Genomic DNA, 62,128 nt, shown 5'->3' with positions numbered 1-62,128 from the left:
TCCGGGTAATACCATTTACTTAAGTTGTACATATACATATGTTATTTAATACCTCCGACGACAACATAGACGGGGAATTGGCTAGAAAATATATTTAAAAAAACGTATTCTATTTGAACATTTCCTAAGCTTTTCATACGTTTTAATTGTTTCATTTGTATAACGAATAGTTATGAGAGAAGTGGGCAAAAGAACTATCATATTACACGATCGAGTTTGAAAAAACGGGACTGAATTTCTAGTTTCTACATCGAATTAAAAGCCACTGCGACCATTTATTTAAAATTGGCTTCAGGCCAATTCCCTGTATTTTATGACAAAATAATCTAGGACAATTTGGCATTCGGTTTTATTATTTTTGTCTCGTAAAATCTTTGCAAACGATTTCCTCTATCGCTTTAAAATACTCATTTAGATTTAGATTTCAAGCATGTAGCAAGAAATCCGTAGATTTTTAATTTAGTCTGGTAATTAGCTTCTTTTGTATATGCGCGGACGCTTGGCAGTTGGCGGTCTCATTGCGCATACAAAAAGCCCTCTCAGGATTTTTGTGCCGCGATAGTCGCTACTCGATTGAGAGGAAGTTGCATAGATCTGGTTAGCGCTGCGCCTTCTTTAGTTCTCATGTCATTTTCACACGAGTATATCATATTACATAATTTATTTATATACAGAAAACATACATTATCCTTACTCCAATACGATAATGTCGAGAAAAAATAAAATAAAGTATATAATATTGAACACTATAGCTACAGATACCGGAAAACTTTTTGAGCATTAAACAAGGGAATGGGGGAAAGTTTGCGCATCGCGGGACACAAACGTCAAATGATTTACCAATAACGCGATCGACACGTCACTCTACCGCCGCCGCGCACCACCGATGTGATACCTAAAAATCGCTTCTGCGGAGGCAAGGACATTTGTAAAAGATGTTTGCCGGTATCTGTACTGAGAATTAACTCTGCGAACGTATAAGTATGTTTATAGTGTCGCAGACAGCAGTAGGCGCAACGTCTTTGTTAACGGGGATCTGTGCAACAGACTGGTTATGGCCCTTGGTGTCGCAAACAACCTTGATCTTTGCCGTCGCACATTTCCCATACAAAGAAACTGAGTTCTTGGACTACACTTGGTTTGCACCACACCTCGCAGAACTTTCAGTACATAGTAGGACAACTGTAAGTCCCGCCTGGTTTCCAATTTATTGTACCGTACCAATAATAATATCTAAAAGAATTGTCCTTATAAAATAAAATTTAATTTGCGTCTTATTTTATTAAAATATCCGTCGTGCGGCCTAAATTACAAAAAGTCCCTTACACTCTAAAAATTATTATTGAAGCCAAGAGTATTACTTAGAGTATAATATACAAACTTGTTTTTGATTTAATTAGATTTTTATTAACACAATAATTGTTCTCGTTTTTGAATGCTTGTGACGAACTGAGTACTGGCCTGTTGTGTATCTGGAGATCTGTCTTCTATGCCTTAACCAATTATAAATACTAAATGAAAATTAATAAAACACAATATTGTAAATGATTTATTTAAAAAGAGATACCATACGCAGACACACACATCAGTTTATATTTAACATAATTTGTGTTTACAAATACATACATGATACTTAAAATAGATTTTAATTTTTTATTGTCCAATATCTCGAAATGTTGAAGTACCAAAATGTAAATTATGATAGACTTAAAGTATATAAATAGATAAGCAATTTATTCTCCGGTCATCATTTCCATGAATTCTGTAAAATAATAAAAAATGTTAAGGAATAGTTGACGCAACTATGAGAGTAACAGTCAAAACTCTCTCGTGTCAAACTCTAATGCATTTTTAACACATGTATTCTCGGCTCTGACACTTACATTATTGATTCTAGAATAAATCTCAAAGAACATTGGCTAAAACAGCTAATTACATACTATTAATTATTTTTGTAAATGATCTGACTATAATAAAAAGCTCTATCGAAAAGATCTATACAGACAAAAAATATCAAATCGTAAATAGACTCTACAAAAAGAGTTGACGTATTGATCGCTTAGTCTGTTCTTACAAGTTTTATGCCCGCATTCCACTGCAAGCGGAACGGACGCTTTACGGACTCCACTATACTCGTAACGATGCTTTTCATACATTTTCATTTTCATTTCTGTGTGAAACTCGGTCAACTCGCTAACCTCATATGTGACTCTTTCAAATCGCTCTTTCCGCTGCGCTCGTCTCCGCTTTATTGGAAGCACATATATAAAAATCATCGTTACGAGTATAGCGGAGTCTGTAATGGGTCCGTTCCACTCGCAGTGGAAGGCGGGCATTACTTCTAGAAAATATAATTAATTAATTACCATCGAAGTCAACTGTTCCGCTGCCGTCTGTGTCAATTTCCTGAATGAGACCATCAAGTTCGTCTTCCGTTAGCTGCTCGTCCAGTTCACGGAGGATTTCACGCAAGCTTGAGGTGGGAATGTAACCGTTGCCTGAACGAAAACAATATATAATTAACTCCTATATTAAATACTAGTGGACCCGACAGACGTTGTCCTGCATGATATTTCAAGCAATTAGTAAAGCAAAGTATGAAAGTACCGACTTCAGCGCCATCTGGCGGGCTGATTTGTGAATCTAAACCATTCCCAGATCCCCTTGAACACACACAAAAAAATTCATCAAAATCGGTCCAGTCGTTTGAGAGAAGTTCAGTGACATACACACTCACAGAAGAATTATATATATAAAGATAGACTAACTTGCCTACTATCGCAAAATTCATGATTTCACCCGCGCGTCTCCATCTGCCCAGAATAGCGACTAGTGAAACAAACGTATGCCTGATATTCGCGTAAAATGAGACGGAGGACAGTGTTTCGCGGTACAAAAATGAAGTAAACGCCAAATGCTTTTGTTTAAATAACTCGTAAAATATACAATATTTAATAAAATCGCTAGTAACAGCTCTCGGCAAAACTAATGTGCTGTAATTCAATTATTTTTTGGCTCCATAATACTTGCCATGATTGAATGAAAACAAAATTAGGGTAAAGTGAGGGTTTTTTATCGAGGAATTTATATTGTACCTATTGTGTGTTTAATTAGAGTCAACCATTGCAATTATAGTGAAGGATCAATACATATTTATTGCTTGTGTTAGTGCCCGCCCTAAACACGACATTAGAATTGATAAATTTAATCAATTTATTGAAGCGAATAGTTCGGGAATCTCGAATGTACCTATTATAACCGTTTCAATTATTTTCTAGATAGACAGTGCCAAAAGTAATTAATAGAGAAATTAAACTTGCCTTCCTTGTCGTATAATCTAAATGCTTCTCTGAGCTCCTTCTGCATAGCTTCAGCGTCCTCTTCTACGATAAACTTGGCAGCGAGCGTTACGAATTCTCCGAATTCAAGACGTCCAGATTCTGTTAGATAATAAAAAATTTACAGAATCCGCAATAAAATCTCAACGTGGCGATCGTCCCATTTCTAAAACGATCAACAAAACAGATGCATGAAATCTTGAAATTCAAAGGCAAACGAAACCGTACATATTTTATTTTATAGAACGGGTGGATGTCAAGTGATACCTGGCGGTACCCACGGATACTCCCAATGCCAGGGCGAATGCGTTTCCGACCCTTACGTCTTATATAATTAATGTTCCGAAGAACTTTACTGTATAATTTGAATGTCACTCACTGTCTGCGTCGACTTCCTCAATGAGTTCTTCAAGAATCTTCTTGTTGAATGGCTGCCCCATCATACGTAGGATGTCAGCTACGAAGTCACACGGGATACTGCCAGAGCGGTTGTGGTCGAAGCCATCGAATGCCTTGCGAAGGACTGTAACAGACACAAAACTTAGCACACTGTTATCCGAATAGACGATTTGTAGGGAGACGTACCCTCAACGTTTAATCCGCTCATTTTGTGCCTAATTTCGAGAAATTCAATGCACAGATTATCCCGGTAGTCAAAATGCAGCCGCACTGAATTCTATTCGACTGCACCGGGTGTGGGACGGTAGTTCATTGCACCTAGATGCAGTGCGAATTAGTTGTGCAACAGCTATTTTGGGTGCAACGGTGTGTGCATGGCACGGCCTACATGATAACAATAAACTAACAAACGACTGCAATTACACCTATACTGAGAAAAAGTATACCATTGTAACGCGTTACAGGACCATTAGTATCGCCGATTTACTGCTAAGTGTCAATTATACACATGAAATTTAATTGCACATGCTATGAAATTTATTTTTTTGTCCTCAATACCTTTATGATATCTGTTAATGCAGTAGCATAGTAGTATTATGTACAATATCTTTGGTCTTTACTAATAAGAATAACAATAGTAAATAATAAATGAAAATAAATCAGTGCCGCTGCTACCTTTATAGATTCTTAGAATAATGTATCTGTTTCATGATCATTTGTCAATCTATAATCAATGTATAGGCAAGTAGATCAGACTCCTGTGTGTGTCAAGCTTTCCTCACGATGTTTTCTTTTACCGTTCGAGCGAATGTTAAATGCGCACATAGAAAGAATGTCCATTGGTGCAATCGGGGATCGAACCTTCTACCTGAGGGACGAGAGTGGTGCTCGTGGTGGTGGTGTGATGTTGAAGCTAATAGACCAACACTGATCAATGTTGTGTTTTAAATATTATTCAACAAAATTATGTCCTTTGAAATTATTTGTGGAACATGAATGTAATAAAAAGACTTAATTTATTTTAAAAATCGTAACTATGAGGTAAAAGATCAAAAGTTTTATTTGTAGGCGTTTCATAATAACATTTATAATATCAGCCATCTGGTTAAATAGTCTATAAAAGATAAAAGAAAATTAATAATCATGAATTATTACTCGCTACATGACAACTTATTACTCTGGCAACTGGTTGTAATAAAATCGTAATTTGCGTATATTATATTCAGCGTGCGTCATGATATTAAAATAAGCTCAACACTTTCGATATAACAGTATGGAGTTTGTTGATAGATTTCGCTACGGCTAAAAATACTGAAGGGTTTTTTCAACCTAAAATGATTCATGGGAACCAATGACGTCAACCATTTTGAAAATGATAATTTTCACCTTTAATTTTACGAACATTTCGTGTAATTTGAAAGATTGAAATCGAGACTAAACGAACAGCTGTCATATATTATATTCTGGCAACACATTCTGAATTTTATCTCTCACGTCGGATTCATTTTTATCAAGATATCTTGGCAGTTGTCTCAAAGTTGTGCGGTTTATTGCGATTTTTTCTAGATTTTAGCTGTTTATTAATTATCATCCCACGATCGCTCCTATTTCGAAATGGGAACGTCTGCGTCAGTTGAGTTTATGTTCTCTAAATTTAGAAAAGTTGTTGGTAACTTTATTAGCGTTATGGTTTTACTGAAATATAAATTTTGGTTGAATCCTTTCGTATTTTGGCTTAGAAAGTCAGATTTTCAAAGATTTAATGATTTTTTATTGGTTTACTTGAATACTATATATTCTTCAGCGGTCTGAGAGACTGTTGTTGGCCACAAATGTTTAAAGCACTCGAAATGCGTTATGTAAATATTTAATAAATGTCTATATCTGTTAAAAACAATTTTCGACACAAAATTCTATAACAAATATATAACAATAAACTATAACAAAAACATATAAATAATTATATGTCACAGTTAATGTATATTTTATGTAGTTTGGCACTTCTTGCGCTTTACTTTGGTTTCACACTGCCACAGTGGTTCTCCGGAAGAGATCGGTCGAAATCGAAAGTATAAAAACAGTATTGTTATTATTTAATTATTTAAATTGTATTTCTTGAAACGAAGTACAAAAAAAAACAATCTGAATCACCTATCCTTGTGTATCTATTTATTTATTTCAAGTACCTCACATATATTACAATATATATGATGAATATAAATAAATAAATAAAAAACTGTCTACAGTGTAAGTCACAATCTAAAGAATCTACGTATTTAATTTACACAAAAAAAAACAAAAATTACTCGTACAAAGAAGAATAAAATTAATTTAATGAGGATTAAGCTACTAACTAACTAAACTAAGCCTACCTAACTAATTTTACTAAGCATCTAGAATGTCTAGTCTGTAGTTCTGTCAACAAATACTTTGATGTAAAATTTATAAACAATACAATTGTAAAAACCTATATGATAAACAATTCTTAATAAACCTACGAAATACTACCTCAATGCAACTTATTGAAGTGACCTACAGTACTTACATTTGTATATGTACATTTGGCAAAATTCAGTGTTCAAAACATAGGTGTTATATGTTAGGATATGATTAATGAAGCCAGACTATATGTGAATTGAGATAAATCTGGCTTAGGGCGTATTTGTCACTTTCCAGTTGACAATTATTGATAACTTACGTTGTCATGTGTCAATAATTAATATAATATTTTTTATTTCAGGAAATTAAGATTCGTGGAAAGTTCTAATGTTAATGATCTTCAATTAACTATAGAAATTTATAACCCTTCTCTTAGTCCAATAACAGAGGGTAAAATCAATTTCTGTCATATCACGTTTTGTCTATTTAAATATTATCATACCATCGGGTTGGTCAAAATAAAACATAATTATTAATTATAATATGGCAAAACTGTGTATTTGTTGTCAACTGTATTGTGTTTTATTTTTAAGCTGTGCTATTTTGTGAATCATTTTTAGACTATGTAGAGCGCTTGTCTATGACCACATATGATCAAAAACTTTTTCTACTTATCATATTTATTTTAGATTTCTTTGACCTCATTCGATTTACACAAGATAAATATTATATACAGAAATTATATTCGTTTCGTGTAATTTATGAAGAGCTTTTAAGTTTGTTATTTGTAATAACATTAGGTTCGGTGTGAAACGGGTCATGGCGTGGCAACATGGCTGGACGGTTGCCAACGTACCGAAGAAACTGTATATTGTGAAGCTCGATTTATTATAGAGCATTTGATATTTCAGTCATGATTCCCTTAACATTTGTTAAAAAGCGTTTATTCATAATCGTCTTCGCACAGCTAGTGAATGTCCTTTAGTTTGACTTTGCAAATTAATGTAAAATATTTTTTTTTCTCTATGGATTTTAAAACTTTTATTTACGTCACTCAGTACTAATGTATACGAATTAAACTAAATATAAAAAAGACCTGTCGAAAAGCTGAAATTTTTTATTCTTAATACCTCGTGTGTCACCAAACTCTTCTAAAACAGCTTGACCAATGTTTAACATATTGTGCGGTGGGTCTGAGGTCGTAAATAATTTTTATAAAGAGACCATAAACATATTTTTTTTCGCATTAAAATACATATAACCTTTAATGTTCACCACCTTCTGCTACTAACTCCCACAATCCTTCTCAGCCATTTTATATTTGTTGGCAGTTGCTTATTACACTTTTATGAATACGAATCTTTTGAATTTATTAACTAACAACTACCTATACAAGTTTTTATCTGATCGAATTTTGACATTGGCATGACAACCTCTGTAGCCACATGACGTGTAACTTCGATTTCCAGGGCTCCCTCAAAATAATTGTTACGGGTTTTTCTGCATGTTATAAATAAACATAACATAGTATTATATTAGAGATAGATATTAAAAGGCTAGGCTGTTGATAAATGATAAGTGTTTTGTTGCTTTATACATTAAAAAGAATTATTAATAGGCATATGGAAAATCTACATATAAAAAAATAAGGATGGAATCAATTTACCAACACTTTCACCGGTGATACTTGATCTCGTACTTAGCTTTCCAAGCCTAATTTATATTATTTATTATATCTATAAATTAGGCTTGGAAATATTTTATTTATTTTAAGATTTAAAGCTGTCTTTGGTAAGTATCAAATGTGATTAAAGTAAGTTTACATTTATTTTAAAACCATATAAAGTACAAAAGCTTTCGAATCGATCGGTCACAAAACACAATTTAAATCGATTCATTAAAACAAGTGTTGTTTTTTCGGTTTAGCTAATAATAGTATAACCAAATTGTAAGCCTTTATTATCGTAAATTAAAAACCAATTTAACAAATGTTTCTTGTATAATTTATAAAACTGAATGATAGATCATTTATCTACCGAAACGTCACTCGACACGACATGACAGCCGAGGAAAGAAACGTTTAAACATATTCGATACGAAATTCAATATTCACAATGTTTACGTTTCTTAAATGTTTAGTCAGTATTTTATAGCTAGAATGCTGTAAATATCAAGAAAATAAGTTTTGCGCTATATTCCGTCATGATGGTAGAACAATGTCAGATTTGAAAAAAAATCCAATATCCACTTTTTATCATATTTGGATACTACATACATTGACTAAATGTTACGGCTACATTAGAAAAAAATTCCATGTGTATTAAATTTAAAATTAATCAGTCATTAAATTGACGCATGTGATTTTTCTAGAAAACTGTGTAATTAATGTTATAATTTTTATTTTGTTTCAAAACAAACCCTTGTGTTTGGTTGTATGCGAATTTTCATAATAACAGAATATGAATTAAAATAGTTATGACAAGAACTAATTAGAAGATTTGCAGAAAAAAACACATACAATGGCGTTAGAACCCATTGCAGGTTCTGTTAGATTTTTGCTTCTCTTGAACAGCATTTCATACCCTAAGTGGGTAGTAGGACTTGACTGGCTTCTTCGCGAAGTTTGATATGGGGTAGATTATAAATAGAACGTTTTTGATTACATAGGAATTACGCACTGCGACAATACAATTGTCGTCAGAGACATTTGATTGAAATGAGCTTCATAACTTATTTGAATGAATTTTTTTGAAGAATGGAGATTAACTTTTAGTTTATTTGTATTATTTTAGATTAAGTTTTGCAATTTTATAATTTTTCAATGTTACTTTTAGTTTTGTTTTTATTGATTTGGTTATGAACTTTTCCCTTTATATTTTTTTTTTGTGTTCTCCTTACTAGGGTTGCCTGGAAGAGATCGCTTGTTACCGATAATACATCCGTTGCAACCCTTATAATTATGTTATTTATATTCATTTCAATGTTACGAAGTATAGATAATTAATAATAATACAATCTTCTCAGCCAATATATGTCAATACTACACACAATTATGAATTATACTATTATTAATTATAAATTATATTATTATATATTATAGTATAAATCAAGTCGAGGGTGTGTCTGTTAACCTGGTATCGTGTCCTAATTACTCTTCAAGAGCTACGCCTCTTCCAATTGCTTTCAGATATTTCGAGCGAACTATATAAAGAATCACGAATTGAAAAATTAATTCACTATGAGTAAGAAGATTTATCCACGCGGTCTATTAACTCTTGGCTCTTATCCAACTATTTTTTATTGTACAGTTGTAAACAATAATTGTATTGTACTAATTTTTATATTTTTTAACTGATAAAAAACAAAATGGTAGCGTAATTAGTTCAATAAAAAAAAAAATTAATTAGGTTGATTACTAAATTAGATCAGTCTTATCTTACGTTAACACATGTTTTTAAACCATATTTTGTCGTTGCATGTAGTTGTATTATAAAAAACTGTATCTTACCGGCAATCTGTTCTGGTGGGAGCTCATCAGCCTGAAAATAAAAAGATATAATTAACTATATTGACTTGGATCCAAGTATATGATAATTGTCTGAAAACTATCATATATTTTTATAAAAGTTTTAAGGCCACAGTTTTACAACTAATCTCAAAAACAAAGATTATTTTAGCTTTGTTATTACGTTTTATGTCTGTTTTCTTTCTTAACCCACGACACAGGGAATCTTAGTGTGAGGTTCCTTATTATGTGTAATAAAGTTTTTCTTTCTGGATTTTTTTTATAGAACGGGGGGCAAACGGGCAGGAGGCCTTCCTGATGTTAAGTGTCCGCCGCCCATGGACACTCTCAATGCCAGAGGGCACGCGAGTGCGTTGCCGGCCTTTTAAGAATTGGTACGCTCTTTTCTTGAAGGACCCTAAGTCGAATTGGATCAGATATATTGATACTAGTGATTTATTTGAGCCGCTATTTATACGATTATAATTAATCTTATGTAAATCTGAAGTTATTAAAAATGTTATCAAATTACTACACAATTACACATAGATGTAAAGTTCAGCGTATTTCATCAAAACGACAAATGAAGCAGATATTTTCCTATAAACGCCTTTTCGAGTCTTAACTTCAAAAGCAAAAGCCATATGTTTTATAAAATTGCTATATATTATAACACTTGTAACTATAATTGAATATTAAATAAAATATGCCATGCCATGTTTGGAATAGTTATAAATTTTAAGAAACCCGAACATAAATTGAGCGTAAGAGAAGTCGAAGGAATAAAATACTGACCCTGCTGAAATAATAATGTTACCATGTATATCATTTTCAGATATGTCTTATATGATCACCAGTTTTAACAATAATTATTTTATTATTGAAATAATTTAATGCGTTGGTAATTTGTCATAATTTTCTACGTTGTTGTACATATTAATGACACTGGGAGCAGTCGGCAAATTGAAACAGCAAAATTAATACATAGATATTATTTATAAATTAGTATAGTCTATATTTTTATCATGCGCGGGAATTTCGTTACTTACTCTTGGACTTGATGTAGCTTATTTATATAGTATAGTTCTATAATTTGGTTGGAGCATAGACTGCTTTTTCTTAGCTTACAAATTTACCATAGATTATATTTACCATAGGTCTATAACAATTAATGAATCTCGAATAGATTACTTAAAATAAAAACTCATGAAAGGGATATAGTAAAAGATTATTTATTAAACTAATTAGAATTTATATACTTCATTAATTAACTATCACAATTGTCGGTGTGATTTGCATAAGCGAAGAAAAACAGTTTCTTCCCACATTTATTCATAATAACGTTGAAAAATACAAGGTCCGATACCGGATTTATTCAAATTTACAAAATACCTACCCAATCTTCAGTGTCCAGAACCATGTTGATATCACTAGTTACCACTTTGAGACGCACAACACGACTGGCCTGAAATCTCTTAATTCCAGCGTTCAGGGTTATTTTCTGTAGTCTTTCGGAGATTTCACATAAAATGTGGCGCGGGGGCGGAGGGGCCAGCTCCACGGTTTCCCTGCGTGAGCCAATCGCGTGAGCCTCAAACGGCAGGATGCGAACATATTTTTAGTCGAAAACGTGGTGTAAACGTAAACAGTAAACACCTCGATTTGTAAGCCTTATACTTCATTGAAAAGTTTTACAACGTAGCACAGTAGCTGCTTGCTGTATAGTCGTTTGGTGTACCGGTTACACGAACATTGGGTGCATGACCGAAATCGTATTTACTACAATGCAAATCGTTACATGAATTCCTACAATATACAGATTACTGTTTTGTATTAAAAAATAACTTTATAATACAAAATTTTCTGAAATTATTTTCCTTTATTTTTATTTTCAGAGAAGCAAATGTACCAACGCCAAACAATTATGAATTGTCTAGTCGGGAGTAGAATCGAAGACTCCAGATTTTTTATTTGATTTATTGTTAATCATTATTTTTTAAATTAAATTACGATTTATTGAACTATTGTAGTTTAGAAGTTACTTAATATTACGCAGATTAAACACGTTCAGAATATTTTTTCTTTTAAATAATTTATTACATAACCATAGATACTTCTCATTCAGTCGTTATTAAAATAAAGTTGTGATGTTTTGTATTTATTGGTTTATTATTTGACAATATCTGCCAAAATAAATAAAAAAAACACTCATATATTACTATGCTTATCCTTAATATTATATCGTCATGTAACTTGGCCTAGTAGAAGAAAATTTGCGGAAAAAAATTAAAAGAAAACTAGTTCTAGTCATCTGGCTACTTTTTTTACCAGCTACTGAAATATGAGGAATATGTACCTAAGCTATTTTACACATTATACCTAAAACCCATAAATTAAAAAAAAATTAGGTCATGCCTTAGATTTTACCAACTAATAAAACAAATTTAGTGGAAAGTTTTCCGTAGGAATTAAACAGATTGGAACGGAATTTTTCGCAAATTTGCTCACCCAAAGTACTACGCCAATAAAAATAGTGCAGTTGTAATAAATCAATCTGTAAGTGTAGCTGTAACTAGCTATAAAGTTTTATATCAGATTACGTATTTAACTAGGCTAAATAAAACATTATGTCACGTTCCATATGACCAGAGAAAAGAGATAATAATATTTTGTGAAAGGACTATGAGGTTTTCTTTTGGCCGATAAAACAAACTGAACGAACAAGTTATTTAAATTGAAAAATATTTAGTGACAATTGTTTAATTTGACAATGTTAATTGAAAATAAATCAGTGGCGCTACTACCTCTTTAGGTCTGGGCTGGGTTTCATGATCATTTTTAAATCTAAACGCGCACAAAGAAAGTCTATTGCTGCACAGCCGGGGATCGAGCCTACGACCTCAGGGATGAGAGTCGCACGCTGAAGCCACTAAGCCAACTATGCTCAATGTTAATTAATTATCTTTATACTGTCATCTCAGTAAAACAATACAGACTGATCAAACCGTAAATCAAACATTTATTCTCACACAGATTTTGCATTCAATTTTACAAAAAAATTCTTGTTTTGTAATATAGACACTAGACAGCCAGATCTATAAACCCAATAAAAAGTGTTACATATTGTTTTAATTAAACAAAAATGTTTACAACCATAATGTCCACATACCACGCCCACATCGTTCATTTGTTTACAGAATGTGCACGGCTGTGAAATAATATGTTTGAACGAAATAAATGCGGCCCGGTTGGTAGGTATTTATTGTCCGTGATTCTCAGCTTTATAACCTACAGCTGCTTGCTGAATAAATGTATAAATAGATGATAGACAACAAAGCATTAACAAATCTCGTACACCACACATTTTTGTGTGTCGATATACGTCGGTTCACGATAGTATTACAATGTATTGATTTAAAATTAGCTTAGTAAGTAGGTACCTACATTATGGCGAATGGCAACTCCATCTTGTACTCCAACTCCACATGAGTAGATTGAATTATGTTATATGGAATGACTATCGAAGGTTTTTTCGGAATTGGGCGCTTAGAGAATTGCAAGGTGTTAATATTATCTTATACTTTACGATTCAGAGGAAACAAAACTTTTAATTGATTTAGTTTATAGATTATTATATGTATGTATAGCAAATAAAGCGATATAGGTAATCCTGTTGATTGAGCTCTTAAAAAAACAATTGTATATAAAATTATATTATATTAATAAAATATATAGAAGATGACATATATTTTTCTGGTTGTAAAATACATGTTTTCACATCGACGATTACCCCATAAAGAGATTAAAAATGAAGTAGCTAAGTTCCTAATTCTAGTTTGTTAAATTTGTATTATATATTTTTAATTGTTAAGTTTTGTCGTATATTCATTTTAATTCTATGATTGTCACTATCGCGCCATCGCGTCTACATACATTCATAATAATAATGCTTTACGGTTGGAACCTGTCAAAAGCTAACAGACATACAAATATAAACAACATTGTTTGTTTTATATTTCTAAATGTTTCCTACACACTACAAATGAAATGTTCGTAATACTTCAAAAAAAGCAACATTAGTGTAACTAATAATTTGTTTAAAAATGAATATTATGTTTAAATAATAATTTTGTAAAGATGTCTATTGGCAGATATTTATTTTTATTGGCAGGAAGAATGTCATTCTGACATTATTGAGCGGCAACGATTCACGGAGTTTAATATTTTGAGATCTTACGAATATGACGGCGATGTTATAAATATTATAACATCAGCTGTTGGCTACTGTTTCATCTATAAAAATATAATGTAGGTACCTAAAAACTATTTTATTCATCGAAAATTGCGATTTTCTCATATCAAAGTATTTTTATTTACAATTCATTCAGCTAAACCTTTCATTATTGTAATGTATTTCAAACATTTTCATTTTTAATAGTATACAATTCATTCATTTGTAGTACACTAGTATAATATTTGATATATACTTTCTAAAATTTTAAATTTGGAATGGGATAATGTCGGCATAAACATTAACTGCAGACAACTAGGTGGTTAACCTAAGATTCGAAGACGATTTAGCGTTCATTTCAGATAACAAAGACGCTTCAAACTATGCTGCAACAGCTGACAGAAGCAAGCAAGTTGGTTGTGCTTTCCATGAACAAATCTTAAACGAAAATAATGACGAATAGGGAAACTATAACTATAAAAATAGCGGAGATGCTATCGAATATGTATCTTGGGCAAATCATATCATTTAAAGACCAAACAGATCTTGAGATACAAAGAAGTGTCTTGCGCCTGGAAGAGATTTTGGTCCCTTACTTAAAAGTAAAGACCAATGCTATATGTGACATACGGCTGCCAGGCATTATCTCAGAAACATCTTTTAAAGTTGTGAACATACCAATGAGGAATGGTTGTGGGTGTAACACTGAGACATCGAAAAAGAGCAGAAGAGATAAGATCAACGACGAAAGTAGAGGACATAGTTAGAGATGGGCAAACGATATAAAGAGAATATCCTATTCTCTTTATATCGTTTGCCCATTTTTGGCCACAAGTTGGACAAGAAGATCAGAAAAGAATGGAAGCTGAAAGAGGCCTATGTGTCACAGGACACACTGATTACCAAAAACGGGTCATATGATGTATTAGATTAAGTTAGGTTATGTAACTTAAATAAGTTTTAATATATTATACTGGGTGTCAGCAATAGAGGCTTAATAATAAGTAACTCTTTAAATCAATTTCTCAATGTTTAGCTTTTATGTGGGAAAATAACGCGAAGCTAGTCTATAAATGTATGACAGACGTGTTACGTATTGTGCGTGATTTTATCTAAAGCTGCCCTGAGATTCTGTAACTCACTTTTCGAACTCACACAGCGGTTTTCGCATCGGCGGTCGCCCTGAAATCAGTCGTGAAGCAGTCATTTTATGATTTGGCATTCTAATAAACAATAAACTTCAAGCTCCCACCTTTTCAGAAGCTACCGCCGATGCGAAAACCGCTGTGTGAGTTCGAAAAGTGAGTTACAGAATCGCAGGGCTGGTTTTGTTGTACTAAAAACACTTTATATGCCTTATGACGAAGTGTTTATGTTTGTGGCGAATCATAGATACGCACTAAAATGTACAAACTCTTTTGTGTAGTATTTTCTATAACATTTTGATGTACGTGTTAACATAAGGATAGGACACTAAGAAAAGAAGAAAGCGGTCACTCAGAACAGACTTTTAAGACGAGCGCGATTCATGTTGTTTTCCCTTGAGCGTTTCTATGTGAATATAAATTAATTACTGTTGTTTGTGAAGAAGAAACCAATTAACAAAGATAAAAATGGGTTGTGATTAATAACAAGTTAGAGCATCCCATATGTTATTTAAAAAAGCAAATTTTCCTACAAAAATCTGTATTGATGCACGCTATAATAAAGCGCCTTTGGAGAAGCTTCGGTTTCAGTCATATACCTAACAAAAATACTCAAAATTCAAACTTGCGTGCCTTATGTTATTATAGTGGCAAATCAGACAAAACGTGAGTCGAGTTCGATATTTTTTATAATTTTACCAATCTATACTGAAAAACCAGTCGCGCTACGACCTTCTAGATGTGGGCCTTATATATGTCACCGTAAAATTGTAAAAACCGTTAGATTGTAATCTATCTCGCGAGATTATAAACTGTCGAAAGATTGTAAACCTCAACGAACTGCTTACAAATACACGTATTATTATTCGGTAGTTATATGAAATTGTTGGGAAGTAAAATTAATCTGTAATTGACCAAAGAAGTTTGAATGATAGTGTGTACATAGTGTAGTACAATCTACCGAATAATAATATGTTAAATTGTAAGCAGTACGCTGAGGTTCACAATCTTTCGACAGTTTATAATCTCGCGAGATAGATTACAATCTAACGGTGTTTACAATTTTACGTTAACATATCGTATCTGTTTCATGATTATGTTTCTTAATAGGCAATTAGGTGATCAGCCTTCTGTGCTCGACTTACGTCGTCGACTTTTTCCGTCTAAGGTGGTATCTCGCGATTTTTGGAGGGTGAACCCTACGATTACCAAGAATAATCCAAAACTGAAAAGCCGTCATTGGCACGCACGACCTTAGGTTTATGAAAAGCAGGCTTAAGTTCAACACTGCTTTAAAATGCTTTTCAGTGACATCTTTGGTGCTGTGGTTAATATTTACTAAGCGCACTTACGCTGTTTAACATTTTTCAGTCCATACTTTTCTACAACTAATATAAATATATGTTCCATTGTACAAATATGCAAAGTACATGATCCAACTTGTCCCTTAAAATATTTTAAAAACCTTTATTTCCAATATGTATATACTTATATACTGTAATAACATTATTTAAATAAATTTATGGGATTATATAGGTTTAATAATTTTCGTCGTTTTATGTATCTAGAAAGTCAAAATTATCTTTTTTATAAACAGCATTCTGTTTGTATATTTTATGTTATGGAACTATGGAAATGCATTATTTTGGCCTAAAGATCTAGATACCAGGCTATAAACTCAAAAAAAAAAAGAAATGCATTATTAGTCTGTGCAACATTTTATGGTAAACAAACAAAAAACTTTCAGCAAAGTAAAAAGTTGGAAATAGGTTCATACAAATTAAAAATCAGAACAATTTATCAGTAAATACGAAGAATGCTTTGTCAACAATAACAAACTGAAAATTTTGGTTTGCGTTTCGTTTGATGACTGACAAAAAATTTCCTCCATGGAAAACTATATTGTAATATCGTTTATTGGTGAAGGATCATTTGGGAGAGTTTTCAAAGCAAAACAGAAAGAAACTAATGCTGTACTAGCACTAAAAGTTATACGAAAGGTATGTTCTGATATTCTTATCTTCTAGTGCATTACTTCTAGCTAATTTCACACAAATATTTGTAACATATTTTTTATTTTAAAATTTAGAAAGGCCGATCATCGAAAGATCTTAAAAATTTAAGACAAGAATGTGATATTCAAAGACAATTAAATCATCCAAATATTATTCGCATGATAGATAGTTTTGATACTGAATCCGAACTTGTGGTGGTAACAGAGTATGCAGAAAAAGAATTACATAGTATACTTGCAAAAGAAGGTTGTCTGAATGAGGACCAAGCAAAGAAAATAACATGGGATTTGGTTTCAGCACTATACTATTTACATTCTCACAGAGTTCTTCACAGGTACGGTCAATATTCAATTAATAATTTTATACATTTTTTATGCAATATTTATCTTTCTAGTGCTAATTAAAAAAATATTAAACATCTTAATTAAATCATAAATTTTACAGGTTGTGCTAGTGGTTTTAAATTCCAGTTTGTTTTTTGTAAGGTTCTAGATATAAAATTATATTCTGGTCCCTATTAACTGACTAAAGCATGTTGCCTGTAATAGAAATAATTGGGTTTATTTAAATCAAAGGATCGCTAAAATTCTTGTTTAAAGTTCCATAATCAAGAGGTAATAATAATTTAAAGGCGAGAAGGTTATCAGTCCTCTGATCCATGCATACCTACTGATAGAAATTATTATGTCAGAATTATCATATTTAGTCCATTAGGTCCCGAGGTAGGCTAAGGTTTTTTATAAGTTGGTTACATTAACATTTCAGAGATCTCAAGCCGCAAAATGTACTGTTAGATAGTACTGGGCGGGCAAAGCTGTGTGACTTTGGACTTGCCCGTATAATGACAAATGCAACTCACATTCTTACCTCTATAAAAGGAACACCACTTTATATGGCACCTGAATTAATTGATGAGAAACCTTATGATCATCAGGTATAACAAAATTTATAAACAATTTACAGTAACTTTCAAATTAGTTTAAAAAAAAATTAAACAAAAAGTATTATCAATATTAATGTAATATAATTTTGTAATTAAATTCTGTCCTTTTTTCACAAGACTTATTTTGATGGTATAAATATATGTATTTACTACATGCATGTAGAGATTAGATAATGCTAGAGTCAGATAGATGGCTTTAAAATGAATGTTGTTTCTAGGTAATATGTCATGTATCTTAATATTAAGACCTTTTAATGTAAGACTAAAAATCTATTCAGGTATGTTCTTAGTTATTGAATTTGGTACCTTATATTTCCAGGCAGATTTATGGTCACTTGGATGTATTGTATATGAAATAATGGCCGGACAACCACCATTTTGCACTATGTCTATTTGGCAGCTAGTCAGGATGATAAGACATAAACCTGTGCAGTGGCCAAGTTTTATAAGTCCTGACGCTAGATCATTCTTGCAGGTAACTTAAAAAAAAATCTTTTAAAATATTCCTTCATGGAATTTTGTTTTGGATATTTGTTACTTATAATTGCATAGTTGTATCAATATAGAAATGATTTTTCAGACTGTACCTCTACAGTAAAAAATTAATAATGTATTTTTGTTTTGTTTATCTTATATATGTTACGTATTAAATGTAATTTTTGACTGCTTTCTCTAATTGTTAGAACTAAGACAGAGTACAAAATTCCAATTAAATATTTATATTATTTAGTGAATTATGGAGTCATTTACTGTGGAAGTCTTCCCAAGGAGACCCCTTTCCCCTAATTTTTTATATAAATATTATAATTAAACTTTCACAGGGTTTGTTGCACAAAGATCCGGTGAAGCGGATGACTTGGCCAGAAATCCTAGAACACCCATTTGTGAAGGGCCACATACTCATCCTCCCAGAAGATGTTCAAAGTGACTCGCCATTCACAAAACCATTATCTTATAGTCAACAGGAAGCAAAGTTTTTGCAAACTGAGAAAATAAGCAAATGTACTAAGTGAGTGCTAAACTATTTCACTTTAAATTAAATCATACATTAAAAACTTCAAAATAAATTATTAACAATATTAAAATTCAGAGAGTTTAATGTCACGTTTAACATTTGCTCGATCGGTGAAGGAAAACATCGTGAGGAAATCGACATGTCTTAGACCCAAAAAGTCGACAGTGTGTGTCAGGCACTGAAGGCTGACCTACTTGCCTATTAGATTTAACAATGATCATGAAACAGACTCAGAAATCGGAGGCCAAGACCTAAAGAGGTTGTAGCGCCATTGATTTATTTATTTTATTGTCATGTTGCGGGGTTCTCGATTGGGGGAAAGTTGGTAAGTGCTGCGTCTTTTTAAGTTCTCAAGTTATAGTCACAGAATTCACCTTCCAATTGTATATTTACATAACGTATTGTCCTCCTTGTAACATGTGTGATGTTTGAGAGCAAAAATAAAATAAAATCCAAAAATTGCACACCTATCAGCCTCAGTCAAATAATGTTTTGCCGCGTTTTTATATGTAAATGTCACGCGATTGTTAAATTTCTTTTTATACGTCACCAAAGAGGTTTCATAAATTTACAAAATGATACACATACTGTGTGAAAATTTCAAAGTATGAAATTGCACACAACAGTTATTATACAAACATACTCGTTGAATGTTACAATTGTAACAAAGAAGTTGTTAAATAATTTAACTAAATTGAGAATATTCTAGTAGTATAGAAAATATCCTGGAGCAATGAATTTGAATATCAATTTTGAATGTTCTTGAATTTCAGGGCCAAAACTCACGCTCAAACAAAACCAGAAGGCCACGATTTAAGAAATATGCGTGGTGCTCAGGCACTAGAATGTGTGCCAATGTCTGATGATGACAGCGTGCGAGCAACGAGTGCGTTCAGTGTCAGAGACAGTCTCAAAACCGACGATGAAGACCAGTCTCAACCGATAACGGCGACCAACGCGAAACTACTGAGACACGAATTCCATGTTATGAACAATTCTAACCTCGTCGTGTGTAACTTGGAAAGAAACATCGCCCAACTCATGGCGAACAATGAAATGATTGCAGAAGAAAAAGAAACAAAAGACAGAGAAGAGAAAGAAACAAGAGACAGAGAAGAGATAGAAACAAAAGATAGAGATGAAGTTAAAGGAAAGAGTAAAGGAAGCACAGCATCACAGAGCTTAGAGAATCCAAAGAGTTCAAATGTTGATGTTAGCGCGGGTCTCAGTAAAAGTGTGCCTCCGTCGTATAAGCAGAAGTTATTACAATTCTCTAAAGATAAGCTGAGATTTGGAAGCGGTGGAAACAGACTGACCAGAAGTATAAAGAGATCATTCCACTTTAGTAGGAGTTTAGACAAAAATAAGGAATCCCAACGGAGAACGAGCGAACCAACAATAGAAACACATACAGATAGAAGCAAATACTCGAAAGAGGATAAAGACGAGGATGTAGAGAAGAATGAAGTGATAGAGGAAACGGGGGATGATAAGGATATCGCTGATAATGATAATATAAGGCATGAAGAGAATCAAGAAGGTGAGTACAATATTTATAATACATTATGGAGAATCAACAAAATTCTGCTCTTCCTCCGGCCTACACGATTTTGAATTGAATTGAATTGCATAAGTTTTCGCCATTCAGGGTATGACGTCAGCGCCGTAAAATGTAGGTGTCGTGACCTTGTTGTACAGTTCAAGTTTCATCAAAATTGGTTCAGTAGTTTTTCAGATAATCTACGTATTTCTGGATAATAATAAGGAAATTATGTTGGTAGTCTGACGAAGTTTATTTTTTTATTAAAAAATAATTTAACGGGAGGTTTAATTAATACCGAACTTTTGTGCGTTGTAAATTATATTATAATAGTATATACGCTACAATTATACAAAAATAATAATAAAAATACAATCTTGATATTTAAAAAAATAGTGGCGCGACAAACTTGGTACTTTCGTGTAATAACTTCAGATTGAGTTATCTATATAATTTTATTGATAGGCAAATAAATGATGAGCCTTCTGTGTCCTTATTCGTTCACAAAGGCAAAATTTTTAAGTCTACGGGAATAGACATCTGTCGAAGTAGACATGGGCAGAAATTGGCTGTGCCAAAAATTAATCTGAAACTATATAGGAAAAACACCTTTTGTATGGCAATCAAGGTTTATAATAATGTACCAAAACCATTAAGAGATTTTCCTACTACAGTTTTTAAAAATCGACTTAAGGTAATACATTTAGAAAATTCTAATAAATGATTATTTGCGTGAAACATTTAATTAATATTAATTTGATAACGTAATAATATATTGTAATAATGTGTCGCTACAAATAATATAAGAATTGACTAATTGATATGACTCATAATGTATTTATATAATGAAGTTACCTTCTATGTAAAATTCATGATACTTTATATTTTTTCTCATCTATTCTTCATGTTTTTCAGAACTTAAAGAGCCATCCTCTATAGAACTGGAAGAATGGGAGGCATTTTTGAACTCAAATATCACAGAGGTTATGGAGGGCGACGTCGAATCGTTGACGCAGTTGAATATGGTAACACTTTTTACAATTATTTTATTTCCACCAATGTTTTAATTTCTATACAGTTCCTTTTGAGGGTTTATACAAATATGACAAGCTTTATTCCACTTTATTGTTTTTTTATTTATTTATTATTTTGTGGCACTGTTCTATTTGACATCCAAAATTAATTCAAATATTATGTATTTTGTATAAAGTGGTAACAACCGTAAATATCCATATTAATCGAAGTATACCAAAAAAAAAACGTAGTCAGGTGACTAGGCGAACATTACCAAAACTCCTTAAAATTACGTCTAGACTCTAGACTATGCTGACGATTGAGGGAGCGCAACTATTTAATTAATATCCTGCTTTCCTTGACAAGTGACAACTGACAACATAGTTGGCGCCTTTAAGAGACGTTTGGCGTGACTGACCATAAATCATAGATTTATTATTCATTGTCGTTGTTTAACTGTTAAAAATCTTGTAATTGTGGTTATTTTATTTAATAAGACAAGAAGCCTGCTGTTGTACTTTTTTTTACTATTAAAAAAAAGTACAACAGCAGGTTATTAACATACAAATTATTAATAATCGCAATGTATTATTAAATTAGTAAGTGAATGTTGTACTGTTGTTAATGAGAAACAAATATCTTAAAACGTTTTTTTCGAACGTGTTAGGAAATTTTATAAGATTCCGACAGATGGCGCTATTTTCTATTTAGGTTAAATTATGTTTATATACGCTGTTAAAACTCTTATAATATGCGATAATTATTTATATAAGGTTTTAACCGACTACAAAGAATTTTGAAGGATTTTGCAATTCGACGAATATTTTTATGTTTTATTTCTTATGCCATCTTCAATCTGCACTTACAAATCACTGACCTAATACCCTGAAACGTGCTAACATAGTTATTCCGACTAAGGATATATACAATTTCAGGACCTTTTACTTGGGTGGGGCCTTCGAGCCAGTCAGTTTTTAACACTGGTCGAGGATCCTTCCTTCCTCCATCATTACATTGAATTGATGTCCTTCGACAGTTTACGATCTCCATTTTTATATATGTTAAAAGATTTTTGTATATTTTCCAGGTGAGTATGGTGGTGGGAGTGGTAGGGAGTGCGGCTAGAGGCAGCAAAGGCGCCAGAGTTTGCGGCGCCGTGGCGGCCTTGCTCGCCTTACCATCGCTATCTCACTCTTTGCCCAGACACACATTGCTCAATATACAGGATGTGAGTATTTTTATTATATACGAATATCGCTATAGATATTTTTTTTAAATTAAAGAAAAATAAAATAACGAAATGAAAATATACGTGCTACATTTAATGGTCTAGTGAACAGCCTATCTCGCTCTTACAACTTAATTACATTGATGAAAATAGTGATATACTTTAAAACAATCTTCCAACTTACCGTAACTTTGTTTATCAAGTTCAATACAATATATTTGTACGACAATACTTGGCGATTAAAAAAAGTGGCGGAAAGTTTCTTGCCAAGTCTTCTTGCTCGCTCTACGCCCTTGACTTGCGAACTGGTAGTAAATGTAAATGTACAATTATTAATTTAACTTTTTTTTTTGACGTTTAAAAGTGTACTTGTTTACCTATATGAATAAAGATATTTTGAGTTTGCACTTGCATAGCAATATTATTGTAATTGTAACCTTTTGATTCGGAGTATATATTTTATAGTATTCCATCCATAATATATTTGATTTGTCTGGAAGAAATTGTGAATCAGCAATTTTTCAGTTTGTTTCAAAAATTCAGTTTTTAATTTAGTGTAATTAAATATATTTTGAATGTTTTCAGGTGTATTTAGAAGCGAAAGTGGTTTACAACTTCATAGCAGCCATAAGTACTCTCATGAAGAATACCAATACTGATGATGATGAAGAGAGGTATTTATTAAATTGAACTGTTTAGCTACAGTGCCACAAACTTTTCTTGGCCGGTGAGAGCGTTGCTGTCATTGATTAGTATTGCCAGTAAATAAAATAAAAATTGCCAAAAGAATTAAAAGATCTTCAGCCTAGAGTTTATAAAAATCGACTTGGGGTGTTACTTCTGGAAAAAATGTATTATTCAATAAATTATTATTTGCGTGAGACACTGTAGTTGATACAAATATGTACGATACAAATAATATAAGAATTGACCAATTCATATGACTAATAATGTGTGTGGCAGAATATGCGAACTTTACCTTACACATTGTTGTACCATATTCTTGCAATAAATTATCATTATTATTATAAAAAATAACCATTATAAGGGGAGTTATTTGAAGTCATGCAACTTAAAATTTCATTGAAATGTCTTAATAAAACAATGTATCTAGAAAATACAGTTCTAGGCTCAAATAGATGTGACACAAACATAAGAACAATTGATATGTTAGGTTTTGTTACCTATACTATTAATATAATATCTTTTAAGATACTTAGCAATCAGAACCGTTCGATTATTAAAACTTTGCCATTGTTATTAATAATGCAAGGAATAAAAATAAATACATTTTTGTTGGAATTTTATACACGTTGGATTTTTATTAGATGTTAGTATATATAGTAAAATTATTTATTGCGGACCAAAAAATTACAGAAAATAATTATTTCAAAATGGCGACGGTAGTACCAATTTCAGCCGCCGGCCAAGAAAAGTATGGGGCACTGTACATTTTGTAGAATCTAATTTTGAAAGGAAACCACGTTTTATTAAAATCAGCTCAGTATTTATGCATTAGGTTAGGAGTTTTTTGAATGATTTCGTTCGAAAATCGACATGTGTCAGACAGAAGGCTAATCTACTTGTCTATGAAATAAAAATGATCATACGATTTCATTTAGGGCCATAGCCCCACAGGATAAAATTAAATATGTCAGAACAAATGTTTTGACAGAGTATACAAAATTCGTAACATACATAGATTTTTCATTTGTTGTCGGAGTCAAAGCAATGTTGCCTTCAACGTGCGACTCTCATCCCTGAGGTCGTAGGTTCATTCCCCGGCTGTGCAGTGGACTTTCTGTCTATGTGCTCATTTAACATTCGCTCGAATGGTGAAGGAAAACATCGTGAGGAAACTGGCTTGGCTTAGACCCAAAATGCCGACGGCGTGTGTTAGGCACAGGAGGCTGATCACCTACTTGCCTATGAGATTGACAAATGATCATGAAACAGATACAGAAATCTGAGGCCCAGACCTATAAAGATTGTAGCGCCACTGTATTATTGAAGTTGGTTATTTTCTTATAGACTTCGTGGCGTAAGTCGAATGCTAGAAGTATGTCTATGGCTCTGCGGTCGCTCGTGTCGCGCAGTTCGCCAACTCGCCACCTCACTTGGGAACGCGCATACAGTTTATACAGGATTGCTTACTATATGTAAGTATATGTATAATACCTTCTGAAAATTTAGTAAAAAAAACCGAAATTTAATGCTCATACAGATACAGGCAAACTTCTTGAGCATTAAACACAGGGAGTAGGGGAAAGATTGCGCAGCTCGGAAAAAGAAAAATAGATAGAATAGATAGAAAAATAGAAAAATCCTGATTTACAATCACGCGATCGGGTCGTCACTCTCCCGCAGCCGCGCACCACCGCCCGCGACCTAGTGATACCTAAAAATCGCTTCTGCGGAGGCAAGGACATTTGTTTAAGATGTTTGCCGGTATCTATAACACTAACAAAACTATTTTTTTTTAACTTTTGAGTCGATTTTATTTTTATTCTATTATAATATTCTTATAATACTCTAAACATTAGTTTGTAGATATTGATTTAGAGTTCATTTGACTGGTAAAATCGGTAGCCCTTGGGCATTGACGATATATGACTTTAAAAAAAATGTGCGGAATATTCAGAAATAAAAACCTGTATTCTCTCTGAATCGACAAGTTTTGATTCATACAAATTGTTTGAACAGGAGCAAATCAATCCCAAGGATAAGGATCATTTAAATATTCGTCAAAAATAAAAAGATTTATTGATTAATTTACATTTAATGAGGGTTTTGAATTTATTCACTGATAATTCTCTAATTTCGCTTTGGAGTTTGTAAAAACGAATACATTTCCGAAACTTTTCAATAATTTTTATCAAACTATCAAATAGTTTCTAGTCTTAATAAATTCCTATTATATATAATACTTTTGGTTACAGCCACAAAATCTCCACGAATAGTTCTCAACCTAATCGGCCTCCTTATAACGATACTTCAAGATTTGCCCGAACACGCGGACGTAGTCGAGCGAATATTGTTCGAAGACCGGAGTTTTACCTTCCTGAAGCTTTTGGAACAACAAAATGACGCTTTAAAAATAAGAATATGTGTTTTAATTAGCTTATTGTGTACTTATTCGTGTACAGCCTTTTCAGCTGCCATGGAAAATGAGTGGAGAAAGAGAAATAGTGAGGTTTTGGAGGAACTCCATTCCCATTGTAATGTTACGTTGAATAGAGCCGCGAGATTGGCGAGTAAGGAGTTGTGTAGTATGCCGTTTTATGTCAGTTGATTATTTCCGTATATAAAATCGCTATATTATAAGCAAAATTGGAAGCAGCGATGAATCTTAATTCAGGACCGATTTAAATATTCAATGATCGAAATTCTTTCGCCATAAGAATGCTATAATATAGCATTCTTCTTCTTTGATATAAGCTGTTTATTTTTAAAAATTTAAAATAATTCCTGGAAATTTTTACGAACATGAAATGTTTAAAGTATCAGGAGCTAGAATCTCCATTGAAAAATATATAGACCGCCACAGAAATGTGTCTATAAATAGTGAGCTGGAAGATATGTAATAATTCTTAAAAGTCCGGCAACGCACTTGCGAGTTTTCGGGCAACGAGCCTCCTGCGCGATTGTCTCCTATTAGTACATAAAAACAATGATAAAAATCGAGCTATGTGCCTTATATTGTTAATTGTATTTTATTACTCAATATTGTGCCATTATATTTTTTATATACAATCTTTGTTTTTTTAATACCCTCAAGCCTTGAGACCCAGTAAAAAGTTCGAAAAGATGTATTTTTTTTTCGGATTGAAAGACGCCAAATCTGATTTTTGATGTTGTATTAGGATTGATGAGATAAAAGTCACAAGAGAAAGTTCGTGCATTTGACTGCAAAATGTTCAATAATGGTTAAAGTTAGGATGTAGTATATTACATTAATTGATGCTATTACATAAAAGTAGACTAAAAAATCGTATTAGTGTTTTTGACTTAGACGGATTTTGATTCGACTTGTACACCATACTTGGTGGCACGTGAGTCAAAACTTAGGTGGTAAAATTATTTACTGTGTAATCTTAAAAAATCTAAGAAACAATGGCTTACACTGTCAGCCAATTCTTAGTCTTATTTTTCTTCAAACTATAGTCGTAATAAGTTTCATATTATCGAAAAGTAAAGGTTTTAAATAAAATATAATTGACCTATTCTTTTATTGATATTTGTATTTTAATTTATTATAACTGACAGCGAAAATAAAATGGCAGAGTGACAGCACACTTGTTCTTTATTTTACGTCTTCCAAAAAGTAGTTTTAATATGGCTGGCTTTGGCTTATATAGACTCATCCCCTCCAAGTGGCTGGCATTTGCGGTTGGCAGGCATGGCGGTTGGCTGGAGGGTTGGTCAACATGGCATGGCTTGGCTTTGGCATTGGCTATGGCATTGGCTTTGGCTTGGCTTGGCAGGATGTGACTGGCGACGTCACGTCCGTTACACTCGGCCATCCTGAAACAGTTGTTCCCGTGGGAACAACAACTACAATTAGCTCTCTAATAAATCAATCAGATCTTCGGTTTCAAGTTGCTCATCTGAACTGCTGGCACTATCAGATACAGTATTAATGCTTTTATAGGGTCTTAACGAATCGGCAGATAGTAATCCAGTAAAACTCTTATATCCACGTAAACCCTTGTACTTCTCATTTGGCTTTGGCTTGGCTTTAGCTTGGCTTTAGCTTGGCTTTGGCTTGGCTTTGGCTTGGCTTTGGCTTGGCTTTAGCTTGGCTTTAGCTTGGCTTTAGCTTGGCTTTAGCTTGGCTTTAGCTTGGCTTTAGCTTGGCTTTGGCTTGGCTTTGGCTTGGCTTTGGCTTGGCTTTGGCTTGGCTTTGGCTTGGCTTTGGCTTGGCTTTAGCTTGGCTTTAGCTTGGCTTTGGCTTGGCTTTGGCTTGGCTTTGGCTTGGCTTTGGCTTGGCTTTAGCTTGGCTTTAGCTTGGCTTTGGCTTGGCTTTAGCTTGGCTTTAGCTTGGCTTTGGCTTGGCTTTGGCTTGGCTTTGGCTTGGCTTTAGCTTGGCTTTAGCTTGGCTTTAGCTTGGCTTTGGCTTGGCTTTGGCTTGGCTTTAGCTTGGCTTTAGCTTGGCTTTGGCTTGGCTTTAGCTTGGCTTTGGCTTGGCTTTAGCTTGGCTTTGGCTTGGCTTTGGCTTGGCTTTAGCTTGGCTTTAGCTTGGCTTTGGCTTGGCTTTGGCTTGGCTTTAGCTTGGCTTTGGCTTGGCTTTAGCTTGGCTTTAGCTTGGCTTTGGCTTGGCTTGGCAGGATGTGACTGGCGACGTCACGTCCGTTACACTCGGCCATCCTGACTAGTGACTATACGGCTGTAACGGAGATTCCTGACAGCTTTCAGCCCTTGTTAGGACCTCTTCCGGCAACCACACGATAACCTCGCACCCGGTGTTGACGACTTTGATGTAACCATCTTCGCCACGGAGCAGGGTAGAGGGATAAGAGTAGACCACCACCCACGTAGTGCCGAGGTGACGTTACCACATCGTTGCCGACCTTATTCTCCAGAACGCGCACTTGAATGATGAAAGAGCCAGATGGACTTTTGTTGTTTTGTTTTTCTTTGTTGACTTCGCTGTTGATAGGTTGACCGAACAAAAGATTAACGTCGGCCATCTTGATGCTAGAAATGCTTTTTCCATTGCTCCCACGTATAATCGTAGTCCTTATAGATTATACCTCTTCTTCGCTTGACCTCGTAGTTTATCGTATATTCCTCACTGTCAGGGTCGAATTACGGAGTCAAAAATGCAGCACGATGTACTTGTGACTTATTTGGAGCTTCATCAACACAGTCATATTGAAGATCGCGTAGAGCCTTTATTACTTCTTTTTATTAGCAGATTCTTGAGCAGCTTCAGTGCCGGCGGTGAAGGAGTATCCTCATCTTCCTCCGACATTGATTCGTCAGAAGGTCGAAAAACTTGTGGCGAGGTCGTTTTATCCCACTTCTGAGTATAATTGACCTATTCTTTTATTGATATTTGTATTTTAATTTATTATAACTGACAGCGAAAATAAAATGGCAGAGTGACAGCACACTTGTTCTTTATTTTACGTCTTCCAAAAAGTAGTTTTAATATGGCTGGCTTTGGCTTATATAGACTCATCCCCTCCAAGTGGCTGGCATTTGCGGTTGGCAGGCATGGCGGTTGGCTGGAGGGTTGGTCAACATGGCATGGCTTGGCTTTGGCATTGGCTATGGCATTGGCTTTGGCTTGGCTTGGCAGGATGTGACTGGCGACGTCACGTCCGTTACAAAAACATTGCTGCATTCGGGATACAGAGGTCCAATTGTTCGAAAAAATGTAGCAAAACGGCTCCCTTCGGCGGATTATTTCGAGTGATAAAGGGTTGACATTTCGAGAAATGGTTTTGGTGCTTGAAGAGGTGGTGGCGGTTTTCTTCTTATTGAGGTTCAACTTAAAGAAGTACCACAAAAGTAAATAAAAATCAACTATAGTGATAAATGATCATACTTGTTTCAAAAACACGCGATAGGGAAAATTACAACGAACATTAATATGGAATGTCTGTAAAAAAATGTTGCCAATTTTACTTTGCATTAAGACCATAATATGGGTAATATAATCAAATTTTATTAGAGGTTGTTTTACGTTTACGAACGATTTTCACACAAGTAATGGACGAGAGGAGTTATCTACGTAGTGAAATCGTACAATTATTATTAGCTTTTTACACCAGTATTTTTATCCTTTTTTTATTTATTCCAAGATAAAACAAGCTGTTTTTTTTTTCAAAAAGTATTAAAACAGTTGTGGGTGACTTGTTCTTTGATACAATTTTGCTTTGCCGCCTCCATTACATTTACGTCATTGTTTGTGTCTATGAAAAAAAGTGGAAAGGAAGTAGTTTAAATATAAAATATTTATAAGAATTGCTGATGTCAAAAGCACTTTATTATCACAAATTTAGACCGAGACTAGATAGAGAAAGCTAATTTTGAATTCAAAATTCAGCTATAGCTTATATTTTTAAATATATTGTTAGAGTTTTTTACGCCGGCTTTTTCTCTCGGCCTACACCCTCTGTCTTCTTTGCCGATGAGTAGGGATGCCTACAAATTCAAATTTAATGACGTGGAATAAGTGATACATGTATCTTATGTTCCATAATAAACATATTTTATTTTTATTTAACACTTTAATCCGCTCATAGCGTATTTAAACACAAAACCGGGTAGGTGGGGCTGGAAAATGAGGATGGAATGGTTTCCGAAGAACGCGATAGCTAGCACGCGGCTATGCCAAGGTCGTTCCACGGGGAGGTACAATCTATCGCAAAAGTGCATTAACATCAAAAACATGGACAGGTTTTGCCCATTTATCGTTTTATACGTGGGCGTTGCACTTTATGGCATAGGTTACATAAGGAAGGTGATCGGCCGGCCTCGCGCCGGTCGCCTCGTGCATTCACCGCCTATTAGAATATGCATATTCAAATTCTCATTTAACGACACGCCTTTTTTGGCACGTTTGCAAAGTAGATAAAAAGGCATTCGTTGGGATTTGAAAAACGAAAACGTTTTGTGTTATTCTTAAAAATATTTCAACGTGCTTGCCAATTGGATCGATGTTTAATAAAGAGTTTTAGGTTTTATTTTAAACTGTTTTGATTTCAAATGGCAAGTGACATTTAAGATAAACAATCATTTTCAATTATGTTTTATGTAGCAGAGAATGTAGCAAGTCAAAATTTATACATATGTAGTAGAAACATTCTACATGCATAAATCGTCTAAAACTTTGTTGTAAATTGCTTTAAAATCGTTGCTGTATGTATTACCAAAGTAAAGTGTACTTATTAAAATATATAACAGCGCAGTAGCCGCCTCTTTCACGAAGGTTTTCCTACTTAGCCGATTGCTAGAAAAAAAACTAATATACATATCAAGGGGTTCAGATAAAAGCCTGATCCTGACGAGATTTGAACACACTAATACGCCGGGAATCAAATTCGACCTGGATTATGTGCTAGTGAGTAGCGCCCATCACAATATTAAATAGCTTATCGCCACAAATGGTTATTGAATATAATTTAGGTTAATGTAGGAAAATTTGCATTAAATTACGCAGTTCTAATATGCACTTATCAAGGCGTGATAATATATCTTAAGTAACAAAACTCTCGAAGATAATAAGACGATATTTATGCAGATAAAGTGCATTCAAATCGTTGCGGTGTTGTTGAACCCAGCTCTATGATCTAATAGTTTAGTTACTGACGTAATTTCGCGTGCGCAGTGCCATTCACCCATATTTAAGTGTATAATTTAAAATAAGTACACCTACAACAATAGCAAGTGTAATAAAGGCTATATTTTGCTGTAGGTAAATCTCAAGGTCGAATGAATATTATAAGTAAAAGAGTAAGTATTTCTTGCCAATTCTTCTCCATATCTCCTTTTGGAACCGGCAATTAGTTTTTTAGACCTAATTGAAATAAATGATTTGGCTTTGACTATTTGTGTATTTTTTTTATGTAACAGGAGGCAAACGGGCAGGAGGCTCACCTGATGTTAAGTGATACCGCCGCCCATGGACACTGACATTGCCAGGAGACTCGCAAGTGCGTTGCCGGCCTTTCAAGAATTAGTAAGCTCTTTTCTTGAAGGACCCTTAGTCGAATTGGTTCAGTGCACAGCTGGTTCCACATACTGGTGGTTCGCGGCAATATTTGCCTTAAGAAACGCTCAGTCGTGGAACGACGGTCGTCGAGGTGATACGGATGGTATTTTGTATTCTGCCTTGACGTTCCATGATGAAACTCAGCTCCAGGTATTTAATCCGAAAAACTATATGAATATGAGTATGAAGTTCTCGAAGAAAAAGACTTAAACGATAATATTCATGAACATCAAAGTGAAATAGAAATTCAGAATATAACTTAAGTTTACATCAAATTTCCCTGGTTGAAACTTTCAGAGGAGTCAAGTTATGAAAGATCCTCTAAGGCTAGTCTAAGTGGGAACTAATACCCTTATCTTGTCTTGCCTCTGAATCGAATATCACAGCCATGTCGAGCAGGAAAGTGAGCAGAGAAGTGGGCGCTATCACTGCTTCTAAGAGCCCAGCCCTGCGATTCTGTAACTCACTTCACGTACTCACACAGCGGTTTTCGCATCGGCGGTCTCTCTCAAATCAGTCGTGAATGCCAAATCATAAAATGACTGCTTCACGACTGATTTGAGAGAGACCGCCGATGCGAAAACCGCTGTGTGAGTTCGTGAAGTGAGTTACAGAATCGCAGGGCAGTCCTTAATTAAATTCCAATAGCGATATCCACAGCGATCCCGAAGACGCTATCGGTACGGGCGCTGATAGTAAAGAAGTATTTAATATTATGTTTTATATTATATGGAGAAATAAGCCTATGGGACACCCAAGTCATCGCAGCCCATTTCAGTGGGTGCCTTATCGGCATTTTTTAAAGCAATTGAAGGTCGTATTTGGGGACCTGGAGTCGATTCTGGCAACGGCAGAAGCAATAGCGAGGATCGGAAGTACCTTCTTACAGTCCCATATCACAAATTAATATCACTATAATAGATCCTTGTAAAATTAATATCTGAAATTATTAACAGCTTACGTCATAAAATATTTCAACATTATTTTGTCGATATTTATATCGCCCGTATTATGCCTTTCCAAATTTGCTTAATTACCCAATCAACATTAGTAAAGCCACTTAAAAGGTGGGACAACATGAATATGGAAATACATTTAAGCACCTAAGTTTTTTCTTCAAATAAACCATTCTTAAAACAGTATTATGAAGCCGTACTAAAACTGTCCTGTTATCAATACAAAGATAGATTTAAATCGCTAGTTGATAGGACTTATCTAAGATTCGGGGCCGGAAATTGTTGAAGATTTCGTGGAAACAATTTTCAAATCGAATGACGTGTAAAGAATGTGGGATACTGATTAATATTGGTTAGTAAAAATCTATAAAAACTAACAATTGTGACCGCATCCATCACCGCCATTTTTTAGTGTTAGGCCTTCACAGGTTTACTGGCACTCCTAGCTGGCGATACTATCTGCCTGCTAGAAGCTGTCTGTAAGTCTATTGAAGTATTAACATATGTCCAGGTGTATATTTCATCTTCAGATATCTCATACAATTCAAAGGAAATTGTGTCCCAGAACCAATACTACGTAGTGATATTTGGAGATGGTTTTCGATCGGGCGGGCAGTATACTCTAGTAGTAGGCTTCCCGAATTGGTCATCCAAACCTCCAAAACTCGTGGTAATTTCGATTTTAATAAATCCAGAAGAACAACTAAAATTGGCAGGCGTTGCTTCGAAAATTTTGTCTCACATAAAAAATAAAAACACTGTGCATTGGAGTTCATTGACCCATCGTATTCACTGTACCATTGGGTCATGAGTATTTTGACAACGCAGCGCGGAAATTATCTAATCGGCACGCGGCCGAGGACGCGAGTTCGATGACCGCAGACCGTTGACTGGTCCCTCACCAACACAACGAAAGTGAAATTGGTAATGGGAAGCCGATAACGTCCTCTTGGCTTAAATTTGTTTAGTGGGTGTGGTTGCTAAGTTAAGCATGCTGAAATGAGAGCAATAGGGCTGTCACTTCATCAGAATTGTTATATGTGGTGTCAGGGTCCAGAGGTTCATTAAAGAAGGTGTATTAAAACCCCCAAGTAGGCACGATTGCGTGTTTGAAGGCGTATCTAGTGCTATCCCATATGAAACGGTTATTTACAGACGGACCCTGCAGCGTATTTTGGTGAAAGACTTAAAGATGTTCCCATACACACACGTAAACATTGACACGATTATTCCACGTTCTTGGGGAGTAAAACGGTCCATGTTTATTTTCAGTGTATTTTACATTTGTTCACTACACAATTTTCAACAACAGAATGACAGGAAATGTCATATAAAAAAAATAAACAAACTTAGTTTGACCAGTACTTTTGCACCACCCAACAAAGCCAAAACAGATTAAAAAGATAAACCATTTATATAACAGAAAACTTAAATCAATTAAGTACATAGGTAAAAGAAAAGTGAAAATATTAACTACAACTTATTATTTTAAGGAAAAAATAAATTGTTACTACTGCTAAATAAAGTCAAAGTCCTTCCGCTTCCTATAATATTTCCTTACTTACTTTGGCAAGGACGAAAATGTCACTATCTTCATAAATTGTATTGTAGTTAGCTAGCTAGGTTTCTTTCTAGGTATCCCGTTGGATCTATGGAGAACGAAATATGATTAGTGATTTATTTTTAGTCTTAGTATTGTTTAGTAAACAAAACAAAGGTACATATTCTTTGGCATAGTGTTCCACCAACGCCTTAGTATTCTATCAACATCTTTTGATGAACTACTCGCAGTGCAGCCGTATGATTTATTAAATGATTTTGAAAAATATTTTGACAGCCCTAGCAATAAATCTAATGTTTATGGCTCGAAAGCAGGGTTGTTGCGTAAGAACAGTAGGGTCTATTACTTACCATTATCTTAGTATTATGCAATGATTTAAGATAATTTCCTGAAATCGCAATTAACATAACTACTGGATAAACATAATTTACAACTTTAGTTCATCATATTTCAAGTCAAGTTCGGTGGCGGTTGTTGGAGGGCTGTCATCTTGCTTTAGTCGTTTAAAACATAAGCTTATAACTAACATACAATTAGGAGAAGTGAGGTTGCGACGCTGGATTATCAAAAAACGTACCTGACTTATTTAAGAATTCTTAAATATATGTGACACTTCTGTCACCCATAAAGAATATATATAAGTGTAGTCAACCTATTGGCCATTATCGGAAACGAAATTGTTATATTAAGATTTAAGAGGGTATGAAAAACTAAAGGGTTCATTTATACGTATACGACGATTGCTAACATTTGGTTTGGGCTTCTAATTATTAACTAAAATATATATGTAGTAACTTAATGTTTGGTTAACTCGCACATGTATCAAATTTTTATTGGTGCATACTATTTACATATTAAATACAAAAATAAATTTATGTATATACATGAGGGCCCCGTCCGGAGGAAGGCCTCCTCCAACCTTTTGCGTATATGTATTTTATACAGTGTATATTGTCAATTTGTATTTGTGTGTGTATTTGTGCCACAAAGGCAAGCTGTACTAGAGGACAGCTGTGCAACAAAACCTTAGAACTTTCTTTATATACATTTATATTTTGTTCTCTTGTATTAGTTGAAATAAAGGCTTTGAATCTTTGTATGTATATTGTTAATACTTAAATTAGTACCAGAGATTTTTGTGTCTAAGTGGACTTTTTCACTCCAATGAAAATAAGTTTAACATTTTTTCTCTGTTGTGTTCTAAAAGCTATAATGACTTCCTTTGAATTTTTTATTTTATTGTGATTAAATTATTGAATCAGCAAAATGTTTATAAATGCCTGTCCTACCACAATATATTTTAAAAAATATTTCACGAAGCGGACACTGGTGTCATTCAACCGACTCGAAACCGGGTCAATGACCGCTCAATATACATACAGCATGCATATTATTGGTATCAAATAGTTCGTAACCCAAATATCGTGATTAGATTTGTTTAGGAAATTCTTAAATTAAAATGACCGATTTTTCTCCATTGTTACTTCATTGTTTTACTAGACCATACTACATCGTGATAACAATCATATTATGAACAAATCTTACCAAAAATAACGAAAGAATGACAATTCCTTTGGCTTTGAATAATTGCAATTTAGTAAATAACAATGGTGGTTGAAACTATTTTAACATCACCAAATTTTATCTAACGATTAAAAATGACTTACTTTTCTAATCAGTTATTAACACTAAAGTATTGGGGTACAATTTAAACAAAGAAATAAAAACAAAGCGATAAAACCTAGGGCCAACTAAGGCAACCCGATTTTTTTAAATTTGAGTACGAATTTATCATTTTAAAAAGGTAATTGCATTTGTTTTACGCGATTATTACATATTGCTATTCCTATACTCACTATAGTTTTAAATAAAGAATTAAACAAAAAATATCTCTGAGATTTCTGAGTCTGTTTCATAATATTTTTTTAAAAGGTAAGTAGTATCCTTCCTTCCATTCCTATATACCTAGCCCAGCCATAAGTTCTGTTACAAATGAAAAAGCATTATTTTTTTTAATTTATACCTACATATTCATTAATGCTTCAGAAAAACATAAAAAAAAAACACTATTCGAAAAGGCCACCTTTGGCTTTTATAAAGGCCTTTAAAATGTTTGGCCACGAATCTATGGATTTACGCAGGGAATAATGAACATAAAATATGTGAAATAGCGCAAAATCAAAAGAAGTTTTAAAAACAATTTACGTGTTCCAAATTCAAAATAATTAAATAGTTGAAAAAACGTTTTTATCTAACAGTATTTATGGCCAGACTAGTTACAAACCTTGTTCTAGCCAACTCTAGCTTGTCCCAGCTACAATATAAATTATTTTAGACTAGACTTATTGCTTTTGCTATTTAGTCTAAAACATCTCAATTTAATGTAACCTAGTTTTTAAATATATTTTCAAATTCTGTCCGTCTAGAACTAGATATTAAGCCTACAGCATTTTTGATGCATGTTCTACCGCGATTACGATGGAGAATGTCAAATTGAGTTGTTCGCATGAATTCCCCCACCTGAGTTTCATCGTCGAGTCAGAATACGAATTTCCATATCACCTCGTCGTCCGTTGTACCACAACTGGGTGGTTTTTTGGCAATTTTTACTGCCGCCGTTCCACAACTGAGCGTGCACCACCGCTATGTGGGCAGCTTGTTCCACTGTCGAAGTATTTCTGAACCAATAAGGCTTAAAGAAAGATGCAAGAAAAATGCATTCCAATTCTTAAAATGCCTGCCTTTTAAGAATTGGAACAACAAGCAGACTCGCAAGATCAGGTGAGTCTCCTGTTCTATTATTTAAAAAAATATTCTATAAACTATAATAAAATATTAAATTGAAACTAACTAATAAGATTGTTCCGGTGACCCCAACTGGTACTTACCTCGCTCAACGAATAAGTATCGCAAAACAGCGAGGAAATGTTGCCAGCATTTCAGTGCCTCAGGGACCAAACTTTTCAAATTTGTTTTTATTTTCTACGAGTATTTATAAATATTTAATTATTATTATTAATATGGAGGTTAAGAATATTGTAAAATCTGTATATTTGTGTGTTGCAAATAAAAATAGTTCAATAAGTTCTTTAATTTTTTTATGTGTATGACGTATGTATTACGAAATGTTACAATGTATTAATTAATTTAAGTATGGGAAATCTTTACATATTCACATGACTAAGTCAAAACGTGATATGTATAATAATAATAAAACGATACCAGGTAATTAATTGTTTATATCAAAGTTGCAAACACAGGTGTTAGTGCAACGACCCCTTTAAAATACTATATTACTATTCTAGAATTCACACGAACTTCTCAGATATTTAAACAATCACGTGTTTGAAAGATCAAAACAATAATTATTATTTAAGCAAATCACTACTTCCAGCCAGTTTCCACTCATAAATTATAGACTACGTGCAAAGAGCTGGTAGAAAAATTTATTTCATATATATTTTTTTAATGAAATAGTGTTGTCAGTTTTAAAAAAAAACTATCAACTTACACAAAATAAGGTAATAATAAACCACCTATTTTGCCTTTTTATTGCCAGTTAATGGGTAAATTTTTAGTCTGTCAATGGGCAGATATATTTTTGCGTCTTAATTAGGCAAGTAGAAAGGCCTCCTGTGTCAATTTCAACCACCTCAATATTGTCGCCTCTATCCAGATACTTGACGCGGGTGCTGTAAAAAATTCAATTTTGCATAAAACCTATATAATAAAATCGATCCTTTAAGTATTCGTGGCCCAAGAGATTCGTAGTAGATATAATTTATACATTTTTAAAGATATATTTACATATTTAACTATCATAATTTTTAAGAATGTAGAAACGAAATACGACAACACGTTTGAAATCTTATCCAATCACAGACACGCGACACGATCCGGTATTCCCTTCGAACAATGGCAATAAAACGAAGCCCCATTCCTTTTTTAAATTATTAATCTTACGTAACATGTATCGTTGATCAGCTCCTGCCCTACACGTCCTTGCGAAGTCAATAACCCCGGAATACATAACAATCTTGACGATAATGCAAGATAATATAATCACGAATGCTTATGTAAGCCCCTGATACCTAATCGATAATGATGTGACCTTCACGGTCATTGCCCTATAAAATAGAGTTAGCACACTGACATCATTAGGTACATAAGTGCAATGAACCGATAACATGTGTTGTATAAGGAAATCTCTACCAAAGAATATATACAGGCTGTATGCCCGAGTACATATATTAAAAAAAATAGCTTTATTTATTTATTAAAGATTACCACATCATACATAGTACTAAATCTACGGCATATTCAGATCAGCCCACTACCGAATATATCCAGTTCCGGATAAGCACCGTTCAATCCGGTAAAATTGCGAAGAATTCGAAAGAGAGGTGCCTGAACTCCTAGGTTGGTTTTTGGAGAAGGAATTTGGAAAATATTGCTGATTTTAGACCTCGGAAATGAGTATGGGACGACAATTTTAATATCCTGTAAGAGGTCACTGCTCTGTATATGATTATTTAGCAATTTAAATAAAAATATATATAAATTTTCATTGATGGTCCTTTTGTTATGTACTAACATGATGTAATAAAACGAACATAGTCCTGTAGACTGTTATTTTAAATTAAATAAATTGAGGGTAGTTTAAGTCTGGATAAAATTCTCACCAATGAGGTTTGGCGTTTGAACATCTGCGACGCTTTGATTGTGTAACGGCTTTCTTTGAAGTTGTCGTACGTAAGCAGAATCATCACCTACTTGGTTATAATGAAACTACGTCTAAAATGAAATCTAAGCCTAAAAAAATACAAAATATTAGTACTAAATTGTATTAAGGGGAAATTAATTAAAAAACTCGACTATAAAAATAAATAAAAAATATATATGTTTATTATGGAACATAAGATACATGTATCACTTATTCGACGTCATTAAATTTGAATTTGTAGGCATCCCTACTCATCGGCAAAGAAGACAGAGGGTGTAGGCCGAGAGAAAAAGCCGGCGTAAAAACTCTCGGTACTCTTTTAAAACTAAATTGTATAAAGGGGAAATTAATAAAAAACTCGATTGGTCGATTCCATCAATTGTTTCAGAAGAAGCTATAGAAAGCTGTATTACTTGAATACCAAATGATATATTTATTTCTGAAATATTAAAATATTGTCTATATTTTTATTCGTCAATGATTGTTTGTTAACAGATATGGTTGAAGCTAGTATATACAATAATAAAACTGTTATCTGAATATTAAGAAACTTTAGCATTTGATAAAGTCCTATACTCCGGATAGACTATTATTTCCTAAAATGAAAATTTTGTTGTCCCTCAACATACGTTATAGAATGATGTACGTACATTTTCTTGAATTAGATATTTTATTTGGATTGCCTGATAACTAACTATACCTTCAGGGTTTCAGCTACCTCTTAGACGTAAAAACAAATGCACACTTATAATATAATAAAAATATTTTCCCAGAAATTTAATTCCTTCTAACGATGAAATTAAATATATTTTTATCAAAAATTTTATATCTTCATAATAAATGATTCACTTACAGCTCTAAATGTTATATAATGTGAATGTTAATAGATAGAAATGTTATATAGTCACAAATTGTACATTATTTATCTAAAAAATTACGCTTAAGACAAAATATTTTATTTATATGAAGGAAGAAAACAAATATATTGTAGGAATATTTTGTTACTTAAAGTCTTACTACACTTAATGAAAGTGACCTCCTCATACTACAATTATAGTATATGTATATATATTGTTATATACGTCAGTAATATGAAAAATACTACGCTATTGGTTCAAGGAAGTTTATCGGCGATCAACATATTATGCAGATAATTTACTCGCCGTCTATATAAATTCAATGGTTTGCTATATGGTAGCACATTTCTGTCATCTTCGCCCATAAATCACATAGAACCTACTAGAAACATAACTTGACCAAAGAGAAAATTTGAGGGTAGTTTTAAATTCGTTTTTATAGTTTTTACAAGAGGAGGGTAGACTAGAAAATTTACAGCTCCGTCGCTAAGTTTCGAATCACATTCTACCAGGAGCGTGACGGGCTAGCGCGCAAAAATACGATCCTTTTTAAACAAATTTGGAAATATGTATTTTTTATTCAATGGTATTCCTTGTGTGTTAGATGAATATATTTTGCAATATGTTTACGCATACGATTGGAATAATTTCTTTCGATTGACTGCGGTGGCCGTGTTTGCAACTATTATTGCGCGCTGGACCATCGCTATCGTGAAACAAATTCGGTTGTGTCTTCCACCAGGTAAGCTTTTTCTCTTTAATTACATTATCCCATCCGTTTGACTTCCATAATATCGATTTTCCATCCCCCATTTTACCACATTCCCCCCAAACCACAAATATATGCTTATTTTCTATTGATGATACTGATATTAGTCGTTCAAAAAATTTGTCTTTAAACCTTGAATAATTAAGTAATTACTAGAAAAATATTGCCCTTCAAATGTATAATTCAAGTAGGTATTGTTGAGATTAGAACACGTTGAGTACTAGACGATTCTTAACAAGGAAAACTGAGATAATATGCATTCAGTGATCACCGCTGCTATGTTTAAGATGTTTCTATTTTATTTAGTATCACGTTCGCATAAGAATTAGATTCAGCCTTTTCCCAAGGAATTTATCTATAAACAAACATGAACGTGATAAAGTGGCAGTTTTCCAAAGGCCGTTTTTCTCTGAAGGTTGTGATGCAATTTCCCCGCATTCGTTTAATCTTGCGGGGAAAAACCGCACTACTTTTCAATTGATTGTAATTTCAGGACCTTATGGACTTCCGTTCATCGGATGTCTGCCATGGCTGTACCGAGGCTCCCCCCACTCTTGGTACCTCGCATGGGCTAAACGTTACGGGAATATATTTTCCTTGAGACTGGGTAACAGCCTTGTGGTATGCATATCATCAGCTAATATCCTTAGAGACGTGTTCAACAAAAGCGATTCGATCGGCCGACCTAAGACTCCGTTGAACAATCTGCTTGGTGGTTATGGTAAGTTTTTATACAAAAATAGAAAAAAATCATCAAATTGTAAAATTAAACCATTCTCGAATCCAAACACAACAAATCATCAAAATCAGTCCGCTTACTTTAACAGGTGTTTAATCTATGAGTTTGAGTATGAGAGTTGAGTTTTATTAACGACACACACAGACTATTATAGACAGATTACTCTACAGATTATTAACGACATAATTTATATATAAGATTTTTATATTAAGCCAAACATTTATTGTATTAGCTTTACCGAGTGACTCGCTGGAGAAGTCTACAGTACGACCTATTGTGCAAATTATTTATATCCACTATACAGTTAGTTTATTCTAAATAAAAAGTGTCGATAGAGGGACACACACACACACACCCTCCTAACACTAAAATATACAGTAACATTTAGGAACTATCATAATATGCTTGTCAGGTTTTGGTTTGACCACCACATAGGCATCCACTTGCTCCACTCGTGTCTGTAGTGGACCAGGCGCGGCCAGGTGATCCTGGCGACGGCGTCATGTGCTAATACAGAAAATATTCTTATTGTCCAACAATAGTTTAACTATACTATATTATAAACTAACTGCCCACAACACAGGGAGTCCTAGTGTGGGGGTAGTGCACTTTATTTTACCTAAATATCCTTTAATTGTATACATATAAGTTTTTTCTTTCTTATTTTCAAATATTACTTCACTGTAACTGGCTGTCATATCGCTACGCGACGTAGCCCGTAGCATACCATACTAGATAATGATATGACTCCGGTTGTAGTACAATATATATATAAATTGAGCGCCACTTCATCGCCTAATGTAACTCTGTAACGAATTAAAACTGATTCTAAGATACTACACATTTGTATTTTTTACACGCTTTATATTAGCTTCACCTGTATGTATGTATGTATGTAACCGACTCCTTCGGACTCGATTTTGACCCACTTTTAACGGACAGATTTAATTCAAACTTTGCGCACCTGTCAAAGATAGATGACAATGCAATAATACGAAAAAAAATGAAAAAAATAAAAAAATATAACTAAAAAATAAAAAATTAATAATAGTTTAAAAAAACTAAAAAACACGCTTTTAAAGCACATCAAACTAAAAAGTGAAAAATAATTCCTAATTTAGGCTGAAAATGGTAATGAACAAAAATACTGGTATTATTGTGAAAAAGTGTGGGTTGCTCGAGAGCGCCCCACGCTGATGTGCTTTAAAAGCGTGTTTTTTAGTTTTTTTACTATATTTATTTATTTTTGTCTTTTTTAAGAAAGAACTTAAATAAGCCTGGAAAAAAATAGTCATAACCGATTAGTTCTATGTGCTTAGGAAGTACATTGATGTAAGTTGTGGTAAATACTTGTTTGCGTTTGTTTTCAGGGATAATACTAAGCGAAGGCATCCTGTGGAAAAAGCAACGCCAATTCGTTCTTGACAAGTTCCGTGCACTCGGTGTCAGGTTGTGGAGCAGGCAGAAGTTTGAAAATTGCATTATTGTAAGTTTGGTGATTTCGTTATTGTTAATTTTATGTTACGCTGCCGTTTTATGACCGCCGATGCAAAAACCGCTGTGTGAGTTCGAAAAGTGAGTTACAGAATCGCAGGGCTGAAGTATTCGTTTGTAGATGGTAATCTCCGGAAATGCAGTTTCGAATAAATTTTTGTATTGAAATTATTCATTAGATTAATATTTGTCGATTTAGGCTTTAGTCTGTAATATGCTACGTTTGCTATAACGTTACTGCCTATTTTATATTTTAAATGTCGAATTCTATGTAATGTCTAATCCTTTTTCCCCAGTCAGATTTAAATTGTAAAATTACACTTTGAAAATAAGAATATCTTGAAGGAAGTTAATTAGAAGATTTTTTGAAAGAATAAAGAAAGAATTGTTAAAATTATCGAATTGTCAAATGTGTATTGTTTAAAATAAATAAAGATTTTTTTTTTGTTTTATGTAGAACTAGCTGACCTGGCTAACTTCGTTCCGCCCTACAACCTTATAATATCGTTGTTACTTTAACTTATTTTAGGATTTCATTAATGTTGAGTATTACATTAATACAACTTTTTTGCTAATACAGAAATGTTTTATTGCTTGCCATTGCGAAAGAAGAATGGCAGTTTTACACATTAGGCATCTTCTCTCTAGCGTCAATATGGCGATACTGCATGTTAAGCACTTTCTGATATCCAACATCTTTTGATCAGGATCAAAGCATGGTTATGCATCTCCTCATTTACCTCAAGATCGGAATTTCTTGAACTGACACGAATTCGACGTAAAATGATGCGTAGTTTTGTCAACAGATGGCACCATATGGTTTTTGCATTCGTAAAATTAATTAATTTATTTATTGTTATTCGATAACTTATCCGATATTTTATTGCTTATTCTGCTATTCGGGACGGAAACAAATCCAATACATCAAAAACCATGGCAATCGGTCCAGCCGTTCTCGAGTTATAAGTGTTGTAACAAACACGACTTTCTTTTATATATATAGATATAATTAAATCTAAAATAAATAATCAAATATTATTTTTGATAGAGAAGTGCGAATTAGTATTGCAATTTTTAAATATCTACGGTTTTATTAACAAAACTTTTTTATAAATTTATAAATATATCAAAAGCATTTAAACTAGGCACCATAGACGTACTAAAATTTTATATTTTTTTAGGATGAAGTGCAAGAGATGGTAACAGAAATAGCCGTTAAGGAAGAACAGCCCCAAGACCCCGTCATGGTCCTAGGCAGACACATCCATAACGTCATATGTCAGCTGATGATGAGTTACCGCTTCGTTGACGGAGATCCGCAATTTCAGGCTTTCAATGCCTTGGTTACGCGAGGAATGCAGCTCTTCGGTTCTGTCCATATAGGCGAACATCTGCCTATTTATATGGTAAGCACTTACTTTATTAAAGGCCACTATTCACTATGATTAGTGCGAGTGCAAGTGATTAGTAATTGAGGATGATTAGTGCAGGTGTGTAGTGCAAGTAAATTCAGTTGTCAATATTTTGGCAGACACGCTTCGAGTGAGGGGGAAGGGAGGGCGCACGCGACGTCACCACTCGCAGTTCACTCGCAAAATAGAACACGCTTCTAATCACTTTACTACGCAGACAACTAATCACCTGCACTAATCAGTCGCTGTCCACACTTGTTTTCTCCTAAACACTAATCACTAATCAAAGCGAATATAGGCCTTTAATCATAACAAGCGATATCTTGACGATTTTCTCAAAAACCCGAGACATAATAGGAGAAATAAATTAAAAATAAATTTATCAATAATTGTCCTTCTCTTTCAGAGACTGCCGGGTAAGAAAGCAGTTCTGAAGGAGATCAAGGCGAACCTGGACAAGATAAGTAGCTTCCATGAGGCGCATCTGATAAGCCGGATTGAAATGCGGAAGAACTCGTCAATGGACTACACGCCTGAGGACCTGCTGGATTACTACCTCCAGGAGATGTACAAGGGCGTTGAAGGTGGTGAGCTGCAGACGGTTTTGGAAGACAAGGAGAAAGGTAGGTTAAAATGCTCATTCATTAGGTGAATTATTCAAATCGATATTGGTTTAGCGACCGGTGTTTTATATTTTTATTTTTATTCAAGATTTTTATTTGAATTTTTTGATGCATGCAGTTTCTCATAAAACAGAATTAGATGCTATTGAAAATATAAATTACTTAAATCAACTTTGTCACGCACTTGAATGTTTTAATTCGCTCAGCAGGGTTACCGTATTAAATATTAATTATTTGCTTAGCAGGAAGTTATTCATTTTCATACATAGAAAAAACAAGTACAACCTTTGGCATAAGATTTATATATTTGTTTCATGATACTTTGTTTTTTAATATGCCTTAAGTGTCTGACACATGTCCTTGTTTTTGGGTCGACGATTGGCAGCTATTCAAACGCATGAAGTTCAGGGTTTAATAGTCATCCTCTCAAACCAAAACAGCTCAAAAAAGTTACGCAATAATAATAATAGCCTTTATTGCTGTAAAATACTTATCCTAGTACATCAAAATGTGAAGTACTATAAACACTAATTAATCGACAACCCGGTTTATTTCGGTTTTACAGCTTCTCCTTGGACATAGGCCTCATCTAAGAGTTTCCTTAATTTGAATTTTACAGCTTGGATATAGGCCTCCTCTCAGAGCTTCTACTCTTCTCGGTGTCTACCTTTACTTAGCCACATAGGCCAGCTGCTCTGCTTATAGCATCTTTCCATGGTTTTATTTGTCTAACTCGTTTGCTTTTGTCATAACGAGGAAGCCATTCCGTCGCTTTTTTCGTCATCTATCTTTGTCTTCTCTCATAATGTGTCATGTCCACTTCTATTTCAATGTTTGTTAGAAGTAACAGCATTTCTAAACTTTGTTATCTTTTATATATTTTAGTTTTATTCTATCTATTATTATTCTAACAAAAAAGTTACATAGATGAAAAAAAAAAAAAATATTTGAGGTATATATATAATAGAGGTATATATATAGGTATATATAGAATTTATATCGATATATATCGATGGCTCCGATGAAATTCTAAATCTGAAAAACTATATTCCACGTTACAGTAAAGCAAGCGGTGCAAGTGATGAACGACCTCTTCTCTGCCGGCATGGAGACGTCGAGGACTGCTGTCGTTTGGCTGCTGCTGATGATGATTCGGGAGCGGGAGGTGGCTGCTAAGGTTCGACAGGAGATGTCGGGAGCGGTTGAACCTGGGCAACTTGTGACCTTGGACCATCGTCTGCAAATGCCCTACATGGAAGCTGTCATCTTTGAAACCCTGCGTATCACCTGCATTGTACCTTTGGGCACTGCGCACGTTAACACCTCGTAAGTACTTTTATAATATATTACTGTAGGTTCAACTAAAATATGTCATTTATTATAGCGCCTTCACTAAAATAAGATTTATAGGCCGGCAGCGCAGCCTTTTGCAGTGAGTGTCTATCGGAATCAACTTAAAAAACATGTTTTATACTATTATATAAAAATAGTTATACTCAAATATTAAGTCAGGCTCGTAACATTATCATCTGGCCGACTACTTAAGCTGTTTTACTTATGAAAGCTGACACCAGATCAAAATACGAAATTACCAAATTATTGTCTAACAAATAAGAAAAATGTTCATTTAAAGAAATCTAGGAAATAGGCAACGACTAACGTCACGTTTTACTATAGGAAACCTTAAGAATTATTGAACTGGTAACTTATTAACCACAAAAGTAATGATTCAGATAGCTCAAGGCACGGATGGGTTGTCTAAATCATTTAAACGATTCATTGAACAGAACTACAGCCTTCGTCTTCCACGTTCAGTAATGCCGGCATACTTTATTATATGTACTTTGAACGTTTGTTACAATTATGTGAATTATTAGGGACTGGAACGTCGAGGGATTCACTATTCCGGCTGGTACAACACTCGTGCCACTGATTAACAAGATCAATATGGACCCCGAACACTTCCCTGTGCCGGAAAAGTTTATTCCTGAGCGTTTCTTGGAGAACAACAGGCTCTCTCTGCCTGATCACTTCATACCTTTCGGGGTCGGTCGCCGTATCTGTTTGGGAGAGCAATTGGCAAGAATGGAGCTGTTCATCTTCTTCTCGAACCTGATGAACAACTTCGACTGGGAAATACCGGAGGGAGACGAGGTACCAGGCTTGGAGGGTACCTATGGTACCATCCACATGCCTCTCCCATTCAAGGTCATTTTCAAGAAATGGCCCTGAATTGAAGGGAGTGAAATTACTTTTACAGTAATTTCAATTTTACGAATTAAGTAATACAAAGCTAATTTACTGACGGCATAATCAATAAATTCAAAAATAAATCTAAAACTGCAGTTAAAATTCAAATTCCCATTCAATCTGTTGCGTACCATAGCCTTCATCATTAAATTCAATATCATTAAATTCAACATCATTAAATTACAACATCTTTCCAACTCAATGAATTAGCTAAGTGTAATTTAATTTCGTATATTTTTTTCATTTTATGCATGCTAGTTTTAATCCATTTTATTATTTTGACATTTTCATATTCTTAGATTTAATTAGCCTAGACTGACATGATTAAATGATTTTTAACGATTTGTGTTTCATTGTATTGCTAATTGCATTTTATTTTGTATTAGACTTAAGACATTCATTAGAATGTGGCCATTGGATGCCTTATTAGATTTTTAGGAAATGATTTATATGTAGCCAATTTTAGCATTGTTTCGAAAATTAACATCTAAATGTAAGTGAATGTGTGACTAATCCAATTAATGTATGATGTGAGAATTTCAAGAATTACAACCATTTTTAAGACTGATTAATGTACGCCATATTATGTATAAGACTAACTTCAATTAGTTTGAATGAAATTGATTTTAAGCTTAACACCGCAGCTATATTGAGAAAACATGTCGGCAGAGTTACTTAATTAATTCTCATTTTAAAAATTAATTTCATTCTATAGAATAAGTTTTCGGACAATTGCGAATGGCTAAACGCATTTAAATCATTAGATTTAATTTTTTTATATTTTTGTGTGACATTTATTTTTCATTTTATTTTTAGAATAATCATTGCATTGCATCGGAAAAAAACACTCTGTAACGAACTTCTGAAATTGAATTTATTCTTTAATAACTTTGAAAACCCATGTTTGCATTGTATGGTGAGGGCACGATTGGAGTGTGATGGGGCTCCATGTGCAAGGTTCACCCACGTGCACCGTCCACTCGGAGTCACACCCCACATCCCTCGCCCTTCGCCCTAATTCAGTGTGTGTAAAAATTCAATTTCCATAATTTTATACCGCAATATATACACATTTGGATTTGCTTCATTAATTTGAAGTAAATTTAAATTACTATTTTTCAAGCATTTATTGTAATTTTAAACTCGATTCATTCAATTGAATTGATGTTTGATCAATCTGTACCAAGTTTTCGAGCAATTGCACTTAATTATATTTTTATAAGAATGTTGGTGTTTCATTTTCACATAACCTATTTACGATAGTACAATACTTAAACGAATTGATACTGCTGATTTTGAAAGTTCGTGAGATTTATTAAATAAGATGATTACGCATCTGATGACAGCTCGGACGCTTACGTAACTTTTGTTGCCTTAAGTTGCCTTTAATGGAATGTTAAATAATGATAAATAATGTTGAATAATATTACTATTCGATCACTATTATTTGGTCATATTATTAATAATGCCAATTAGTAATTTTATGATTTGTCAAATCGATACTGTACGATTGGACCACCCAACTCAATAACGTAATGTAACATCTGTTTGAGCGTTTAGTTCACTTTAATAATTATTCTCGATTTCAAAGATGGTACCGAGTTCGTTACCATGGTTACAAGTTTTTTAGAACAAAAGTCCATTTTATAAACAAGGTATATTAGTGGGCGTAATAAATAATACAAACTTAATTCATGACAAATAGGTTGCGACAAAATTCATATATCGCTAGGGAGTCCCTGTGTTGTGGGTAACTAGATAACAATTATTCCGTGGTACATGGTACATCATGTTTAGAACAGTTTTTCTAAAAAAGTAATTTAAGTACAACTAAGTCTTATAAGACATTAAGTATGCATGAATGTGTGAGTGTGTGAATGGGTGTGTATGCGCATGTATTTAAGAGTGTAGCTAAGAGATTTATGTGATTTACGAGTTTGTACCTGGATAGTTTGACTATCTCAGAATCCATAGATAAGAAAATTTTATTATAAAGGAATAAAGTCCACTTTTGCTTAACCAATGCTCGAAAAAAACCCAAAAGAGTTCGTCAGTCACTGACCGAGATGAAAGCCAGCGCGCAAAAAAAAATGGCCGGCCTCCTGCCCATATCTGCCCTTCCTAACTCAACGACAATAGAATTCAAATGCCGGTTTTATCAATAAAAATATTCTAAGGGCAAAGTACAGTGAATACATTATAGGAATGAATGAATTAATGGTGTTGACCTTCAGATTTAGAAGTACCAAAGGGAGGCATTCATTGAATCAACTTTATTTTTTAATCGACGTGACCTTACATGACAAGTTCAAGGATTTAAAGGGAAGCTGTGTTAACTTAAAATTTATGAAATAAAGGGTTTCTTGGTTGAATTTAATATTGTGTAATAGTTTATAGTATAGTTCAAATATTTGAAGCTGTAATTTTTTTTTTAAATTATTTTTAAGTCAATTAAAACTTGTAACATCCGTTAAACAGGTATTATTTAAATTCAACATGTACTAATAACCTGTCACACATAGGTTTTGATATTATATACGAGACGTCGGGTAGCCGCAGTTTTTTTTAGCAAAATATTAATTAATTCAATTCTGTGTGTTCACTTTTTGAAAAAGAAAAAAAATTTAAACTTTACTTGTCATATTTTAGTGATACCCTCATTAACGTTATAAAACACGTTAGATTCGTTTGGTACATGCAGTTTTGCAAAATATAAACTTATGTTTTAACACTTTTTGAAACAGAAATATTTTAATTGCCTTTTTAATACAATTACGAAAAGTATATGTAATATAACAATAAAGTAATAGAAGCGCGTCCCCTTAACTTTCCACGTGTAACGCAGCGCCTGGACCAAAACAAGGTCGCAAGGGATGAATAGTCCCCGGCCCTGCCAGAGCGTGACGTCAACCGGTAACCTCCATTTTGATTTATCCACTCAAAAATGTTCTCGTACAACTCGACATTGACGAAATATTTGAATTACATAACAATTCATACGCGCCGTGACTTATTATAACTAAATTAAGTACGTAATCACTGCTTAGTCCGTATTACAGCGTTGTACCTTCGATGTACAAATACCATGGATATAAAAATACTAAACAATATGAAAGTTGTTTCAGTGTTGTTATTTATTTAATGTGCTTAACAAATTCCCTTTTTACGATTTGGAAGGAAATTATCTAATAGGCAGAGAGAGTTTGTACCCATAATGGTAGGGGAGCCCACGATGCTAAATGGGGATTTACTCGAGCGTCGTAGAGACCTATTGGGATGCAAAGCTTAGATAAAAAGAAGAAAAAAATGTTATATGATAAATTCCTTTTCATCGGTGGGGGAAGCGGCTATAGATAGTTAAATATGTAAAAAAAACTGTTGCATGGACATCCTCGAGCGCGTCAGATATTGATAGCATCAATGCCCTACGTATTTTTAATCATGTACGTATGTTAATCTGATCGTTTGCATGATGCGGGTGGTTGTATTTAAGGGTTGAAAATGAAAAAAAAAAAAAAAATTATCGGGCGCGTCAGATTTTCTAAGGGAGTGTTAAGTGCACCAAAAAAAAGCTCTCATTCACTAATCTGACGATTTCGATGGGACGCAAACCCACAGCCATTTTCTTAATTTGCAAAAAAAATCGCAATTTTGAAATACTCAAGCGCGTCAGATTAAGATATATGTGGTTCATCTTTATGTTCTAAACGTACTGTCTCATAATCTGACGATTATCTAGAGGGATTCGCCTGATCTGACAAAAAATTTTGAAAAACGGTTCACCTAAAGTGCCATCCCTGCAACTTCCCGCTAATTCCATTCCTGGGCGCTTAATAAAATTGATATTTTGAGCTCGCTGAGTTCAAAGAAATAACATTTCTATGCATTTGAGCTTTCCCAGCTCGAAAGTCTGATAGAAGTTTCATAGAACACTATTTTTGGAATTTTCAAACCGCAATAACTTTTGAATGGATCAAGCAATTTTCACGCGGTTGGCGGCATTCGACGCAGTTTTATCAGCCTCATAAGTAATTTGCAATTTTAATTGATCGAACCACAAATTTCGGAGTAATCCGGAAAAAACACTTTTTCGGGTTTCTTTCGTTCACGATATCTCTCGAACTAATCAACCGCTTTTGACCATCTTGGTGGCGATCGACGTGGTTTTTTAAGCTCAAAGGCGGATTAGTTTTTGAAGTTGATCGATAAAGAAACCACTTTAAAAAAAAATATTTCTTATTTTTTTAAGATTTTTCAAAATTTCTCAAAATCTATCGGTCCGAATCGGTTCAAATTCACAGGAAATGTAATTTTGAGGGAAATATTTAGAACGCCGTTTAGTAGATTCCGATCGGTTTAAGGAAATGTAGGCATCACGCAGCTGCACGCATTTAACTTTATCGACGAATTTTTGTTATTTCGGCTTGCGGAATGGGTCAGATTATATATTTTTCATTATTCTTGAATTATTTCCTTCAAAAAAAAAAAAAAATTAGCTGCGCTCGAGAATGTCGAGATGACGTTTTTTTTTTACAACTTTGATGCCCTCTCCTTTTTTTCCGTCACTCTCAAATTGTCAGATTAGTGGAATATACACTTTTTAGGATGTAATTAACTCACCCTACCTTAATCTGACGCGCTCGGGAATTTCTGATGGTCAATTTTTTTTTACTAAACTGATCCTGTCTCCTTCACGTGCGGCCTTATATATGGGCCTCATATTTTGTGGAGGTACTTAACCGGGTACAAGGTATCCCCCTATATATTAATCTGCCGCGCTTTAGTAAATCCCGAAATCCCCTCTTGGGCTCCCCTACCATAAGTACGGACACGCAATATAGATTGTAAACAAAAATTTTGTCGTAATGTACATTATTAGATAACAGTAAAACATCTTTAGGAATAATAGTATAATATTTTTTGGTTGCCATTAAATCGTTGATTATTAAAGAAATACTAGTATTTGGATAATAGTAACATCCGAATGCTATGTAACAAATACACCTGGTTGCTATGAACCCTAGGCGAAATCCGAATTGCAACCTATTCTTAAAAGTTATGGCGTCTTAGAACGGCAGTACAGCGAGAAAATGCTGTCAGACACCGGATTTTAAAAAAATATTGTTAGATTTTAAATTATAAAGTAATTATAGCGTATTTAGTATCATCTCTTGACGTATTGAGGGCTTTAGTCTCAACTATAAGGTATTTTTGTCTCAAAATTTTATTTGTATAAGACAAAGTCTAGACATGATTAAAATGAAATCGTAAAAATCTCAAATCTTACAATAAAACTAGTATATCGAATTACGTTTTTGAGCTCCTAAACAAATATCAAAGTTTAGTGGTAGATAAAAATAAATTATTCGTAACCGTACCAATATAGCCATCGAATTATTTATTCTGATCATTTTAGTGTCATAAATATGTATATAATGGTAAAAACTAATTGTAAGTTAATATACCTAAATAAAGGCCGGACTGAAAGTTTAATTAAATTTGTTAACGACTGATTTGGCAGATGTTAAATACTTTCAATAACTTCTAAGATTTTTATATATTTAAAGAAGTAACCATTTCTTAATTACCGATCTTTTTTTAGTGATACCACCACCCATAGACACTCACATTGCCAAAGGTGTTGCAAGTGCGTTACCGGCCTTTTAATTACTGTTTTTGAGTTTGACCGTCTATTGCACTGTGTGTTACAAATGAAAACTCAGTTAAGTGCAGTTATTATTATAAACTAATACATATTTAATAATATTAAAGGATTATAATGTTCGTATACCTCAATATATTATGCGTTCATAAAAACATTAATATTTTTAAGTCATCGGGAATAGACATCTGTCGAAGTAGAGGGGGAGATATTGGATGTGCCAAAAAATTTTTCATTTAAAATTTATATTCTATAGGAAAAACACTTTTTTGTATGGCAATCAAGGTTTATAATAATTTACCAAAAACATTAAAAGATCTACCCACTAGAGATTTTAAAAATCGAGTTTTCAAAAAATATTATTCTATTAATGATTATTTGCGTGAAACATTATAATTAATATTAATTTGATAACGTAATAATATATTTTAATACTGTTATGATGTTAGTGATAAAATATTATAAGAATTGCCTATATATGACTGATAATGTATGTAACTTCTATGTAAAGTTCTTTTTAAGTCAAATTTGCACGCCATTATGTGTGGCAGAATATGCGAACTTTAGATTGTGCCACAATAACATTTTTGTACCATATTCTTGCAAATAAATTATTATTATAATTCTGGATTAAAATTTATTCATATTACATTCGCGTTTTAATTGATATTATGCTATATTTGTGAGCCTTTTAACTTTGAAAACCACTCTAGACTGTACAGGGAAAAATTCGGTTAATCCCCCGCCGGTCAGCTAGATACTAACTGATCTGATCACCTAAATAACAGTTTCTAGGTGAATATCCAAAATAATAGAAAGTGTGCGAAATTAAAGTGACCTTACGCACCGTTGAGCAACTCGTTACCCAATCTTAGTCTATTGTATTTCGGCAGTATTAATTCGGGCATTCAAATTCATATAGTGTGCTTTGTGGTAACAAGGCCCTTTATATGTTTCAGTTTTAAGGGCCAAACGCATATGTATGAGGTAATGGTGAAATATCAGTTGCCAAACTTAATCGGCTTTAGGTCACGGACATCTTGGCTATTGCAAAATTAAAATCATTATTAATGGGTTGGCGAACTTTTTAAATATTGATTTTGTAGCTTAAAACTATTGACAAGAATAACCTTTTGCATTAAACTCCCCAATTTCAATAGAGAAACCGGCCTAAAATTGTCAAACACCTGGGATCCAATAATATACAAATTAAAATCTCAAGAAAAACAATCCGCGAAAATAGAGGACACCGTGAGCCGTTTTTGCCAAAACCCTCCATCTTTTAGTCGATACCAACTCCGGGGAAATAAATACAGATAATGCAAATTTTCTACAGCTGTGATACTTTTTTGAAATTCAAAACCTTTTGTCTTCAGTCACCGTGACCACGCACGCTGTAAAGAACGCGAAACGTCGGATATATTTAAAATTATATTAAATAATTGTAAATTTATAATAATACATAACTTTAATCCGGTTAAAAAGTTTTTTCTTTAAACCTTTTGCTTACTTATATATAGCTGGGGAGCCCGAGAGGGGATACCACGCAAACAATCAGAATTTGAATTTGAACATACCTACGTATATAAATATATAAATAATATTATTCAAAATACGTAGGACATGGATGCTATCAATATCTGACGTGCTCGAGTATGTCCATGCACAGTTTTTTTTAGATTTCCGAAAGTCTATAGCCGCTCTCCCCACCGATGAAGAGGTATACATTACATAACATTTTTTTCTTATAATTATCTAAGCTTCGCAACCCAATAGGACGCTCAACTAAATGCCCATTTAGCACCCCCTACTATTAGATCAAGTTAATGTACTTATATATATGTAAGAATACATAAATGAAAAATGCATATATAACTTGAAAACATTCATTTGCAAAGTTGTTCTTAGGCTATGAATAATATCGATGTTGTGTCCCTCTCATTTTTGGGAACGTCAATTTTTTTTTTCATTAATATGACCTCTAAAGTGTTTAGAAATTTTCCATATACCTCAAATTAAATAAATTCCCCCGGATTATATGTTATTTACTAAATGCCAGCGTTAGCCCTAGGCCGTAAATTTAGTTTAAACCAATCATTATTGCAGAATAAATGATTCGTGGAAACCTCTTAGTCCTATACATTTTTGGCCTTTTTCACTTTCACATAATAGGTCACACATTTGCAATCTGATAGAATTGTTTTAACATACACATATATATTAAGTTGGATAAATTATCTTGTCTTCGATACATAGGATTTAAAATAAGCTAAAAAGGCCTGCAACGAACTCGCGAGCCCTCAGGAATTGAGCGTGTCCATGGGCGATGGTATCACTTAATATCTGGTAAGCCTCCTGCCAAGTTGGCCCCTCGTTCTTGAATCTATGGCTATGGTTGTGGGTCACGAAAACGTCGCATAAATTGTATGCGATATTTTAATAAAATATGCATTTATTAAGAAAATAAGTAATCGCAAAGGTATTGTAGACAAAAGAACTAAAACTTTTTCAAAGAATAAACTGTGTTGGTGTAAAAGCTAAAAGTTATTAGATTGGTCTAGACAAACCAAACTCTTCATTACTAGTATTATCTTTAAGCGTCTACCCTCTGTAGACTTTATATACAAAAATTATTAATGAGGAATATCTTATCTTTTTATCATATCAAATGTCTGTTAAAATATTTTCACTATAAAAGTTTGTAGATAAAAAAAGATTTATTACGAAAATCGTCATCAAATGAACACCCCAAACTATCTAAATACCTGCTGGTGTTGTCTTATATACAAAAACACAAAACAAACATAAAACAATATAAATTCGACTTTGTTCCATATCAAACGTTGATGTCGAACACAGTAAAGGTTAATAAATTTTCAAAAAAAGAACACCTCCCACAGTAACGCTTCCCCAAATGTTTACACTGAAACCAGAATATCCATATATTCATATATATAAATATGTAGCATGTATAGATTAAGCAGCTTTGTGATCCTTAACGCAATTATATATGTACAACTCACAATCGGGTCAATGGCGTATATTTATCATTAAAGAGATGCTCTCGGGCAGTCCTCAGGGTTCTAGTTGCCTCTAAGTCGTGTAATCAATACGCACGTGATATTACACGTGATTATAACAAAATGCACAATCAGTTTGCATATAATTGCTAACTGCGCAGTATAAGCGTGGTAACAGGTCTCGTTTATGCTTAAACATTGAGTTTTGAATTATAAAATATGTTTAAAAATACCAAACTTACAAATATTTTCTTCTATTTTCATCTCAACTTTAGATTAAACAAAAAAACTAATTTAACTTTACAGTTGCCTCATACATAGATAGTATTTATAGCTTAAGTCAGCTTTTTGAACCTGATAATTGGAGTTTTAGAGCTTAGACGTACTGGTGGCTTAGCCAAGATGCCTTAACAGAATGTAAAATTTGTCGACACGAACTGTAATTTTCATACAAATTTAGTTTTTGACTTTCTATATACAGTACTGTTAAGGCATCATGACTAAGCCGTACCGTATGCACGGTATATAGATGTAAATTGTTATACATCGGACCGGAACCTACGGTTTTAAAGTTTAGACTCCCTTACTACTAGACTACCAGACAATATAGTGTATACACTATACATATATAGATGAGCGCTGCACTATGCAAGTGTATGACGCCACAAGGATAATAGTTTCTACCTTGACCTTATGTCGGCGCCTCTGAACGTCTGCGCGCACGCTTATGTAATTTACTAGTGACATGCTCTCACAGGAAACGCATTATGCTTTTATGTCTAACCTTGCGATTGAGTAATTAATATCTTGACACAAATGAAGCTAAACATTCTTCAAGGCGGCAACATTGCAACCTCAGTTTTCATTGTCATATTATATATTACTGGTTACATGATATATTTATTATCAATCGCGTCTAATCAAGTTCTAAATAGGGTACCTAGATAGATAAAAATTAGGAACGTGTTGCTAAGAGATATTTTGATAAGGTTTTTATTTAGATACCTAATGTTCGTAGGAATTTGAAGTAGTTGGTTCCGACGGGCCAATATCAAAGATTATTATTGAAATTTCAAAAAGGTTCTTGTATAGTCTTCATAGACAATTTGTATTAATAATTACGTTTTTGTGGTCTTGATCAAAGCTTTGATTGAAACTATAATGAAGAATTTAAATACTAAAAGGTTTTATACTGATAACTATACAATTAAATGAAAATACTTTATTATGTGTTAAAATGTGTATGAAACGTTATATTCGAGTAAATAGAATACCTATGTACAATCGCAGATGTCAAAAAGAACAAGTATATTGATTACAATTCGAATTCCCTTTTTAAACTACACTTAAAACACTTAACATTCACTAACTCTTAAACAAAATCTTCTCAACCTGTCCTATGTTCTTTTGGAACATATTCTTATTGCAACAATAGTTTAATTATAAAATGTTAGTGTTATGTAGAAGTTATTATGTCAGGTACCGTTAATACAAACGGAAGAGATGACAAGACACAGGGAATACTAGTGCTAGGCTTGTGTACTTTTTCTTTAAAAAAAACATCCTTTTTTATGTATAATAAAGTTTGGTTCTTTTAAAGGAGCGCGAGACAATATGCCAGAGGATCAGTCGGCAACCAACAGCATCTATCTATCTTATCTATGTCAGGAAAATGGTGGCTCTATTCATTAGTGTTGGCCAAATCGCTTCAGCGTGCGGCTCTCATCGAACGGTGAAGGTGAAGAAACCAGCTTGCCTTAAACCCAGAAATTTGACGGCGTGTGTCAGGCACAGGAGGCTGATCTTCTTGCCTATTAGATTGACTAATGATCATGAATCATGTAATAGGTTGCAGCGCCACTGATTTTTTATTATTCATTAGTGAAGTTAATTTATTCTTGAATGGTCTATGGTCGCTTGGTCGCCATGCACTGAACAAACTATTCTAACCTCTAATTATAATGATCGTTATAAACTGATCCATCAAGATGATGAAGACGGCCTTGCATTCAACAAGGAAGCATTGCCTAGCTCGTGTATCAGTTTTATTAACGGTGACAACTGTAAATTATTGCACTTGATATTTCATTGTCAAAAGTGTCTCGTTTCCACTCGCTTCTGCAAACATTTGTTAGAAGAACCCGATATTTTATTAGTATGAACTTGCAAAGAGCTAAAACGTTACAAACAATTAATGTGTATAGGCTTTTTATGTAAGATGTCGAGTCAACAATAAGTGGTACCAATTCTGTGTCTAGATTCCGTCTTTGGTTTTTCTTTATATATTTTGTTTTTATTATTAAAATTTTGTAGATTTGTGTGTTATTTGTTAAATTATTAATTGTTTTTGATTTTTTGACGCTCTTTTATTTTTTGTTTTGTGTAACTGTTAAAAAGTTGTAATTTCTTTTCGTTGTGTCGCTAATGTCATAAACAATTAATTAAAAAGCGTAATGTATTATTGTTAGTATATTTTCTCATGTAAGTGAATGTTGTAATGTTCTTAATAAGAAAAAATATCTTAAACCGTAAAAATATATTATTTATCAGCAGTTTCACGACATCTACTGCTTCTTTTAAACAGTATTTTAAAATGAGAAATGAAACGTATTAAAGTTTATAATTAGTTTATCTTAAGAAAAATAAGAGATATTATCTCTCACTTCATTTTTATTACTATCTTAGATTCTCCAGTAATTGGTTTACGGCACAGGTTCTTGAGCCAGCAGAACAGTTTCTGGAGAGTTACTTATTGAGTGACTGAGAAGCAGAATCGTCCAATTGTCTAGATATACTATGCTCCAGGTAATGCCATGAAATACACATCTTCACATACTGTTTAAGACGTATATTCGACTAGCTAACAAATACGTTGATTATGTTCTAGTTTACCAGTGAATTCGAGAGATAAAGTTAAATAATTGACTTTGTTACATAGTTAATTAATTTAGCAAATATAATTTTAATTTAGCCTAGCTTATCGCCATATCCTTTATATAATAATCAGAGTTGTAGCAAGGTGATAAACTTTTTGAAATTGTTTTATTAGTTTTCCACAAATATAAAATTGTTTAAATTAGAATTGATAGGAACTCTTGTTCATTAAAAACAATGTTTGTATCTAAACTACGTAAGTCGCAGGTAATGACGAAAGCTTTTACTTTTTGCCTGTAACGAGTTTGGTCTGATCAGTCAGGTCAAGGTCATATTAAGTCACAAAAAGTGGTTTGGCGCCCTGAGCACATTCTTTCTGTCACACGACGTCAATAAATTGTCTGCATATGATAATTTTATATTTTTTATTTGGAATCCTGTCTCAACGGATGGAAGCACAGGTGTCGTCTACGTAAACAATTCTATGAATTAATAATAGATGACGTAATGTCGTATTATTAGATTATTTTCCATTGGAAGTTATTCAAATCACGCTATCGAATATGCAAAATAAAATTGCCAAAATTGTGGGCACACCCTTGACCTGACGTTGCGCAATGTGGCTCCCAAATACTGAAGGTGTGCAGTTTGCCAAGGTCCTGTGAATTACGTTTCGTTCTTGCCAAAATAAAATTTGAATACACAATTATACGAGTCAAATATATTGACTTAGTATTATGTAAAAAAAATGAGGGGGAAACGTTACGATGCGGGGCGGGGATTGAATTACGTGTTATTGTTGATAAAGAGTTACGGGGTGATAACGAAACTTTTTACTATTGGGTAGAGAAAAACGTTACGGCACGTTTCAAGGGGGGGGGGGGGTGGTGGTGTCAAGAATCTCCAAAAATTGCGTGACGTACTTGAACGCTCCCGGGTGGGTTAAGTGGGTTAACTTACCGACATATAGACTGATGTTCACTCAAAAACAGCGTACCAATTCTTAAAAGGCCGGCAGCGCGCTTGCGAGCCTTCTGGCAGTGCGAGTGTCCATGGGCGGCGGTATCACTTAACATCAGGTGAGGCTCCTGCCCGTTTGCCTCCTGTAACATTAAAAAAAAAATTCAAAAGGACGATTTCAATTTTACTTGAAACTTATATTTTTGAATTTGGTGTTTATGTATCTAGTTCGGTTACCAGTAAGTATTTGTGTTAAGTTTTATAAGTTTAAAAGTATATGACTTTTGAATCAGGGATATGGGTATCCACGCATATCTAGGGAGTACATATATTCGAATAATAAGTCGCAATTGTAACGAGTCCTAGAAAAAACATGTCTGATATATTTTTATAGATATCAGACATCGAATAAGTATCGCAGAGGAAATGCCAGCATTAAATGCACTGGAGCAAACATTTTAAAGTTGTTTTAATTTTCTATTTATTACTGATTAATATATAGGTAAAGAATGTTGTAAATACTGTATATTTGTGAGTTGGAAATAAATTAAGTACGCATAATACTTTGTTTGAATGTTGACAGTATTATTTTAATTAAAGTTTTATTATTTTAAGTAAAACTTTTGAAAGTCAAAATTACAAGTTAAATATTTTAAAGAAATGACTCTAGTTGCCCCTTCCAAAAGGTAGTTTCGTATGGACAAGAATGGTCAAAAATCTCCATAAACTCTCTTTTAAAATAGATTTTACAATATTTTGTAGTTATACATTGACTTGATATGTGAAGACTATGTACCTAGAACAATAAAAGGTTCTATACTTAAATAAAATAGGAGCGTGGTGTTAAAAAACACAATGCAGCAGCTAATTAAATTATTATGTAGATACATGGTGTAGTGTAAATGAATTTAAACTGACTCCAAATACTCGTACCTGTCAACATTAAACAAAGTATCGACGTATGTACCGAATAAAGTACGAGTAGTGTCGTCGTAGTTTTTTCTATAAAAAGATAGCAGACATGTTTATCCTACGACTAGTTTTAACTACGACTTATTATTTCGAGTATTCAACCCGTATGTTATTTTTACCTTATTACTAAAATACAACAGCAAACAACAAATACAACATAAATATATTAATTTTCAGTTTTAAAATCGTTAATAATCTATTTAATTTTGCTAAATAAACGATATAGTCGCTTATTATTAAAATAATTTAATTTAATAAAATACTTAGGTTCTGTTCCACTATGTATGGATAAAGTACCAAATAGCTATGCAACACATAAATTATTTGGAAGATAAATTGTGCTATTTGACACTTCATCGGACTCATAACTTATGATGGACTTTATGTGACGAATAGCGCTATCTGACAGTCGTTAAACGCAACAATAGTGTTTATCCTACCAATAAGTAATAAATAGCTAAGACTTTAGACACCTGGAACGAGCGCTATGTGGGGGGCGAAACAGCCTCAGTCACAAAAATGTTGTTTAAAGATGCAAATGCCGCATACAAGCAAATTAATATAAGGCGTTTCGCACCTCACATGGCGCAGATCCTGACGGGCCACGGGGACTCAAACTGAAGACAAGCCCCGCGTGTGACTGTGACGACAGAACCAACCAAACGGTGGTTCATTTACTTGTTGACTGTGCCACTTTTGATAGGGCCAGGTGCGACCTGAAGCTGGCATGAGGGTATCCCGGGTAGGCTATCCGACATGTTGCTTGAGCACAGATTGCAGCTGGAAAAATTCTGCGGCAAGATTGTCAGATATGTCACCCACAGAAAAAGCTCGAGAGGTAACGCGGCTGGCGCCGGGCAGCGGGGCCCGCTCAGAAATATTATGACAATATTTCCGGAGTAGTCGTCGCCCGGGCCCGGCGGGAGACGCCAACCCTCCAAGATAATAATGACCCTTTTTAAGAAAGAGGAGAATTTGACATTCCCGTGCATAAAAATAAAAAAATAGCTAATTTGGAACTTATGTAGAATTTATCCGATCCATAACATTGTGAAACAGACCCTAAGTGTGATATTTTTCAATTCACATATTTTTGTGCCACTCTCTAACCGTTTTATTTCCAGGAATAAAACCCAAGATACCTGCGACAATTCATTCAAATGTATTCACGTAACTTTCCGCTGTATCTTGGAACCGCATTGAAACCTTTTAGGGTTAATTTGAATTGTAAACAATTGCGTAATGGTCTTTTTTGTTCCGTATTATTTTGTTTACAATACCGGGTTCATTCAACGGCCATGAACTTTGTAATCGTCATCCGATAATATATCATAATATAGTCCTTGTATAATAAATTTAATCCAAAAACAAGGTTGTTATTGAGGCGTATGTTAAAACCTTACCGTGTGCGCACATTAATGTAAATATGAGGGTTTTGTGAATGATATTGTAACAAGATGAAATTATTTTCTTTCTAGTGATTCACTTGTTTTACTAATACCTCCTGCGTGTGCCTATTATTGTGAATGGATATTCGACAGTCAATGACAACGGCCATATTAGCAAATAACAAAGATAAAATAAAAAATAAATCAGTGGCAAACCTTTTTAAGTCAGGGCAGATTTCTGCATTTGTTTCATGATCGTTTGTCAAGCTAATAGGCAAGTAGATCAGCCTCCTGTGCCTGACACACGTTGTCGACTTTTTGGGTCTAAGGCAAGCCGGTTTCCTCAAGATGTTTTCCTTCACCGTTCGAGCGAATGTTAAATTCGCACATAGAC

The 62,128-nt window shown here is 33.7% G+C and overlaps 3 protein-coding genes across 4 annotated transcripts; 2 read left to right on the top strand and 1 right to left on the bottom strand.

The window, feature by feature from the left end:
* Positions 1-1,536: 1,536 nt before the first annotated feature.
* Positions 1,537-11,143, bottom strand: LOC125053009 (troponin C-like). Of its 2 annotated transcripts, XM_047654167.1 has the most exons (6): positions 11,018-11,143; positions 9,625-9,655; positions 3,718-3,861; positions 3,321-3,440; positions 2,367-2,498; positions 1,537-1,762 (listed from the first exon to the last, which is right to left on the bottom strand). In XM_047654167.1, the coding sequence occupies exons 1-6, from the start codon at positions 11,039-11,041 to the stop codon at positions 1,734-1,736; spliced, it is 480 nt and encodes a 159-aa protein (XP_047510123.1). In that variant the 5' UTR covers positions 11,042-11,143; the 3' UTR covers positions 1,537-1,733. The 2 variants fall into 2 exon arrangements, with proteins under 2 accessions (XP_047510123.1, XP_047510124.1); XM_047654168.1 differs by lacking the exons at positions 9,625-9,655; positions 11,018-11,143 and adding an exon at positions 3,924-4,061.
* Positions 11,144-16,702: 5,559 nt separating this feature from the next.
* On the top strand, positions 16,703-26,133 carry LOC125053234 (serine/threonine-protein kinase fused). The gene is made up of 11 exons (XM_047654482.1): positions 16,703-16,997; positions 17,087-17,346; positions 17,778-17,946; positions 18,275-18,430; positions 18,777-18,964; positions 19,744-20,510; positions 21,426-21,535; positions 22,612-22,752; positions 23,338-23,426; positions 24,784-24,911; positions 25,692-26,133. Exons 1-11 carry the CDS (start codon positions 16,887-16,889, stop codon positions 26,042-26,044), a joined length of 2,472 nt encoding a protein of 823 aa, XP_047510438.1. The 5' UTR covers positions 16,703-16,886; the 3' UTR covers positions 26,045-26,133.
* Positions 26,134-40,047: 13,914 nt separating this feature from the next.
* LOC125053355 (cytochrome P450 18a1-like) lies at positions 40,048-48,083 on the top strand. Its single transcript, XM_047654692.1, has 7 exons — positions 40,048-40,313; positions 40,834-41,061; positions 42,450-42,565; positions 43,755-43,979; positions 44,392-44,608; positions 45,670-45,934; positions 46,486-48,083. The coding sequence occupies exons 1-7, from the start codon at positions 40,139-40,141 to the stop codon at positions 46,838-46,840; spliced, it is 1,581 nt and encodes a 526-aa protein (XP_047510648.1). The 5' UTR covers positions 40,048-40,138; the 3' UTR covers positions 46,841-48,083.
* The last annotated feature ends 14,045 nt before the right edge of the window (positions 48,084-62,128 follow it).

This window comes from Pieris napi, chromosome 10 (assembly GCF_905475465.1).
Source record: "Pieris napi chromosome 10, ilPieNapi1.2, whole genome shotgun sequence".
Classification (NCBI taxonomy): Eukaryota; Metazoa; Arthropoda; class Insecta; order Lepidoptera; family Pieridae; genus Pieris; species Pieris napi.
The sequence above is the reverse complement of the archived record's forward strand: the minus strand, read 5'-3'. Positions and strand labels throughout refer to the sequence as shown.

What these genes read in the sequence shown, in the direction of transcription:
- LOC125053009 (XM_047654167.1), bottom strand. Translation starts at nt 11,041, where the DNA reads ATGGTTCTGGACACTGAAGATTGG. An exon ending in CCCACCAGAACAGATTGCCG is followed by an intron (nt 3,862 to 9,624) that starts GTAAGATACAGT and finishes TGTCTGTTACAG; the next exon opens with TCCTTCGCAAGGCATTCGAT. An exon ending in TAGATTATACGACAAGGAAG is followed by an intron (nt 2,499 to 3,320) that starts GCAAGTTTAATT and finishes GTTTTCGTTCAG; the next exon opens with GCAACGGTTACATTCCCACC.
- LOC125053234 (XM_047654482.1), top strand. Translation starts at nt 16,887, where the DNA reads ATGGAAAACTATATTGTAATATCGTTTATTGGTGAAGGATCATTTGGG. An exon ending in CACTAAAAGTTATACGAAAG is followed by an intron (nt 16,998 to 17,086) that starts GTATGTTCTGAT and finishes TTTAAAATTTAG; the next exon opens with AAAGGCCGATCATCGAAAGA. An exon ending in TCTCACAGAGTTCTTCACAG is followed by an intron (nt 17,347 to 17,777) that starts GTACGGTCAATA and finishes TTAACATTTCAG; the next exon opens with AGATCTCAAGCCGCAAAATG.
- LOC125053355 (XM_047654692.1), top strand. Translation starts at nt 40,139, where the DNA reads ATGTATTTTTTATTCAATGGTATTCCTTGTGTGTTAGATGAATATATT. An exon ending in AGTTTGAAAATTGCATTATT is followed by an intron (nt 42,566 to 43,754) that starts GTAAGTTTGGTG and finishes ATATTTTTTTAG; the next exon opens with GATGAAGTGCAAGAGATGGT. An exon ending in TTTGGAAGACAAGGAGAAAG is followed by an intron (nt 44,609 to 45,669) that starts GTAGGTTAAAAT and finishes TCCACGTTACAG; the next exon opens with TAAAGCAAGCGGTGCAAGTG.